Here is a 72,089-nt window from a genome sequence, read left to right as displayed (position 1 = left end):
TCAAATTGGTAGAGAAAGGATCATTATGTTCAATGTAGCCCTCTTCCAATATATATCATTGATTTCAAATTTGTACAGATCTATGGAGTCTTGCCATTGGCAGGCTACCATTCCATCAAATCAATTTGAGCTTTTATCCAATTATTTGCACTCTTATTTGTTTCAATTCAACAAATGCTTTGCATGTTTTAATTGATAAAATATCATTGTTTTAAACAAAAAAATTTTAAAATTGTTGTTTTAAACGAAGTGAACATTCACAATGATGAAAGGATACTCAAGAATTTCTCAGTGCTCTTCCAAGGGTGGTATGATTCCCAACAGGTAAGACATTGGTTCATATTCCTGGAATTGGTTGTATCCTCTTTATCCTGCTTTTTGTTGGGGTTGTCCCCCAAGCAGAGCTTTTGGTAGGGTTGTTCCCTAAGCAGAATGTTGTTGAAGACTTCGTTTTCTTCTCCAGCAAGTATTCTCCCCCAGCGTGGGTGTTTCCCATTTGGAAGTTTCGGTAGTTGGTGGTTTGAGACCCCGGTACCCTATCACTCTCCCTAGTGCAATCGCCAGCGGAGTTGTGGTTTTATCCTCAGCATGGATGCTTTCCCTTAGAAGATTCAATGGTTGGTGGATTGACATCACGGTACTTTACCGCTTTCCCAGCATTGTTGCAAGATGGATTGTTGTTATCTTTCCTCAGCACAGTCGATAGCGGGATCTGTGATATATCCCCGGAGCAGAGTGTTGTGGAAGATTTTGTTTGCTCCAGTAGTACTCTCTTCCCCGGCCACGTCGCCAGTGGAGTTGCTATATCTCCCCATCAGTGCGTTTATTCCTTCGACAGGGCAGTGATTGTGTTCCTCCTCAGCAGTTATGGATATTCCTCGACAGAGTCAGGATTGCATCCGTGATATCCCCATCAGCATCTCCGCCAGAGTCGAAAACTTCTATCTTCCCCAGTAGGGTTGGTAGGTGACCTATCATCCAGAGATTTGGGTTGGTTCCCTGATTGCTTTTGATCCCCAGTAGAGTGGCTTGTCGCAGAATCTACTTGTGTGATCTTTTTCTTCCTCCTCAGTGGGTTGTTCCCCAGTGGAATGGATATCTTGCATTATCCCCAGGTAGAGTTGCTTGTGCAGCCAGATTCTACGTGGATGATTTGTTCTCCCTCAGTGGGTTGTTCCCCAGTGGAGTTATTGTAGAGTTGCTTTCATAGCAGTGAGCTCTTATTCCCCTGCAGATATTTTGGGATTTGTCCCATTCCCCAACAGATTTGTCTTTATGGCCGCTATTGCCTGTTGTGACTTTCTGTACTCCAGTTGGGTTGATTGCTGATCCATCACTCAGAGATTTTGTGACATCTCTGATCTTTTGCCTCCCCGCAGATCTTTGCTTTTCAGCTTGAAGATCTCCAGCAAATTGGCTTTCCAGTTGGACCTCCTCGGTTTTCCCTGGAAGTATAGTACCGGATGTTTGATTTCTGGTCCTGTTTGTGTTAGAATTGTCTGTTTTGTCAGCATTCATCAAACATAAATCACGCATATTCATGCATACTCATAAACATTCAGATATTCATGTTGCATTTTGCCATATATCTTTTGTTTGTTGTTTCCTGCTATGGTGATATAGATCTCCTTTATAGATCTCCCAAAGCAGATGTCGGGTGTTTAATCTCTCAAAATAGAGTCTACCCTTAAGCAGAAAGTGTCTATCCTTTCCTGCCATTTCCCCACTGAGATACATCCTCGTGGATGACGGTTGTTTCCGTTCCCTCCCAACACACATTGGGACGGGTTTACCCTTTTGAGTTATATCCTCATCAGGACGAGTCTTGATTCAGTCCGCCTTTTTGGTTCGATCCTAAATTGGCCTTTTTCAACTGTCTCTCGCGCTTCCCTGTGGTATAAATGAATAGTTGCTTACAAACCGGCACTCATTCATCTTATCCTCAGTGGAATGTTTTGGCCTTCTGCCTACAAACCAGCAGTTGTAAGTCCTATCTTTGCGGTTTTCTACCTACTACCCGGTAGTTATAAACCCCGTTTTCTCCCCTAACGGAGTCAACTTTGTTGTTCATCCCAACCGATGACAAGTCCCTTTCTGTGGTTTTCTATCCAATCTTTGGTAGATGTAATCCCCTCTTTGTGGTTATCTTCATCTAGTACTCGATGTTGATTTTTCTTCGCTTGGATGAGTCGCTTAAATAAGCACTTATATCCCCAGCAAATCTTTTGTGGATAATTGTCATATGCTAGCAATTTTATCCCCCAGCGGGTCCCTTCACCGTTTGTCAGTGATTGTATTCCCCGGATAGTTGATTGTCATCAATATATCCCCAGCTTGTCGTTGTGGATAATTGCTGTTTATGCAATTCATCCCCGGATCATTGATTCTCACCAGTGAATCCTCAGCAGATCGCCTTTCATTTACCCTCTTGTTGGTAATGTTTGTTGCTCCCTTTGATCGGCCATCTTTATATACCTAGTCTGGTATCCCGATGCCTTTCTTTTCGGATTTTATCCTATAAACAACCTACAACCCGGTTCAGGATAATCTTCCTCTAGAGGTTATTATTCACGTTTTGACGGCTATGAATAATATATCTCATTCACTCTTCAGTTGAAACCTGTTGTGTTTCCCTGGTCGAGTAAGATTCGTTATTTCCCTTTTGCGGAATCGAATATTTGTTGTTTCGGATAATTGTCGGATGCTTGCAATTTATCCCTTTGAGTTGTCTTTCGTTTACCCGGATGCTTGGTATCGATTGTCTCTCTTCTTGGGTAGTCACCTATTATATACCTCGGTATCTCTGGTGTCTTTTCCTTTTGAGTGTACTATCCACGTTCTGACGGTAATGGATATTATGTCGCATGCGCTCTTTGGTTGGAATCTTTCGTTGATCTTCCCCAATAGAGTAAGATTCGTATTCTTTGTGGAATCGAATATCCATCCTATAAACAAGTTTGCTTTTCTAGCTTTCTTCAGGATGATGAGTGTCTTGGAACACAAACCAATTCACATTTTCGGATTTTTATCCTATAAACAACCTACAACCCGGTTCAGGATAATCTTCCTTTTGAGTGTACTATCCACGTTCTGACGGTAATGGATATTATGTCTCTTTCGCTCTTGGGTCAATCTTTCGATTGTTTTTTCCGCAGAGTAAGATTCGTATTCCTTGTGGAATCGAATATCCATCCTATAAACAAGTTTGCTTTCGCTCTCTTCAGGGTGATGAGTGTCTTGGAACACAAACCAATTCACGTTTCCGGATTTTTATCCTGTAAACAACCTACAACCCGATTCAGGATAATTTTCCATGCGAGTATATTATCTACGTTTTGACGGCTATAGATAATATGTCTCATGCGCTCTTTTGTCGGATCCTTTGTTTGTTTCCCCAACTGAGTAAGATTTGCATTCTTTACAGAATCAAATGTCCATCCTATAAACAAGTCTGCTTTTCTGGCTTTCTTCAGGATGATGAGTGTTTTGGAACACACACCAATTCACGCTTTAGTCGGTCACCTGTTACATACCTACAACCCGGTATCCTTGGTGTTCCTTCCTGTCTGCTCCCTATTATGACCTTGGTCCCCGGTGGAGTCAGATTTTCCTGAGTTTGTGTACCTTTTTCAGGTCTTTCTCAGATGTTTGGTTGATTGATATCTCTCACCCGTATACCGGTCTTAGATATTCATTCTTCCTGAGTTTGTTACTCACTAGCCGGTAACATCTCATCCTTTGGTTTCCCCTGGAAAGTCTTTTCTAGATTTCCCCAGCGGAGTTGTGATTCTATCCGTGTTGCTGTATTGGTGTTATCCCCAGTACATGCATTTTGTGAGTCAGCTTGAGACTTTCCAATGGAGGTGTTTTCCTTTGGAATTTCTTCCTCTCCCCAGTTTGAGTCCTTTACTTCCCTAGTAAAGTCTCCAGTCCAATGTTTCGTTATCCCCTAAATCAAAGTCGTGTCCTGCTCACGCATTCTTTTTATTATCCCCATAAGAGTCCTATTAGAGTCTCTGTGCCTGGTGAGTGTACTACTCCGATGGATCATCTTTTCTTCTGTGTGAACCATATTCCCCACGGAGTTTGTGTCTTTTGCATGCATACATCTGCATCATGAGGTCTCTTAGGGACCAAAATTTGTCTCATTACTGTTATTTAAGCCTATTCTACCGCGTCGAGATGAAGATTTCTAAACTTCACTTCTCCGGCTAGAATGACCTTAAATAGGGGCATCTGTAAGACCCCAATTTTTGCCCTAAGATCCCTCATCATATCATATCATATCATGTCATTGCCTCAAGGATCATTGTGCACCTTTGCTTCCCTCTTTGTGGGTGGGTTATCATTGTGAGTGTGGTTCTTGATCACCAAGCATGTCTAGCATTTGTATATCATTGCTTTTCATTTGTTTACTAACCAAAAGTACAAAAATATTGTCATCTAACCTTGTTACTTGCAGATGAAGCAAGCTAGGTCAAACAGTCAAATCATTCATTGAGCAATGGATGGTGGCCATTCTTGAAGAATTTGGGCCCCATGATCATTCATCAAGAGTTCACATGAGTTATGACATCATTTTGAATCAAGATCTCAAGAGAAAGAGGCTTGAAATTCATCAGAACATGGCTCAGTCAACCAAAACCCTAGCAAAGTCAACTGTGGTCAACTGTGCATTTAATCAGTGATTTGATGGTGTGAGATGGTTGGAAAGGTCTCATTCATGTCCATACAAGCCTCATATAACATTTCAAACATCATCATTGAGGAATTGGAGGTCAGACAAAAAGTTTCCCAAAATAGTAATGACCTGTAATTTTCACTTGCCAAAAATGGAAAGTTATTCTCCTCAAAATTACATCCTCAAGCAAGCTTCAAATCAAAATTTGTCCAACATGAAAGTTGAAGATCTTGCTCTTTCCTTTCCAAAAAGTCTAAGAACACTCATTTCTCATGTGTGGTTGGCAAGTTATGATCAAATCATTTTCAAAAAATCTTGAACTTCAAAGTGGCATAACTCATGAACCATTTGGCCAATTTGGGTGATTCTTTTTTGATCAAATCCCATTTGACATGTACTATCATAATCCATCATTACATTTCATCAAAAATCATCACATCAAAAGTCCATTTTTCAAGTGTTCATTTTGCATTTTGGTGGGAAAAATAGTCAATTTGAAAAATATACATGATTTTCACTCCAAACCACTTCCAACAGCTCATAAACTGAAATTTGGATTTGCTTCAAATGCATTTCTACTGTTCCATTGGTCATTTGTGCATAAGGTCATTTTGGCCATTTAACATTTTTTGCATTTTTCACTAATTCACTTGATTTGGCTAAACATGATTAACAATTGGATTAAGCCATGGTATAAAGCATTAATCATAACAGAAATTCGGATCCACAATTCATTTTCTCAGATCCAAAGCAAAAATTCTCCAAATTCTCTCAATTTTTCTCACACTTTTCTCACTAGTTCATCAAGAATTCATCATTCTTTTTGCTTTCTTTCATGTTGATTTTCACTTGCAGGTGTTATTGAACAACTGTTGAAGGCAATTGGTGGAAGAAACTTGAAAAAATCGCATCGGTTGAAACCTTGCTCATCCATGGCAGTTTGAAAGTTCTTCATCATCGAGCATTGTTGAGCTAAGGAATACATTCCAGTCATCTTCCTAATCATCATAGGCCATCTGTTTTCAACTTCCAAGCCGCGCAATCACCTGAATCGAGATCTGCAACTTCAAGAGGTAAGAATTTGATTCTTACAATTGCTAAAATCATGATATGGCTTTGATAGATCGTAGTTCATAGAGTACACTGCAACTTGAATCGTGTGATTTCATTAGGAATTGATCTAGTTATTTGGATTTGAAGTTTAGATGTGAAACTTGATTTTGCTCGATCTATGAAGCATGAGTAGATTTAGGTTAAATGCTTGCTGGTTTGATGTTGCGCATGATGAGACGTTTCGATTGGTATATTGCTTGCATGTTTCTGTGATGATTTGTTCATGAGCACGATGAATGAGCAAGAACACGATGAACACTTTGAATTTCATTTCCAGAAAGGTCTTGGATCCATTTGCCTGCGAATTTGCTTTTGAATAGGTGTTTCCCGCGCCTGGTAGCCATTCACGTGAGGACACCTCACTTAATGAAACGCAGAGTTTCATTAAGTGAGCAGCATAATTACACAAATGTCATTCGCTGCATCATTTTCATTTTATGTTTTTAAATGTTTATTTCATTTTCATGATTAAACTTCAAAAATTCATAAATAATTCATGGAGCATCCAAATTGGTTGGGAATTTTTGCATTCATCTCCATTTTTCATCTAGTTTTTTATGAGCATGATAACACAAGTTGTGCACGGATGGTTTTTATTTTGGTCTAATATCTTTGTTCATGTATGCTTCTTGCATATGTTTTGCCATTTCATTCATGAAATCTTGATGCTTGCTCCAAAATGCTTGAAATTTTATATGCATGATCTAGACTCATTCCTGGTGATTTTGGTATATGGTTTGCTAATTTTGCATTTCTGGATTGAGAGATATGATGTGATCTTCATGAGTGTGACAATGTATGTCACACTAGGTTTTATCCAACTTCTTGAATTTTGTTTCCATACTTGTGCTATGCCAATTGCTCTGAATTTTTGCATGATGACTCTTCTGTATCTCTAGGGTGAGCATGAGTTTTTGTAGATTTTTTAGATTCATTTCCTATTTGATTGGGATTTTCTTTGCTGTTTAGTCATTTGTGAACTTTTGTGGAGTGTTCAACTTACATGACTTGTGAAATTCTCATGCCTTATCATATGAAGCTGAAATTTTGTGGATTGATTCTTAACATGTTTAACTTCATTTTGGCTTTGGTGTGGTTCATTTATCTTATGCCATTTCTGTTTTACACTTGCCTAAAGTTGATACATCATTTGTGGCTTTGTTTGAGCTTGCTTTTGCATACCATGATTTGTTGATTTTAATTGACTTGCTTCCCTTTGTCCAAATAACATGAAATTTGGTATGTTGCTCATTGAATGTGTTCTGTTATAGCTTGAATTTTCTGGGAATTTATTGAGCTATTTTGGTATTGATTTGATTGTGATCTTTCTGTTTGCTCCAAGGTGATTCCAAAATGCATAGTTTGACATGTTTAGCTTATGAAATGCAATTGATGAATGTTTTTGATATGGGACCAACTGGAATTTATTCTTAATTGATTAATCTTGATTTTGATCAAGTTTCATGTTCTGTTTTAAATTTTTTCTCCTTCTTTGACCCTAGGCTTTGGCCTAAGGGTTCACTTCTCACATTTGAGTTATTTTTTCAGGTTAAAGAAGCAATTGCTTTAAGGAGATTAATTCAAGTTGATTGAGTTTGGTTTATTTGATTATCATGAACTAACTTGGTTTGTTTTGTAGGATGCTAACTCATTTGATTTGAGTTTGTGCTTTGCACATGTGATTGATTGTGTAGACTATTGGTTCATGACTTGTCTGTTTTGACTTTGTGATTGGTATACTGATTATATTTGATTGATTTCAGGTACCATAGTCGCTTTAGTTCCTTTGAGAACTTGCTATTGCTTTGCTTTGCTTAAGCATTGAGGTAGACCCTCTTGTCTCCATGTAGTCTAGAAGACCTGGCTTGTTACTTAGCCAGGCACATGTCTGAAGTCCTCCTTAAGAGGCAATGTTTGTGATTGTTTATTTTTGTCCCCAAGCAGGTGAAGTCCTTCTAATAAGGCAATTGGTAGACAAAAGAGATATGTAGCCTATCTCCTACTATGCTGTGAGCCACTCACCTTGCTCACACCACATGTGTTGATGCATAGTGAGTAAAAACCCAAGATCTATCGAGTCTAACTTGTGGAGAGAGTTCCATCTTTCTGAACTCCCACACCTTCTGATATTCAATGCTCTCCCTGACCAGGGATAAGAGTGATGAGGCACACCCCTCGTATCCTTTCATCTGCTTCACCTTGGCTCTCAATGTCAAGGTTAAGAGCACCATTTACCCTATTCCAGTTGACTTTTAAGTCTAACCCTTTGATTGAGCCTAATTGTTTGGTTATAGTGGGTGCTAAATGACTTTGTTTGATTGATTGCTTGTTGCATTTGTACATGCTTGCTTGCCTTTGTGCACTTATCATCATAAATCGTTCATTATTGCATGACCATCATTTGATATCTTTGTGATCCATGTTTGGTTTACCCATTGAGGACAACTGTAAGTCCACTCATTGGCCATTGTTCCTATGATTTGGAAGGGATAGAGTGTAAGACCATTTCACTTGGTCACTCATGTCCATTGCCTAATGCTTGTTTGTTTGTTGTATGTGAGGATGCAATTGTAAGACCATGTTGTTGGCATTTGTACTCCCATGATCATCCTTTGGAGGTTGGTATAAGTCCAGACAGATTGGCATCTGACATCCAAGTTTTGTTTTACCTTAGGAGATTGGTGTAAACCCATTTATTGGTATCCGATATCTGCTTTTGCTTTGTGAGATTGGTATAAGACCATTGATGGCATCCGGTATCATTGTTTTGTTTTAGGAGATTGGTGTAAACCCATTTATTGGTATCCGATATTTGCTTTTGTTTGTGAGATTGGTATAAGACCATTGATGGCATCCGGTATCACCTTGCTTTTTATTTGTTTACTTGCTTTGTTGCCTCATTCCTAAGGACACACTTGAATCATCTTCTATATGATTTCAAGAGGTGAACCTTTCTAAAAAGTTTTACATTCCATCATCCATACTCTCTTTGTCCTAAACCTTTTCACACTTTGCTTTCGAAAAACTTTGACTTGTTGTGCAAATATCTTCATGTCTTTTCAAATTAGAAACCTGGACCATAAGTCCTCGACTTTTCAAACTTCACTTTTCATAACACTTCTTTGAATCAATCTTAATCATACCTTGACCATATTTTGTGAATACTCATAATCAATTAACTTCACACATTCAATTGTTTTGTGGCTTTGTCCATTGTTAATATGTTTTCATACATTAGCCATAGGTTTTAATTACCATAGTGGTTGATGTAAATCTTACCTTATCCTTAGTGAGTCGATTGTAAGACTTCCGTACTGAAAACAGGGTTAACCCCTCTAGTACGTCGAAGCCGTCCTCGCATGGTGGATTGTTGATTCGGGTTGAGTTTTCTCCCATTGGTAATGAAAAGCCTTAATGCTTGTGTTTTAAAATGAACTCACTAATTTTTGGAAATCTTTTAGCCGAACTACGGCGTTTTGATCCTTACCTTTGATGGAAGGTACGTAGGCAACGGGTTCATCCGTTCAAACACAAAAATAACTAACTTGTACATTCTTTTCTCATCATCCCATTCATGTTTGCACAATATGTCAAAAACAAATAAACATTTTTATACAACAAGTGTGAAAAGGGCTCCCTAGGAGTACCTAGGACGTGATGGGTGCCTAACACCTTCCCATTGCGTAATTTACCCCTTACCCAGACTCTCTGATCTTTTATTGGTTTTCTACGTGTAAAACTTCTTAGGTTTTTGTTCGCTTTTTAACCAGTCCTTAGGATAAATAAAAGTGCGGTGGCGACTCGATTCATTGTATGCTTTGCTTATGGTTTAATCAATAAATCATATAGCGACGAATACACCGCTACAATATCATTAAAAAATATGACAAAATAAGCCACTAAAATCACATTACACAATAAAGTTAATTCCCGTTAAACTTCACATTGCTCAACATAAAGAGGTTTAGCCATAGTGAGCAGAACAAGTACATCAATATAAGATTTAAAGCTTAACATTTATAAACAATAAGGAAAAGAAATTTTAAACCTAAAATTTTTACTTCTACTTCTTGCAGTCTTCAACCAGTAAGAGGTGAGTCGTGGCACGCCAAATTGAGTGATTTTCTTAAAGAATGGTAGGGTGAGAGGCGCGTCAGAAACTTGTTTAACTTTCCATCCTTCTCGGCAAAATATTAAGTGATTCTTAATTTCTGAACCTCTTTTCCAATCCCATCTTGTGTCTTTTTATAGTCTCCTTCCTTATTATGGTTGCCTTTATACTTTGGATCATGGGCCTTTTGATAATCCATTAATGTTGCCGAAAGAATAAAGCATATTCTCATTTTTTATCCAATAGTACAAGTATTGGGTTGGTACACAACACCTACAGTAGACAACACATCTCACAAAAAACCTATTGTTTAGGGTGGATCCTTTTGCGCCTCAAATTCAACTTTTCAGAGTTTGTCCTTTAGTGTTCATCCTTATCTATTTAGCTCCTACAACTAAACCCAAAGTTCCTTCTTTAAAGCTTTGTCACGTCAGCCCTATCACTGAAGTTGAGAACCTATAACATCATTTTTAGACTCAAGGTTTGTTGGATGGTGTTCATTAACTCTTTGCGTCACAGAACTTGTCACTTGAGCTTCTTCTGCAAAAACACAAAAACAAATTAAAATAACAAAAGAGACACCTAGTGTGATCTATATTATTATAACTAAAGTCAAACAAAACATAATTAAATGAAATTGCAAAAGCTTAAATCTAACCTAAATTTCAAGTATAAGAGGCTTAACTACCTCACATGTAGTGAGTTATCACATTATCTAGGAGGGTAGACAGGACATCCTTGGTCAATTTAGGACCAGTTGTGAGAAGAAAAGACTACATGGTATAAGAAGTCAATGCACTTTTGGTTCCCCCTATTATAAACTTTCTCGCCTTGGATACCCTCGTCTAGAGAATCTTTAAAGTTGGCATATCCTAAATAAGTATTTTTTACTTCTACCTTCTAGAAGAATCATTGTTGGCCATCCTCTTTGAAGATCAGTATGAAGCGTGATTTCATGCACTATCGTTAGATTTTTCATTCTGAATCTCATAATTTGGTGGACTTTGGGTTGACGCTCCTTTCGATCTTTCTCCTTGTGGTTGAACCCAATGCACCTTCGGATCCTACTGCACGCCCCCTTTCTTAACCATTTTTTAGGCATCCACTTATGCCTCAATTGGCTTCTCAAGAGGTAGAACCGGAAGAGGAGTGTTACTCTGGTTGAGACCCCTCTTCATTGTCATCATCGCTTTGAGAATAGTTATGTTATTTACAAGACCAAAGAATAAATTACGAATGTGAAAAAACATACAAAATTAAAAGTGATAAATGAGTTAAATTTCCTTCCCTTATCAAATATTTTTAGCTTTACTTCCTTGATGGTAACCTCTAGCACATACCAAGTTTACATGTGTCATTTCTTCCTCTTATAGGCCTTACTTTAAAAAGGATCGACTTCATCCGCAAAGCGTAGATCTTCCCAAATCACGACAAGACCGACCTTTAAAATCTCTTCCTCCATAGATAAATCACCACACATGTAGATATATGTGCCCGAACCTTCCGAAAAATTATTTTTACTCTAATACATGGGAAACTTCTCCACACACTTAGGAGTCATCGGGGAATTTTGAGGGAAAGAGAAGGAACCTCTGGAAGTGACTTTCTACTATCCATGTGATCCTTCTGTATAAGGCACAAATTTTCATGAGCATAACGACTAAGGGGGAAGGGTGACCTAATAGTAATTATCCATAAAATTCTTACAACTATCTATCTAAACTTCAAACAACTTCTTCCCTAATCAAAAATAAAGCAATCCTTGATCTCGGTGTGTCGTGGTCAAGGTGTGTTATACGTTGAAGAAGTGGATAAAAAAATTTAGGGTATGGGATATTGTTCATGTATTCTTGAATCTTATTCTAGATAAAAGGCATTTTCGAATCTCATCCACAATCTTCAGGGTTCTGCATATGGAGCTCTGAGAAGGAGAAACTACAAGAAATTTCAATAACGTCAATCCTTGAGGAAACAACTTCCTCCTCTCCAACCATACACATTTCGGGTTCCTCTGTTTCCATGGGGTATTCAAACTCCTCAGCGTCCTTGCTTGGACTCCTCCAAAATTTTAAAACCTTGATAATCTCTATGAAATCTATAGATGAATGCCTCACAACTATAAGAGACATCTCTAATATTTCTGGGTTTATCATTTCGGATTGTAAGGAGGCATCACTTATATCACCATCACTTATGTTATCATAACTCAACATGTCTACAAAGGGAATGTTTGGATTTCCTATTTTTACCGCAACTACAAATAGACACAAACAACTAAAAGGATAAAGGAATAGAATGGTACCTTAAGTATTTGCTGGTTTCATTTCAATGAGATGAGAGATAGACACTGAAGACCTCTAAATGGTGAGTGATCAGAGATGACGATTGAAGGAGCAAGAGGACTACTAGCATATGAAGATGGCAAGGAAGTTTTGGGATTATGAAATTATAAAGAAAAGAAGCAAAAAGCGCAAGTGACTTCATTCCCTTAATTTATAGGCAGTCATGGGCATCTAGATCTATGCATAAGAATCAATGGATCATCAAAAACACAATCAACGGTCCAAGGTCAACATCGATTCCACAACGACACTCGAATACACTTAAGCGGTCTAATGGTGTCGTCGCCTCTATCTTAGGGATGTAGGTCCACATGGAGAGCTTCCACAATAAAAAAAATTCATTAATAAGACAAATATTGAATATGCTTGTTCCCAAGACTACTTGCTCTCACTCAATTCATCATCGTCATCTTCCACATTTTAAAGGATCGTCCAAAGGCCTCGACGCATCAAAGAAAAACTTTCTTGAGGTTGGGCTCGACAATCCATTAACAATCTAAGATTTTTGTATTTTACTAATGACTTGAGGAAACTATTTCTGACTGTCCATATAGCTCAATAATATCGGCTCATTCCAAAGGTTTAATTTAGAGTTTCGCCTATTCTGATTAACAAATAGATAGAATCTCACTAAAGAGCCACACACTAAAGTCAAGCATCGTGGTCATCTATGTCGTTGATGTCAATCCAACGGCCTCCTGCATTTGGTGTCATACCGAAGAACTTTCACGACAAACTTCCTCAACACATCACCTATCTCATGTTCCATGTCGGAATATAATCAAAACTAAAAATTTTAAAACCCAACATTCTGAGTTTGAAATACCCCACATTTGTTTCTTGATAGAAAATAAATGAAAAATTTTATGGTATACTCTTGACTAATTTTTTGTTTTACAATATAAACATTGATGTTGAGTTTTAAATTATTTTTAATATGAGTGATCAATTTATTTGTTTTTGAACTTCTGAATTTTTTGTTAATTTCTGACATAAAAGGCCTTACATTATAGTCTGTTTTAGGCTCAAAATATGTTGTGTCAGTCCTGCATCGCATTTGACACCAAGAGACACTTAGCACCGATAATTGCATAGTATTAATGCTCTTGCACCTTAGGTCAAAAAATAGGATGGATGTTATTTCCATCCTTATGGGTGCTCCCACACCACCGTGAAAAGTCCATAATGTCCCTAGCATTCGGAGAAGCATCTCCGAACGCACCTATTTTAGCCATTTATCATATCAAATTGAAGAGCCAACCTTTTTACATAAAAATTTAATTCGGAGATACATCGTCGTATGTAAAAAAATGTATCTGGAGATGTATCTCCATAAACACCATTTATTCAAAAAATAGTGGGTGGTCCGAAGATGCATCTTCTGACGCTTTTCTTTAATATCTCGCGCCAGAACCTCCCTTTTCCTCCTTCTTCATTTTTATTAAAATTTCTCAAAAAAGTCATTTGAGCTCTGCAACGATTTTACCTCTACATTCATTCAATCAATCTTATATCATTGAAGTTATTTCCATCATCTCATAACATCCAACTGCTCCTTCTCACCAATCAATTTCTTTTGGTAAGTTTTTCAAATTTTCTTATCTTTTTATGTTTTGATTTTTAGTTAGTTTTTAAAGATACATTAGTTATTTTAGGCACATTAGGTAGTAGTTTAAACGAAACAAGTAGGCTGGAAGAACATGCATTGAATTTATTTAGTACTGGTAAGGGTTTTTTTCCAGGGGAGGAAAATTGCAGGTTTGTCTAGAGATGCATCTTCGGATTTGTTCTGAATTTTTTTGAAGATGCATATCCGGATTGTACTTAGTTAAAAAAATTGGGTGATTTTATGGATTTTGTGAACTTCTCCGGACATGTTGTTTATATTTGTCTCTAATTATAATGCAGGTGCAATGGCTGGAGATAAAACTGGTTGAATTAGGCTTGAGCATGTGTCCCAAATCGCATCGGTATGACGTGAGAGGGCCGCAACGAGGACCACGAGGCAAGGAGTTGTTGATAACTCGCTTGATGTTGCATCCCCGGCCATCTGGTTCTCGTAGCCGACTCTTTCAAGCATATGATACAGCAGAACCTGAGGTTTGTGAGGCCCTTGTTGACCTTGAAACCCAGGAGGAAGCCGGTTTTGATGCCCCATTAGAGAGTTATCTATGAGGGCTACTTGACACCTCTGTTGTTTATAATTATGCAGAGCATGCTGCTAGGCATGTCTGGCATGGAGAGGTATATTTCTTGTCTTTTGCAATACATATGTGTCATACCCCAATTTTTCCCAGGCATTTTAAAATTTTCATAAATTTTATTTTATTTTTCATTTTGCATCAGATGTACAGCATGACATGCATTTCATCATGAATAAACATCAGTCGGAATAAATTATTGAAATACAGACAAATTGGTCAAATCATTCCTCAAATGCGTGCAAAATCAGCGGGTAAAAAATTTCAAAATCAAGCTTGCAGACGTCAGTATTATTAATCTACGGCTCGCATAGTTTAACCTGGTGTGCTCGTTATATTTTTCGTCGACTTTTTCAGTCGCATTTTAATCCGTCTGAGCCTTTTTACCGGTGAAAATTCATTTCAAAATAAAAAGAAACGTTGTATTTTTTCAATAAGTATATTTCGTGCTGATCATTTTAGTGCATCCGATTTAATTTTTCGAGCAAATTTACATCCGACTTTTATTTATAATCAGTCCTTTTATTTCTTTGCTCAAGTGTCCAAATTAGAGATTGTTTTATTATTATTATTATTCAAATTGAAATATTGGTTAGGAATTTTTAATAATCATTTTCTTTAACAATAGATAATAATAATTGTTGTCAAAAAAATATATATATCAGCTTCGGATTCCTTGACAGCTAGCATTGGAGGCGGATAGCTGGCAATGAAGGGGAAGAGAATCTTTTAATTAAAAAAGATATCTCACGTCAAAAGGAAAGGGGAGGAGTACCCTCCAGTGACAATCTCTCTCCACTTAATCTCTCTTTCACTCTGAAAAGGAAAATGAAAAAAAAAAAAAAAACCGATCCGTTGGGACTCTTCCACACGTTGTCTCTCAGAAAGAAAAAGAAAGAAAAAAACAAAAACAGGAAAAGACCCAATCGTCTTCTTCCTTCCAACTAGCTCCACCCTCTTCACATTCCACCAACAATCTTTCCTCTCCCAAAATCGATCACCATCCGCCGGCGATTCAACCTTCCAAACTTTCGTCCTCCACTACCACGCTGTAAACCGCGCGCCAACGTCACCAACCCACCCTTCTGTCTTCTTCCGATCACGCCGACGAATCGACGCTGCTTCGACCTCCTTTCGTCTTCCATCTGAATTTGCTCCGACAAAACCCGCTCACATAAACACCACCAAAACTACCTTCAACCATCGGTCCGAAAACATTTCCAACAAACTCACAACCATCCACAACAAATCCATTTGTACACCATAGAACTCATCTTCGTGCAACCACCACAAAACCTTCCTCTTCTTCAACCACTCAACAACCATCAACCACCTTTATCATCGTCGCCGGCCTTCACCCGCGAACGCCGTCCTTTCCCTCTTCGGCCACCTCACATCTAAACCACTCTACCTCACTCCGCCGGCGACCCCTTTTGTCGATCGGCCTCCAAGCACACGAAAACGTGATAACCTTCCGCCGAACGCCTCCATCAATGCCGCTCTTCATTGCCGCCAAGAATGGATAGAGAGAACCATTTCCTACAAGCTTCAGCCACTACTCAGAATTTCCGTTCAAGCAAAGGTTCGAAGCACGCTGCATTTCTTTCCTCGTAGAGGTGCATCAACGATTTGGTTTTGGTCATTTTCGTTCTTTTTTCGAACTCTAGTGTGTAAATTATTGTTGATTTGCTTACACGGCTGTGATTCGATTATGTTTTGTTGGTGTTGTATCTTTTCTAATTTTGTTTGGATTATTAGGGTGATTAGCATTTTTTTTCTTATTCAGCAAAACTGGTGATAGAAACATAAATTTTTGGTTTGTGTTCTTGAAGTTATTGAGGGAGAGAGGTTTGTTATTTGGATTTTCTTGTATTATGATGGTTATCCTGTTGAGGAAGAAGTCCTTTGAAAGTGAGAGTGAACCGCGTTTGGATTAATGACGGTAATGTGCATTAGCAATATCAATAATAGTATGTAATTTGGTATGATAAAGTTGAATGACCCCACAGCTTTCTATTTTTTAAATTGTATTGTTTACCTGATTGAGGTGTATTCTAATTAAATTCTCAATTCATTTTGTATGTTGCGTAGGAATTTTGTTTATGTTGCAACGGTTTGGGATAGTGAAAATAGGTAAATGTAATAAACGGTGACCGTTTAATCTTCATCACTTTAAAAAACCGGGTATTTTTTTCCGCGAATTCGGTAATTTTATGTCGTTATGCCGCCCCAGTTTCAATACATTAATCGAATATTTCACTGAGTTATGATCTTACGAATAACATTAATTGTGTTGTCATTTTATACAAACCGGTTTTGAGCACACCGATTCCATTAAATAAATCGACAATTGTCACTTATATTCTTTAATTATAACTAAAATTAATTATTAAACTTTGACTAGTTAAGTTATTTTGGATTAATTAATTTTAATTAACTTAGTTATTTGATTTAATTCAATAATTTTGATAATTAATTTTAATTAGTTTAATTAATCAATTTAACCAAATTTTAATCAATTAATTTCGTTAATTAAACATTGATCGATTTCTTCCACTAGCACTTCACATCATTTCAAAACCGTTTCATCATCAATTCAAAACCATGATTAAACCATTAAAAATCAAACAATTCTTGATTTAACATCAATCCCATTTTCAAACACCTTTGTAAGTCGATTGCTTTCTAGCATCGCCATCAACCTCACATAGCTTGCTCTTGAGCTTTCTTACAATGAGAACTACTCGATTATAATTAAATCGATTAGATGATTGATGCACCAAGTATTTCTATCTAAATCCGATTAATCATGCAAATTCAAATCATTTTTCAAATCAATATAATTTCTAAAGACTTTATTTTATAACTTAAACTTCGAATGAAAAAGAATGGGAGGCGTTCGCCTCACTATCCTTTGATTATTTGAACGAGTGGCGCACGCCCATTGCTCAAATTATCGACTTTCGATCAAAACTTTACCGAATTCAAAGACAAGTAATCTTCTCATTAATGTAATTTCTGAAGATATTTTTAATTCTAAATTTTGGATAATAAAAGATGGAAGGCGTTCGCCTCACTATCTCTCGAATAATTGAACGATTGGCACTCGCCACATTGCTCAATTTCTCGTCATCTAATTAAAACCTTAAATCGTACAATTTCAAATTAATACAACCGCTAAGAACATTTCTTTTATAAATTAAATATCGGATGATAAAAGATGGGAGGTGTTCGCCTCACTATCTCTCGAATGATTGAATAATTGGCGCTCACCATATTGCTCAAATTATTGACTTCCGATTAAAACACGCTAAATGAACATTGGATAAAGGAATGGGTGGCGCTCGCCTCACTATTCCTTGAATAAGCAAGTGGGAGGCGTTCGCCTCACTACCGCACATATTCGACTTCCACAAATAAACTTTCAATAATAATTTAAACGAAAAAGGGAGTAGAAGGCGTTCGCCTTGTTATTCCTCGAAAGAATTGAATGATTGGTGTGGACCACATTGCTCAATCTTTTGTCATTCTTCTAAAAAATACCAAACATCTTAAACACATCAAATTTATTTGTTCTCTCCCCCGTGCGATCAAAACCAATCAAATAAAATATCTAACGTATTAATTCAACTTGTCACCCCCATGTGACCAAAACTCTTTTCAAAAAGAACACCGTTTAATCCTTTCTAACGCGCACAACAAGCAAGTGCTTAAGCCTCCGCCGAGAGTAGACAAGCCAACGTTTAGCCTTTAGAATGCTGATCTAAGCAGTTGTTCATTAAAAGACACCAACCGATTGTAGTTCCCCAAACTACGAATGCTCTGATTTCCTTATTGCACCTTAAGGATACGTATGCACGAGATTGAGAGATCTTGGCGAGGGCACTAATAAAAAAACCTCCCTTTTCCCCCTTTTTGAGGTCTCCATCCATATCTATTATCTATTTTAATCACTTGAAGAAAGCAAGTAACATTCAACTAGGGTTGGAAATGAGTCGAGTCGAGTCGAACCCGTCGTCAGCTCGACTCGACTCGATAAGAATTGGTTTAGCTCGAAACTCGACTCGAGTTCGACACAAACTTTTTTTTAAGCTCGAACTCGACTCGTTTTAAGTTCTTGAACAACTCGGTTCAACTCGTTATGTTCAGTTCGTTAGGTTCAGTTTGTTTACTTCACGGACTAAAAAGTCATTTTTTAAAGTTTAAATTTTTTTATTATATTTGACATTTTAAATTATTCTTTTTAAAGGGAAAATATTAAAACAAAATAAAGCTTTCAATAGATAAATTTAAAAGTCTAATTCAAAAACTATTCTTTTTGGGTTTAAGTTTGTCTCAAAAACTATTACAAATATAATAAAATAGTACAACAAAAACTATTAGAAATTGATACATTCTCATCCCAAAATGATTATTCAACTTCAATCTCATTACACCAACTGTCAACTGATTTACTGTCATAGCTAGTAAGGAAAGGATAACATGCAAGATGGAAGAGGATAATTTTTAAGCCAATTAAATTCATATATCAGAATACCAACATAACATGATCATGGTATGCTATGCTAAATCAATTACTTCTATAAATAAATTCATTTTAAATATATCACAAATAGCAGTACCTTTAAAATATATCACAAATATCAGTACTTCATATATCACAAATAGCAGTACCTTAAATCAATTCTTTTTAAATTCATGAAATTTCTAGATTTATGTTACAACATTGGTATGGTTTGAACACCATATTAAAGCTCACAAATTAATATACATTGCAGCTACCTTTTAAATATATCACAATTAACACAATACTAGTTCCTCGTATATAACAAATAGCAGTACTTTAAATGATTAATTCTTTTTAAATTCATGAAATTTCTAGATTTATGTTACAACACTGGTATGGTTTAAACACCCTATTAATTGTATGAGATGCTAACAACTAACAAGTAATAAAGACTAAATACACAGTTAATTATACAACAATCTCACTCACCTGCATTGATAGCTCTCTATTTATCATCAAGGGAGTAATGTAATTTCTGTTTGCACTTGCTCCACCTATTAATAAAAAGAAGAATTTAGTTTTAAAAATTATCAATGCTATTTTTAAAAGTTTATATTATACTTAATAATCAAAAGAGAGCATATTACCTTAGGTTTGTTCCTAATTCCATGCAATATTCGAAGCCAATCACCACCACAAATTAAAGCTTCGACAGTAGATGAACTTAAAGAAGCTCGAAATGAATCGATAACTCTCCCTCCGACGCTAAAGGTTGACTCCGAAGCCATAGTAGATATTGGAATGGCAAGAACATTTGCTGCCATATGGGACAACACTATATTTTCCACAATTCAATTTCCACCATTCCAAGGCACAAAATGACATATGGCCGTTATCTTTAGGTTTGTAAGTTGGCTCATTCAAATACTCTTCAATTTCAGATTTTACAGCAGGAATTGCTTGTTGTTCTTCGACATAATTCATTAACAATGACCACCCTGAGGATTTTTGTGACTCCAAAATAAGCCCATTTTGATCAACACCACTTCTACTAGATCCTTCTTCACTATGCTCACTAAGTATATCAGCATACTCTTTGTACATATCATCAAGCGCGATACGCACATTTTCTATATTTTTTCTAGCTTCAACATCCAGATAAATTAAGGGAAAACACATGTTAACACCCATCATTTTGATCCTAGGGTCCAAAACAGAAGCAAGCGACATAACAAGATTACATTGGCTCCAATATTTGTCAAATTTTCCCTTCGTCGCTTTTGCCATTTCTTTCATAAAATCAGATTCATCTTGGATAGCTTGATCTAAAACTAGTTTGATTCGAAATACCTCAGCAAGATATAAGTTAGCAGTTAGATATTCACTACCTGAAATAATATTTGTAACAACATTAAATACCTCTAGCAACTTGGAAACTTTTTTAACCTTTTCCCAATCATCATCATCTGGAAGAGTTGTATAGCTTGGTTCTCGATCTTGAAAACGAGGGAAGACTTCTTTGAACTGCATTGCAACTGACAACATTTGATAGGTGGAGTTCCAACGAGTAGGACAATCAAGAATTAATTTTTTACCACCAAGCTTTAGTTGTTGAACTATTTGTGAGAATGTTTGCAACCTTGCTTCAGACTGATTGATGAACTTCACACTTTCACGCACGTCTTCAACTATTTTTGCTATTTTCCCAATACCATCTTGAACAAGCAAATTTAGTATATGCGCACAACAACGCACATGAAATAACTTTCCATCTAACACTAATTTCCGGTGCCTTAAAATCAGAACTTTTAACTCTTTCAAACATCTATCGTTGTAATGTGCATTATCCACTGACACACTAAATATTTTATTTTCAATACCCCAATCTTTAAGACATTTGAAGATAGCATCAGCAATATCAACACCACGCCAAGGAGGAGGAACATGAACAAAACTAAGAATACGTTTCTGCAAAACCCAGTCAGCATCAATGAAATGGCCAGTTAACACCATGTATTCTATCTTCTGATTTTGTGACTTCCATAAATCAGTGGTCAAACAAATCTTATTTACTGTCCTTAAAGTAGACTTCAACTTTTTTCTTTCAGCTTCATAAACAGCAATACAATCATTCTTCAATGTCTTCCGACTAATTTTCTCATATGAAATATTAGAACACTTCATCATAAAATGAAAACCTTCTTCCTCAACAATACTAAATGCATGTTCATGCATCATAATCCAATGTGTGGTGGCTTCTCGTTGTCTTTCATGGTCATATTTACCTCCTGAATTCATTAGTAGTGGTCCAGAAAGCTTCTCATCAATCTTGCTTTTTGCTGGCTGAAAGTTTGATTTTTGTTGTTGTGCTACTAGCTTCTTGTAAACATGACATGTTTGTTTTAAATGCCTCATCAAATGACTGGTTGATCCACTAGCAACAACAGAATAATTATTTTCACAGTGTATACATTGCCATTTTTTTCCATTCTTTAATTCCACTTTTTTGAAGTGATCCCAAACTAGAGAAGTTTTCTTCCTCTTGGACTTTTGAATAACAATGTCACTGCTCTCAACATTTTTCTTCATTCACAACTTTATTTGCCGGTGTTGATTCATTTGTTAGTGGTTCTTCATTAGTATTTGCATTTAAATTAATGATAGGATTCAATACATTTAAACACTCTTCTCCATCTTTTGGTGGTGATTGTGAATCTCCCAATGATTCAAGTGAGGTACTGTATGACATATCTACAATAGAAAAATAAATAAAACCACAAGTTCCATTAAAAAAATCATTAAAATTTTTAAATAGAACATAATGAAAAAATTCTCATAACAGAGTTATATATTTAGTTCAAACCAAGAAAAGTAGATTCAGAAAGAACATATACAAAACAAAGAAAATAAATAAAATCCTCATAACAGAGTTATAGTTCATTATATACAGGAAGAACATATTCAACATATTCAGAACACAGTAAAAAATGACAAAGCTACTAAAACAATCAGATGATGAGAATAATAATATTTACCTCTATTGAAAAAAATTGTTGAATCTGGAAGAAAGAGTTAAAGTTTTTTTTCTTCAGAATAGAAAACAAAGACTGAAAATACGTAATATGAAGGATGAAGGAAGTTCTCTAAAACCTAAAATCTAAAAAGGAATACTAAAGGTTTTGCTTTTGGAAAATGCAATACTAATAAATGGGCATATTTAAAATCTTAAAAATAGTTAATAATAATAATAAAGTCAAAAATAATATAAAAGGATACAAATTAAATCATATAAATGGTACAATATTTAAAAAAACGTTATTTTTAAAGTGGTGGTAGTTTAAAAAACAAATTTAGAAGTAGTTTAAAATGGCACTTTAAAATTAAAAGTCACGGTGCATTATGTTTTTTTTTTGAGTTAGAAGTATTTTACTTTGTATAAAAAAATGTCACAAGTATTTTTTAAAATATTTTATTTGATAAGTTAAAAGGTTAAAATCTATACATTATATTTTTTATATGATACTATTGAGATATATGATTTAAAGATATAATATATATATATATATATATATATATATATATATATATATATATATATATATATATATATATATATATATATATATATATATATATATATATATATATATATATATATATATATATAACCGAGTCGACTCATGAACCTAACGAGTCGAACTATACATAGCTCAAGTTCAGCTCATTTATTTTACGAACTTAGTTTTGAGCTCAAGTTCGACTCATTTGGTTCATGAACCAAGTCCAATGAATTAATTATCGAATCGAGTCTCGAACTATTTTCGAGTTGGTTTGGTTCATTTCCAACCCTACATTCAACTAACATTTAAATAGAAAATTAGACTAAAAGGTTCCCGTTGAGTACAACGGACGTGAGGGGTGCTAATATCTTCCCCTTGCATAATCGACTTCCGAACCCGAATATGGTTGCGACGACCATTATTCTATTTTCTTACAGGATTTATCGGTATTTTCCTATTCCTTCATTGGAATAAATAAAGTTAGGTGGCGACTCTATTCGAACTAAATTTTTCCGCGACCATCGCGAGGAATCGTATTTTTCGAGATGCGACAGATGGCGACTCTGCTAGGGACCCTGCTCCTAGCAAGAGAGAGTCAAACCTAATTTAGTATGAATTGCTATGAATGTTAAAATGATTTTCCTTTCTTCCATGTTGCTTCTCTGTGTCTTATTATGATTGTTTGTGTTATGATATGGGGCATGATGTATGTTGTGAGATAAGCTTCATACCCGAGCTTTAAGAAGAACTTAGAACCCGGAGTTATGTAGTATTGAACCGAGGGGTATACACCTCGTTAGAACAATACGAAGACTCCACCTAGAGTAGATTTGTTTGGAATCTCCATCACAATATGGCTAGCCCATTATTGTGGGGAAATTCTAAATACGATCCGTGACTCTAGGAACCTCGCCTTAAACCCAAGTTTTGTTTTCGTGATTGGCGATTATGTAGTATTGAACCAAAGGGTCTATGCCCTATTCGAACAATACTAGAATCCCACTTAGATTAGATCAGTGCAAAACTCCCATCACGATGTGGCCAGCCCATTATTGCGAGGAAGTTTTGAACATGATCTGTGATTCTAAGTTCCTTCCTTGAAAACACAAACTTTAGAACCTACCTTTGGGATTTCTAGTAATAAGAGAAACCCGTGCTTCCTCCTATTATCCTAATGTACACGGCATGTGAATGATCATGAGTATTTGTATTCCTTTGAGAAAAGAGCATGGCAATATTTCATGCATTTGCATATCATCAACATGCATTGCATATCATCTTCCAAAAATAAAAACTTACACCATATTCTACCCTTTGTCCAGTAACGCTGACTACTCGACACCGGTACGAGACACGCCGCAACTACAAGATGACACTCGAACAACTTGAGGCGAACCAAGTTTCAATGAGGACAGACATTGACTCTATGCAGACGAAGATGGATCGTTTGCTTGAGACTATGTTGGTCTTATCCCAGAAGGAAAAAGATGTTGAGACTAGCGCCGAAGCCAGAAGAGTTGCTGCTCAGTTTGGATCGCCATCGCTTAGCATCCCTGGAGTAACTAACCTTGATGGTAACCCTGCCCATCCTAGAGGAGGACCGATCCCTATTTCTATTCCAATGGACAATGTGAACCCTCATGAACATTCTGCTACGTCTTCTCGACATGGATCTGCGATGGGTGATGAAGATCAGTATGATGCTTTCTTCATGCCACAACCCACCAAACTTGTTGTTGGAGGCCTCATAGACCCAGCTGTTGAGAGACTCCACGCTTTGGAAGATAAATTCAAGTCCTTGGAGGTTCACACTACTCCTGGTTTGGACGTAGTCGATATGTGCTTGGTGCCAGGTCTGGTGATTCCACAAAAATTCAGAGTCCCAGATTTTGACAAATACAAAGGGATCAGCTGCCCTAGAACTCACCTCAGAGCTTATTGTCGCAAGATGGCAGCCCACATCAGCAATGTCAACTCTTGATTCATTACTTCCAAGATAGCCTCAGTGGGGCATCCTTGGAGTGGTATATGCAGCTAGAGAGAGGGCAGGTTCAGTCATGGAGAGATCTCGCTGAAGCCTTTCTTAGGCATTATCAATACAACATTGATCTAGCACCCAATTGCACCCAGCTGCAAGACATGACTCAACGTAACAATGAGTCGTTTAAGGAATACGCCCAACGGTGGAGAGAGCTTGCAGCTCGTGTCCAACCTCCTCTACTTGATAAGGAGTTAATTGATATGTTTATGGGAACTCTTCATGCTCAATACATGGAGAAAATGGTAGGATCCAACTTCCTAACTTTTGCTGAGGTTATTTCTGTGGGGGAAAGAATTGAGAGCCAGATCAGGAAAGGAAAGTTGCCATGCGTCGTTAATGCTTCAAATGGAGTGAAGAAGTCATATCCCAACCTCACAAAGAAGCCAGAAGGTCATACCAATGCCATAATGGGAGGAGGAGGGCATAGGGCACATCCATATGTTCCCATACCTTACCATCAGACTGTCGTTGTCACGTCAGCACCATATCAACAACCATATCATCAGCCATATCAGCAGCCGTATCAACAGCCAACTTACCAGCAGCAATACCAAAATCAACAACGACGTGCTCCACCATAATGTCAACCTAACCAGCAGAGGGTAAGGAGGCCAGAAAGATATTTTGATCCTCTGCCAATACCGTACAGCAAGATCCTTTCCTACCTGTTAAAGGATGGATCAATCACTTTGAAGGAGCTAACGCCTGCAATTCCACCCTATCCACCAGGATATGATGCCAATGTTCACTGCGAGTATCATATGGATGCCCCAGGGCACACAGTGGAGAATTGTAAGGCCTTCAAACACAAAGTTCAAGACCTGATCGACAATAAGGCAGTTTCTTTCACGCCAGTTAGGCCAAATGTTGCGACAAACCCCATGATGGCGCATGCAGAGCAGTAAGTGAATTCCGAAGATAAAGCTTCACACCGGCCTGAACAAGCAGAACAATTCCTAACGAAGTTGGTCCAACAGATCAAGAGGAAGGCCCATTTCCTTGAATGAAGGCAATCATTATGCCATTTTTTTTACTATTTCGCATTCTTGTAATTCGTTCTTGTTTGTCTAAGTATTGTTTGCATTAAACATTGTTATTTGTATTTGGTTTTATTAATGGAATGATTATGCATATTTTGAATCAATCTTTTCATATTCAGTCATTTATTGCAAAGTACAAACACATACTTTTCCACTTCACCTTCTTTATCACACTATTGTTAGTAGGTATTGGAAGGAGGATGACGAAAACAAAATACTCATAATTGTTTATTGTATGCTTTCGGATAAAATCCTGTTAATGATGTACAGGCATTGTTTCAAATCCCCAAACACTGGAGAGATAAGGAGTTAATCCCTAGTTAACCACTTCAAGCCTAGAAGTAGGAGTTTCTTTCGGATCTACAAACCCTTACGCTTAACCTGGGGCAAGGTAGTGTTCAGTTAGTCTGACTACGAATTACAAGATGAGACATCCCATATGTGGATCAACTGCATGTTATTCTTCCACACATCCTGAAGTGTCGAAGGAACCATACAAAATCCAAAATTTATGTCGGTTGTGTAGGAGAAGAGCGATCCAAAATGCAGCGGAATTTAAAAAATTTCTCCTTTAGTGATCCTTACGAATGGGCATGATCAATGATAGAATCGTTACCTCTTGTGGTGATTGAAACCTTTGATGCAGATCTATGGAGCGATCACGAACGTTGAACGGTGACAACGCCTCTACTCAGTCCACACGAACGGATTCCTTCAATCTCAGTGCTAGATGCTACGAATGAAGGCTTTGAGTAAGAGAGAGAGGGAGAGAGAGAGAGAGAGAGAGAGAGAGAGAGAGAGAGAGAGAGAGAGAGAGACGAAATTGCAACTGCACAAATGCTTCTACACATGGGTTCTATTTATAGAACCACTTGTGTGGGCTGCAAGCTAAAAAACCCACTTAAGTGTATCTGGCCCATATCTTATAATATGCCAAAATCACTTAAGTGCGTGGTATCTTACCATATTTCGTATTCTACTTAAGTACACCATACCTTACGATGTTCTAGAATTCACTTAAGTACACTGTACCTTACGGTGTTCCTTAGTTACTCTATCTCTCATCAATATGTCCTTTGGTGTGTGACCCTGTAGGTTTTCGCGGCATTGGCAATTATATTAAATCACGTACTTAACATAATAAACAGTGAGCGGTATCTAGCAACACATCAGTGCTACCTAAGACACTAAAATGTCATGTGATCTAACAAATCCTTTTGTCATAATACTTATGAGTACAATTACCTTTTTGCCCTTATGTCTATATTGAACACAAGGCATAGACAGTGTCATCCTTATCTAGTTCAATATTGGGTCCGTAGACATTTATCCTATTACGCAGGATGGGAAAATCCCATCTAGGTCATTCATGTCCCTCAGCATGCTTCGTGGAGTATCCATCAACTGTCTTTATGGCCATCCAGTTATGGACAATGTTTGATCAGCAATAAGGCGCTCAACTCTACATCTTGGGTCCATAGTGGTTTCAGGTCGAAGGGTGGTATACACCATTATCACCATGAGAATAACTTATGACACTTTGCATAACATTCTATATAGTATTCTCATAGCGGGTCAATCCAGTATAAATATTACTCTTAATATTCATACATATGTTTAAGACTTGATAACTCCTTATCCATGATCCATGAGACGTGATCATCAGTCTATATACATAATAGTCTTAATGCTTTAATGTTATCCCACTTCACAATAAAGCTCGACTACAAGAAAAAAAGCTGTTTATTATTAATAAATAATTAGATACAAGTACCAAAAGTATTGGCCTCTAGGGCTTACACCAACATATTGATATCTGCTTGAGTGAGTGATGTGCTAGTTTTCCTACTTGTAGATTATTCCAAGACCTCCCCAAGAACCCACTTCTCCCAGCATGCACTGTGGAGATCTACAGGTGATACTAGATGATTTCGAGAGTCACCTGGTACTAGAGGAGTATTTTCGGGAGCCGTAGATACATTGGGCTTGTGTTGAGGGTTACTTGATATGGTTTCATAGGGTGTCACACCCTATCATGACGGGAAACGCTCTTGGACAACAACCTAAGTCAGCTAACTTGGATGTACTTGAGGTTCGGGATGAGTAGGTAATATGTCGGTGTGTTGTAGATATGGGTAGAGTAATCATAGAATCATGACTCTTTGAGGGTGGTAGTCCTCAGTTGTTCCTATAGAAGTGCATGGTTTCCGAGTTGCGGAATATCGTGCAGTACATGCGACGGAGGAGGCCGACAGTTAGACATACCCAGTAGTTTTTATTGAGATGTATTATTTTCTTTTGTATTTTCATATGTATTTTCAGACAAATGTTATGTATGAATTTTCTTGACTTTTTTTACTAATGTATACATTTTTACTTTCCTTTTAACTTTCATATATCTGCATTTTTCTTTGATTTTACGTTAATATAAGTTAGGAAAAATACCTTTTTTGGTCCCTTATCTTTCCCTCGCGGTCCATTTTGGTCCTTTATCTTTTAAAAGCTCTAATTTGATCCTTTATCTTTTCAAACAGCACCACATCAGTCCTTTCTTGTTAGGTCTCTTAATCAAAGTCAAATTCAAGGTCCCCACGTCAGCCCTTGCTTGTTAGGTCTGTTAATCAAAGTCAAATTCAAGGTCCCTTTGGAATACCTGTGGTGCTGAGGTGACATGTGCTCATTAAAAAGGTCACCAAAATTTTGAATACACGACATATTCGAACCTTGGTCCACTTGGTAGTTGGGCACAATACTTTACCAGTGGTCCACTTTTTCTTTTTTGATTGAATTTACACATTAAATATAATTGAAATCTCAATAATTTGTAAAATGTTAGACAATGCTCACATAATCCAAACATCAAACAATTGGCATGCAATTTTCATCAAGAATTTCTAGAAAGAAGCCAAACATCTCAGATTTCAATTTCTTCAAGAATAATGTTCATCAAGAATTTCTGGAAAGAATGCGTATGGATCTGGAAAGAAAGTGTATGGTGTGTTTGCAGGTCGATGAGATCTGGAAAGAATTTATAGATCTGAAGAGAGTTTCTATGTGAACCTTTGTTATGCGGGAAATTTTCTCGTTTATCCCGGTTTGCAGGTCGATGAGATCCCTTCGTGGATATTTTATGCATAAATGACCTAGCAACGAAAAAGGATATTGATGGACATTTAGCGAACTCTTCACAACCCAACTTTTTCCCTACCAATAACTTTGATGCCTAAAAGAGCCTTCTCCCCTGCCAATAAACTTTTTCAAATCCTTTTTTGTATCAATATTTCAATTTTGTCCTTCCATGTATTGGTGTTGCAATCGTTGCTCTTGTGGAACATGCAATATTTTAATCTTGTTGACTCTGCGTAATAGAACGAACTGGCATACGGAATAAAATGTCTTTTCTTTGAAATGAGTGATCAACATATTTCGAAGATACACTTTAATGTGGTGAACAAGGTAGTATGGTTTGATGTTTTTGAGGATTTCATGTGTACATATTTTTAATGTGTATGGTTTTCTTGATTCATCAACTTCATCGAGATATTTTAGTATGAATCTGGATAGAATACATCTGGTTGCATTGGTAGAAAACGTATGGCTTGATAATATATATTTGATTCTTAAAACAAATAAAAAAATATGATTTAGCCCAGGGGTACACAACCTTTTCGAGTAACCACAGTAATTATGGTTTGATTCCTGCTAAAGGAAATATTTTAAGGTTTTTTTTTAAATTTGTGTGGCCTCTTTTAAAACTAAAGAACCAAAAAGGATTAAGAGGTATAGTTAAAGGATCAAAACAGGTATTTTGTCAATAAATTAATATAAGTTGACATCACAAAAATGAAATGTTTGGACAATAGTATTGTTCTTATATGATTAAGTAAAAATTTTGAATATGCATCCCCAAAATAATTTCCCCTTTATATTTTCAATGCTTTCAAAAATTTTCAATGAACAATTCGAAGATGCATCTCTGAATATACCAAATACTATACGAAGATGCATCTTTGAATCATATTTTATTCAAAATAAAGTGGATTTCAAATTAATGTGTTTTGGTTATGATTTGGGTGCATATATAAATATATAAATGCATCTCCAGAAATGCATCTCCCGACCACGAAAGACAATTTTAAATATTATGGAAAGAGCAATAATTAACATTAGCTTTTCACAAAAGTCCAATCAGTATGACACGCCACCACTTCACCATTCTCAGTCTTACCACATCCATTTTTGCCAATAAAGGTTCAAAGACCGGAATCTCCTATTTTCAACAAACCAAATTTCATAATCCAGGCATCATTCGGATTATAAATCACGAATGTTACACATTAACCATGTCATTTGTAAGGTATTATTTGAGCTTCATTGATGACATAAACATCATCACATCAACATAATTCGAATAAGACCAGCTAATGATTGAACTAAGATTATTTCACCAAGCACATCAAATTGGCATTACTTAATTGAAGAAAGGATCTCATGATAAGAAAAATATCACTACACATTCAAGTATAATTTAATTTTAGATTTGTTCAACAAAAAATACTTAAATCAAGTTACCTAAATAGTTAAAAAAATGTAATTAATATACACCGCACAATTTTCACTCACAATAATATGCAATAACAGTTCAAATCCACTATATAATACTATATAAAAAAATTAGATTATCAAACAATCACAAGTATTAGATCATTTAAAATATTTCATTAAATTATAAATACTTGAATTAGGCTAACAATACACTTTCTAATACACTCTTATCAACACAGATTTTAATGGGTTGAGATTAGTCCCACTGAATTTATACAAGATGACTGAGAAAATTTTGAAATTCAACCAATTATAAAATGTAGGTTAAAAAGAATGTGTCAATGGTTCTTCTCTAATTACTTTTTAAGTCACAAGTGTGATTGGTTCTGATTTATTGACAAAGTTAAAGTTTTTATATCAACAATATGTTAAAATTTCACTCATTTACGTTTGATTGAAAATCTAGATAATAACAAATTTTAAAAGAAAATTAGTCTAACTTTTCTCGGAGTCCAGAAAAACCTCCCTGTTATGCTTGGCAAAGAAATAAACAGAAGATTCGCAACAAAACTCTACCGTATTAACATACATTGTTCATATGTACTCGAGGGTTGGTGTTTGCACCCTTGACCTTTTTTACATTCTTTCTTGGCACCCCTTGGTTTTCCCCTATTATACAGTTCCCCAGGGCTAGTTTAAAAGAAAGAAGATATTGATGTACCTTTTAAACAGTCTTACATACAGGCAAACTAATAAAAGAATTGCACCCGTAATTGCATGGGATATACTAATTCAATGAGATAGATAGAGCCCTGCAAATATTAAAACAGACAAAAATCAAAACACGTTAATAATTTTACATCATTTTAATAAATAACATGAAGCTATTAAGATAATAGCAAAGACCTCTCTGTTAATAGGGTCAGGATGTAAAAGCAAAAAGTCTATCTGTAATATTTGTGCGGCATATAGGACACTCAGAACAAGCTAGTGAACAAGATTTACACACTGCAAGAGCAGGCAAGAGCAGACAAGAGGCTGTTAGTATTCTTGCAAAAAATAATTAAATTGTCAAGAATGTGAGGAAGAGTTTCGGACATATATTAAAAATACTTACAACAAAAATGTCGGCATGGAAGAAGAATAGCAGCGGTAGGAGATTCAAAACATACTTTACAAATATGGGAATTGGCGTCACCATTCCCAAGGTACTTGAGTTCTTTTTCCTTCATCTCTTGCATACGAGCCTGAAATCACAAATTTGTGACTCAAAAACGGTCTCTCAGCACACCTTTCTGGCACAATTTATAAATTTTGCAGTAAATATCAAAGAAATTGCGCGCGTAGTCATCAGACCTAATCATTCAAGTTCAAAAATACAATAGTTACTGCAGAAACTGAAGGTGGCACCATGTTATGCTCTGGTGATCCATTAGCTAGAATATTTGAAAATACCTTCAAAACTCATATATGTTTTTTGTTTCTAAGAATATTTCAGAGTAGAGAACTGTGTTTCTGTATCCCTCGGGATGGCCCAAATTATTAGTATAACTATGACCATTGGGTGGGTTAGTATTTTTTTATCAAATGAGTTTCCTGCTGGTCAGTCTATATAAAGAAAATCAGTTCAAAATTTTCTAGGACAGAAACACAAAAATTACTATAGTTCTGTGTTACCTTGAGACGCACAACCAGGGGCTCTTCCTTCGGAATTTCACCATGTGGTTTTGATGCATCCAAATGCTGCTCCTTAGAGACAAAATTACATTCACTGTCATTACTTTTCCGATCGTTAAAATTTTGAGCCCCATCAATTTTTTTATCAATGTTTGATTCTGGGACAGTTCCCCCGTCTTTTTTTAACTTAGCAACAAGGACCCACATATTAGCTAAATCGTTCTCTAAGGCTTCCTCTCTTTTCTTGGCTTCTTCAGCCTTTTTCCTTAACTCCTCTTCCACAAATTCCTTCTCAGATAATGCAGCCTCCAGAGCAGCTTCTCTCTGTTTCCTTGCCTGCAGTTCTAGCCTCAAATCATCAGCATCAAGATTCCATGACTCAAAACCATCTAGTCCAGCTCCTGAAATGTCATTAACACGGCTAGAAATCCTCCCCTTCCTCCCAGATCTTGCATCACTATACTTACGGTTAACACCGTTAGCCGTTTGAATGGCAGCACGGGAGTTGGCCAGGTCCCTTACAGTCATCAATTCTTTTTCCAACTTCGCATTCTGCAATGAAAGTTTTGTCACTTCCCCAGCCAAATTCTTCAGTTCTACAGCAGCAGCAGATGCCAGCTCTTTGGCATAAGAAGCTTCTTCAGATAGTTTCTGATTCTGCACACGCAACCCACTATTCTCTTCTGACAAGTGAACTTGCTCTAGCTTAAGTTTCTCATTTTCAATTTCCTGAAAAGAAGGGATGAAAATGTCAGTTTAGTGCTATCAAAACAACATTGTACCATCATTCAGCCGCCATAGGAAAGATTATAAATTAAAATGCAGGGAAATGATTTTGACGAGCAAGGGAAAAAACATCATAGTAAGGAAAGTGCACAAAAAACAATGGAATGAAATAAAAAACAAAATAATACATCAACTGTGCTATTCTGAAAGCAATAATATCTCTGTTACCTGGGATTGTATCTTCTTTTTTAACTCATTAGCATTTTCTCCAGATGCATATTGTTCAGAAGATAATGATGAACCACTTGCTGCCAGTTGCTGCTCAAGTCGTTTCAACTTCTCTTGCAACTCTCTGTTTTCAGAACACTGTTGACAAAAGAAAAATCAAAGCGAGGCTGTCAAGTACAAAATTTCATAAAAGGATTGGATGTGGATTTCAGTAAACTTGATAGTCTGAAAGTTAAAAAGATAAGTCAACAGGCAAAAACACGGGGTGCAATTTGCAAGTGAAGATAAATACCTTATCATTTAGCTGCTCCTGAAGGACACGGTTGTCTGCAGATTTGATCTACAGATGTTTTCAAGAGACATATTAAGAGTAGTAAAGGTAAAATGATCAATGTCAACCTAGGTGTATGCTGAATGCGTACAATTCAATTACCATATAGAAGTGCTTATAAAAATCAGAATTTTGAAACTAAACTAATTACTACCCAAGAAACACCATCATTTCTAAATTACTCACCTCCAACTCAAAGGCTTTTTCATTGCACTGAGTCATTAATCTTGAGACTGTCTATCATAACAAACCCACAAGGAAAAACAATTGAATGAATGAGCATTATTAAAGTATTTACATGAATATGTAGGCTTCAAATCTCTAACATTGACTAAATACCTGCTGCATTTCAACTAGTGATGAATTAGCCATAGATGATTCACTGGTCTCTGTTAATCTTTGCTCTAACAACCTCATCTGCTTCCTTTTTTCTTGGATTTCACGTTCTAAGTTCTCAATCTGTAATTAATTAACAAAACATTTTTCTAAGAAGCCATGAAACATCAAAACCACATTAACATGTTTGCAATACTGCTGGCATCAAAAAAACTGGATAACACTGTAGGAATGTACATGGGTGGGAATCAGATCAAACAGTATATAAAAAGGTTAGAGAGAGAGTTGTTGACTGAAAATTTATTATTACATCATGCTAATACATTTAAGTGAAAAAGATGTCTGAGGACAAGGCAGAATACCTGACTTTTGGATCCATCAGGGTCATTTACAGATTGCTCTATCAAGCGCTTCAGAGTGCTGGTACTGAAAGCGATATCTCCAGCTAGCATCTTGACTTGCTCAACAAGAAGATCCATCTGATCAGACATTGTCACCCCACCCTACAATTCAACGAGCAGTACATGTAACAATTTTAAAAGAAAATGTGGTGATTGACCACTTAAGTAAGAAGCATCAATGCAATAGAATTATGCCAGACAGTATCCAAGAATTCTTCGTACAACAGAACTATAATACTCAAGTGAAGGTATGGTAAAATCAAAAGGAATGATATCAGCAATTCCACTCAAGCATTTTTCACCATGGTTATTTTAAGGTGTATCATATAATATCAGATAGCAGTCCTGAGAGAAGTGATATGAAATTAATTAAGATTGAAAAGTAACAATATCGTTTGATAGAGGAAATGAATTTACTGCTGCCAGTTTTGTTTTGGTGATCAGTTCACCAGCTTGTGTTGATTCAGTAACAGCACTGCTAGTTGGGGAGAATTCATCATTCCATCTACTTGATGATCTTTTATGTCTACCATCATGAAACAGATGTGATGACACTGCAGAAGTATCTTTTTTGCTATCACTTTCAATCAACATACCATCCCGAAAAGCATCAAGTTTCTGGAAAAATAAAAAAATTGATATGAATATGAACATTTTATATAATTTGTAACACTTTCTTATTGAAGGACACACAAAGAAAGTTCATCTGGATAATATATAACACTCTTATGCAATAATGTATTCAAGAATACAGAGAGTTAGCACTAGAGCAGTCAAAATCCAACTCAATTTAAGTTTAAGATGTTAAAAGAATGTGATAGAAACAGGTACCAATAGGAAGAATTAGTGAATAACACCTGAATATTATTGGTTAATCTCTGGAGAAAAGTTCTCAGTCAGAGATGGGTCATACAATTACACACTTAAACAGAAAGTAATGTTGACAAGATAAGTTAAACAAAGACACAACTCCACCAAGATATCGAGAGCTTGGCCTCTCCCCTTCCCAAATGTTTGAGAGTTGGGTCTCTCCTTTCCAAATACCATTCTGAATTTCTAGTATAAAAATTGCCCCTGCTGTGTCTTTCCTTTTTATTGTTACACACCACCCAGAACTGAATAGACGTAAATAATTACATAATTAATTATAACTAGCTGTCATAACTAGCAGTAAGTTTCCCATAACTGAAATAACCAGTTTTGTCATTTCCTCTTATACAAATTTCGAATAAGAGGTCTAACAAAAGGCGTTGGGATGCCGAAGGAGTTCTATGCAGGAGATCCAAGATTCAATCCCTACTACTAACATTTCCCTCCTCCCCCTAACTAATTAACTACTAACATTTGCCTATCCAAAAAAAGTCTTTTAGGCTGCAAGCATTTCCTTCCCTGAATGGTTTATATCACCGTACTAAATCAGTGACAGAAAAACAAAAATACTATATAGTAGTCCCTGTTAAAACTCAATTGGAGTGCAGCAGTTGACAGTGTGATATTTCTTGGCTATGAAAATTTAAAATAAGAAAAACTTAATATGCTAAACTAGTTTTACGGCATATCATAGTAAGAAGCTGAGGGCACTGGAACTTCCACACAGAAAAGGTTATGTGGGGGTGGGGGTGGGGGTGGCAACCTGATAATGTAAAGCTCTCAAGCCATGGCGAGATACAGGGAAAAGTCCGCACCCAAAGCAAATTTATCATAACCAACTTTAACTTGACAACTCGAACATTTAACTTCCTAATTACAAGGAGGCGGCTTTAACAATTGTGCATAGTCACTCCAGAGTACTAGCAGCCCATTCAAATGGGGAGAAAGGAAAAACAAAAAGTATAGCACAATCTACACTCAGTTAATTGAAGCAGTGGCTCACATCTTCCTCGCCAAAAGAGTGACTTCGCTGGTGGTTAGGAGCTTCAGTGAGATATCCAGGAATTGCATTCTTTGAAGAAACCAGAATGAGTTTGGTTAGCCTCTGAATCCTACTCATAAGAGCAGCCTTGGCATCCTCCTCTTCTTCTAATCTTGACTGCATTTTCACTTGACCTTCTTCCAACTACACATGTAACAGCACAATAAGAAAATATGGTTAGACAATCACAAAAGCCTGTTTAATAATCACAGCATGAAATGAACATCAAACGAAGCTAAAAACCTTCTGCTTTAAGGTCATAATCTCCTCATGACTGACACCAACAAGCATTCCCTTTTTTAGTTGATCAAGTTCTAGTTTGAGAACAGAAATTTCTCTCTGGTATTTTTTAATTAGAGACTTTTCATCAATGATCTGTAACAAATAATTCCACCATGAATCAGGAATCTCAAGTATATACATATAGGCATGTGATTGTATAGATAATTAATAGTTTGAGTCGACCTTATTACGTGACGCATATATTTCTACTCGTTTCGCCCTGCTGGCAAACTTCAAAGTATTATGAGTCTCCTCCATATTGCTGGAGGCAGGAGTTATCGTGCATATAAGCTGAAATTTGCATGTTACAACAAATGTTAATTGAGAAACTCAGGTGCAGACAATCTAACACATTCTGTATCAATAAATCCATACATGAGAAACTAAAATAGCTATAGTAAAATATTACTTAAGTAGCATATTAAAATAGAATGGCAACCTAGAATAATAAAGTTTAAAGTGACAGCAAAAGTTACTGTTCAACAATCATATGATTGAAAATGCTATAGAATTCCAAACTCACTGAAACATGGCCATGCCCACTAAGAGAAGATTGCAAGAGGCGGGTTAGCTTTGAATCTCGATACGGAACATGAGATGCTTTCCCCTCGCTCAATTTTCCTATAACCTTCATTAAAATCATAAAATCAAGATATTAACTCATGCCCTCCTCGAGAGGGAAAACGAAAACAAAAGAGCACCCAACCAATCCCTGAGCCCCCAATACAATAGACCATTTATTGAAAGGTAGTCCGGTGTGGCATATGAATGTTTCATCCAAATTTAACAGATTTAGAAATGAAATACAATTATTTTGGTCTGCTTGCTTACACAAAAAAAAGGCTTTGAGATGCATCATTTTCAGGCAGTTATAAATATCTTTTAGAAAGATATTGCAAGCTTTGAAACTAGCACGTATAGTAAAACTTTCCCCTAGCTAAAAATGCATAAATTAAAAATGGTGGTCTCGGTTACTAAAGAAGGACATGACAAAACTTCTCCGTGGAAAAAATATACATTGTATGACACCTACTGTTCCAAGTGTCAAAAGACTTTTGTTGATGTAAGATCCTTCTTTTCTTCTTAATCCAGTAGTTTCAGTTTTGGAACTTTCAGATCCAGCCAAATCAATCAAATTCTGAAAGATGACATTAGCAAAAATGAAAATATCAATCCAATTTATATATGGAGACAGAAAAAGATATTTCGATTTAAGTCATAAATAATTTTTACATACAAGCTGAGAGAATATCACTCCATCATAGTCATCACCGTGGGCACTGCTTTCAACCATCTGTAAATGTAATAGTTACGATACAGCTTAAATTTATATTTTAAAATAAAATTTGAAATATATTATTTTGCATTGACGAGACTTAATTCATGACAGAAAGCCAAAATACATTAATTGCGAAATAATTTAACACTTTGGTCATTTAATCACGAATCAGCTCCAACATACATGTATAAAAGGAAAGTGCAGCAATCTGCTTACACATTTGACAACTTACTGCATTGGAATGTAATTCATATTTTTTTTTACACAAGTAAAAAAAAAATCTGTTTTATAACATTTTTAACATTGTCATATCGAGTATGTTTACCAGTGTGAATATTGTGTGACTCCTGCTGCTAAAGAGATTAAAATTATTTGATCCAACATGACGATGCTCTGCCACACAAAAAAAACAAGCTTGCTAAAAATGCTTCTTAGACAAATATTGGGAGATAGAACGAAACGTGTAACTATCATTATCAACGTAAGTACCTTCTCCAGCAGCAATAAAAGAAAGGGCATGCCCAGGAGATAGAACAACCTCTTCCTTTATACCCTCAACATAAGTTCCCTACAAGCCAGTGCCATAATTGAATAACCCCGATTAAACATAATTAAACAATAAGTGTTTCCAACTTCTAAATCGACATTGATTCTCTAAATACTCTTCAAATAAAAAATGCCATAATTGACTTTTTTTAATGAAACTCTAACCCATTGTTTTAACATGAAACTGAATATTTTTATGAAAGAAAAGGATTTTGATAAATTAAAACATCAATCTTCTGACAATGAACACCGTCACTGATCATGCAAAAGCACATAAACTCTATATTCCAAGAGCATTAGAAATATGAGTGGCCGTGTATTCGAGAACAAATTAAAATAGAGTAAGAGACTCATGAATATAGGTAGATACAAAAATAGATGGAACAACAACAGCACTAAGATTTTAAACAAGATAAGTGTACAGTGAGAAACCTGTGAATCTTCTCTGACCCGTAAATTTTGACCAGTTGGGTCAAGCAAATCATTTATCACCTGAAACCAAGCAGAAACAGCCGCCATATACCATTTAAAACAAATATCTTGGAAACACATGTACACACACACAATATGCATGCAACAAATGGTCATTGAAAAGAAGGAAAACACTAAACCATGCTCAGCATAAACATGATTTGGCAAATAATATTCAGTTATACCTCATTGTATATTTCTAGATATGACACTCGAAGTAGGAATTCTCTTCCTGGAGTCTGCAGCAAAAGTACAATTAGATATTAGATGGGATGAGATACTTCTGATCATACCAAATTAAAACAGCGATAAATAATTACCAATCCGGATATAGAGCTCAAGTATCCTTGTAATAAAAAAGTAATAACTAAATGAAGCACAAAAATGGCCAAACACACGGGAAAAGGGGGAGTAGTGCCCAAACACACCGAGAGAAAGAGAGAGATGGCAATTGTGACAAAAGGGTACAGAGACATGTATAGTTCATTGAACATGATATAATGAACAACAGCAACACATGTAATTTAAAAAATCAATAATTACGGAGTTTGCACGAAAACTTACATCTTGAATCATGCTGAAAACATCCTTTATAGCTAATGGTATTATACCGGGAGAATTATGATCACCCTGCAAATATTATTTTTGAAAACAAAATTAAAAACACACTAAAAAATAACACCTGCGCAGTAAAGTATACCAATAAGATTACTGCAGATCACACGCAAAAAAGGAAAATCATGTGAACCAGAAGTAAACTATATGAGAGATGACATTAGTAAGAACTACAAGTGAACCAAGCATTCGCATGTGTTGACCATGGAGTTCTAAAGCAGAAGTAGCATTCAAGAGACTGCAGTAAGGGATATCAGAAGTACATGTGTTAACCATGCCAGACTTCATATAAGTATACAAATGGTTGCATCCTAAATTAAGTAAGCATATCTCCTATTATTTGCATAATATTATTGCATACACACAAAGAGCAGCGCCAGTTACACAAATAATATTTCTAACCAATAGTGATTTTGCAATTGGAGACAATAGATTTCTTATCATTATTATTTGCAATTGCAGATGAATGCATTATAGCATGGTAACAAGCTACCCTAAATACTAAGTTAGTTTATAACATCATACTTCCTATGATTCAACTACAGGGAGGGAAAACAACAGCACAGGAGCAGGGGTATTTTTTATTTTTAATAGGTAATAACAAGACCGGATCGGCAAAACTACTGGACAGGAATATGAAGTTTCAACCATTGGATTTAAAATAAATATACTGTAAAGCATGCATACTGTAGCAACTACTGCTCCTATAACAAATCAAATGGTTAGTTCACTCATCAAATCCTTTTCCCTAGCTGACTGCCATTATTTAAAATACAAAACTTTCTCCACTTTTCTATGCAACATGCATTCTTCTTATGTACATACTCTTTTTAAAATTCCTTTTAACCATCACTGGTATTTATCGGTTTCCACCAAAAATGATCTGAACCCTATAAGATGCCTCATGTGTAATTGATTGCTAATTACTAATCCCCAAAATAAGAAGAAAAGCCTGTAAAAACTGTACGTAAATCAAAATCCTTTAAACATCACCCAGAAACTAATATTCCAAGAGGTGGTCTTTAGCTACAAAAACATCAAGCAACAGCCAGACTACAAGAAGTAGCCATCATGTAGCACGAGTACATAAGTCAGCACTTACAACAAGAAGCTGTCATGTAGAATAAGCACTGCTGTGTTCAAAAATCAAAACCAGCACAAAATTAATAACAGACAGCCTTTTTTTTAACAAACACCAACATTACCCGAGAAAACTCTGCAAACTAAATAAAAAGCTATAAAATTGCAATATGATGATTGGTGAAAAGTGACACGCGATTCTCTGGTTTTGAGCACAAAACATCAAATGAAATCATAAAATTAAAAAGAAAAGCAGTTAGATAAAGAATGACACTTACATGCATAGTATGTGTCTTACCACTACTGGTCACGCCATAGGCAAACACAGTTCCTGAAATATTTAGAGTTAAGTTACTTTCCATTAACCAGAAAAAATTTATAAAAGGAAAAAGTTATCTTCAAAACTCAGCTGACTCGTCAATCACTCTAACACTAAAGAGTATATATAACTAACTAATCACCCTAACAATTTTAACAAACATATCAGATGAAACTAAAAAAGCTTTGATCAATCCATGAAAATGACTTGGTAGTATCAAATGAGACTCTCCTCACACATCACATTCTAAATTAGCCTCGACTCCAGAGATTAGCATTTCATACCATTGACGCCTTCCATGGCAGCCTTCACCACAGGTTTGGCAGCTACTTCATACACCTCATCTGATATGGTATGTGGTCCAAAAACTCTATCTGTCGAGAAACAAATCAGAATCATAAATTACCATCCAGAGTTTCTCACTTCTACACTGAACCATAATGACTTTCCTAATGAAAACCTATTTGCTGAAAAAGAAATAAACTCCAACAAAATCAATCAGAATATGAACATAACATACCAAATGCATAAGCAGTAGCTGGATTATATTCATTTCTAACAATCTTATCTCCATCGGCATACCAAGCGATCTCGTCTCCTTTATTATACTCTCTTTCACTGCAACCGAATCAAACAGTGATACATAATCGCACACCTTAACCATGGATCTGAAAGCAAAACACAGATCTAAGCATTACCTCAAAGGACGAAACCGAATCGTGACGGAAATGCTATCCGCTGACCTAGACGTATCGACAGGGTCAACAATCAGCTCCTCCGCTCCAAACGCAACCGGAGAACGATCTCTATAACCGCGCGAGCCGTAATTCGTTGACTCACTCCGACCTCGACTCGGAGTCGTGGATCGACCTCCAGGGTTGAAAAACGACGACGTAGTGGAAGACGAAGAACGAGGTATTATCCTTCCGTTAGTAAGAGAAGAAGACGAAGAAGTAGAAGAATAAGGAGTTGAAGGTTTCCGATGAGAAAACGGTGAACTACTCCTTGCTCGGGAGGAAGACGCCATTCAGTTAACTCACTCACCGAGTTGGTGACTCAGTAAATTCAAATTCAAAAAAAAAAAAGAAATATCTAAGTAGCGTGATAGAAGAAGAGAATGTGTCAGAACTCTCACATGGAGTGAAATTAGGTTCTCATGGCTTTTTTAATTTTTTTTTTCTTCTTTGTTCGCTGTATATGCTTTTCGATATTAATATTCTCACAGAGTGATTGTTACGTATTTTTGAAGGAAGATGAATCGTTGCAGTGATGAAGAAGATCAGTGGAAGAAATGGGGTTAGCGAGAGAGAGAGAACGAAGAAGACGGTTTGATTTCAAATTTTATTTCTATTTTAAAAAAAATATAATTGGAGGATTATTTTAATAAATTTAAAAGAAAATTTATTGTTAGATTTGTTTTTACCGAGTGATGAGGTGGCGAATGAAAGGGTAGTTTGAATTAAATTATAGTGTTTGGAAGTAGCAGAATAAAATAATGGAGAAGCGGCGATGGTCTATTCGAAAATGGAGTAATGTGAAAATGAGCGGGAATAACTGCCTGCATCAAAAAAAAAAACTGTGGACGCTTATTATGATTACGAAGATAATTTTGCAAAAAAAATTCTCTGAGAATGTGAATAGTGTAGGCTAATGTTAAGTGTTCGAATTAATATATAATATCGCCACAAAAATTGTAATTTGAAAATTCATTTATGGCAGTAATTAATAATAGCATAATAATATTGTAGATAAATTAGATACTCGTTTAAGATAATCTAATACTTATTTAAGCAGAAACAAATATTTAAAGAATTTAATTGTAGCACACTATGAATATAGGAGCACTTTGAATATTCAATGGCATTTTACTATTGAGTAAATTGTGTAATATTCACTGTTCTAAAAATATCTAAAAGTGTAACTTAATAGTAATAATAAAATACAAGAAAATAATTATTTTGAGGGTTAAATAATTATGGATAAGGAAAACATCAAATACATCAAAAACAGCATAATAACTATAAAAAAAATATTTAAATAAAGAGGTTAAATATAGTGCACTGATAGTGTAAAGAAATATTACACTGTCATCCAATTAAAATATTTTATATTGTCAAATCATAACAGTATTTTAAAAATAAAAGTGTGATGTGGCAGGATACATGGATTTCATTGGTTGACGGTGTAAAAATATTTTACACGGTCAGTGTATAATCCTTTTTTTCTTAAATAAAATAGTTTAACTTCAATTATTTATCACATTATATAAAATTGACTCTAAATAATTTTATTCTCATAAAATCATTAGATCGACTAATTTATTAATAAATTAGACTAAATTAATTATTAAGAGATTAGAATTTTGAAAATTTTATCTCATTAATTTATGATTCTTCCGTTGTTATCATTTTTTCGTCTATTTATAAATATGATGGACAAGTGACCACTGTTGAGAATGTATCAAGTGTGAGTAGTGTGGATAATAGTCTCACATTGGTTAGTAATGTGGAGACTTGAGCATTTATAAATGAGAGAACTCACTCACCTATCACCTTAAGGTTTTGGGTGAATATGTGGTGTGTCTCTCACAAAGGTATTGCTCTAAATAAGAAGTCTCACAATGTTCAATACTCCCTAGTGAAAAACTCCCCCAACAAATGGTATCATGAGCCTTTGGTTTCAGAAAGGGATCGGCTTACTTGTATCGTAAGTCAACGGCGTCAGTGTGGTGAATAAGAAACGTTCTGTTGAAGAGTATCAACGGCGCCAGTGTGGTGGATAAGAAACGTTCCGTGTGGTACAAGAATTTGTGGAAGTAAGAAGAGTTTTCACTTGAGGGAGAGCATTGTGGACTCACACTTGAGGGGGAGTGTTGAGAATGTATCAAGTGCAAGTAGTGTGGATAATAGTCCCACATTTGTTGGTAATATGGAGACTTGAGCATTTATAAATGAGAGAACTCAGTCACCTATCACCTTAAGGTTTTAGGTGAATAACTCCCTAGTGAAAAACTCCCTCAACAAGCACATGAAAAAACATAAAAAGGGATTCAAATATGTTAAAAGAATAATAAATATTTACATTCAACAAACATGTTATCAAATTATTATCATGCATTAAAATAATATGTGTCTTAGTTAATTTAAAATCTGAGTTAATTCGGATAGTGAAGTCACCTACGACATGAACAAGAGAGTCTAATAAAAGTGATTTGTTATTCAACGAGAATGCTTCATCGAATTATAATTATGCAAGGCATTCCAAATTATATATTTTGCTCCAATTATATTATTGTTGAGCCTCGTGATGTGTCTTTCATATTAATGTATTAATTTAAAAAATTGATTAATACAGTATATTTGATTAATATAGTATATTTAAAGTCGCTCCAACCTGTTTAGAGGCCTAAAACCATTTTTAAAGTGATGTCTTTAAAACATATTAAAAACTTAATTTTTTTTATTTCCATTTTGAATCAACGACAACAAAAATTGAGGTTTTCCTTTTACTCGCTCAACTATGAAAATTAATGTAAATTATATGTCATTATATATTTATAACAAAATTAAACTTTTCTGAAGTCTTTTTTTTCCAAAATTTTAAAAGCTCTTGCTTAAGTTGTCTTACCTTTGGACCAGTCCTGACTACATTAATCAATTTCTCTTTATAAGAGTAATTTTTAACACATTTTCAACTATCTTATATTGATGTCTAAGCATCCAAATATCTAGCACATATAACTCAAAGGACTAAAAATATTAAATAAAAAATGGGGTAAAATTAGGTCCTCTTAAAATAAATTATGTTTGAGGAGTTTTACTAACTTACAATAAACTGTTTTCAATACATAATCCTTCGTCTATTTTTCGGAATTTATGTATCGCTTTCATTTGGTAATCCTCCCTAAGTTACCTCAAGTAGGAGTCTTTTTCCTTTAGTTCTTTGTTCTTCCAAACAATTATCCATCCTCATAGGCAAATATTCAAAATTCAATTTAACCTTTAACTAAAATGTATCTATTAACACTACATAAATAGGATCATATACATAATTTATGCATTCCAATATATGAAACTTGTAATGCAAAATTGATATGAATGATGGTAATACAATGTTGTATGTTGCAACTCTCGTCTCTTCCATCCCATTGCCCAATAAATATGGATGTAGGCTTTCTCGCCTTCAATACTCTACCAACTATTTTAGTATGTGTGGCTCATAAGAAATCGTGATCTCCTACTATGAAATAATACTCCCTTAGTATCTTATCACGATGGTTATATATTTTGCCTACTTTCTGTAGCTTACATCTTATTTTGAATCATTGTGATCTTCGCCAACGTATTTTAAAATATCTTTTGTCAAAGTATTGCATTATCTCCTAGCTCAACCCAATAGAGTTTAGTTCAATATGTCTTTTTGTGCAATGCTTAAAATGGTTTCTTCTCGATATTGAAAATAAGATTTTTGTTGTATGTAAACTCGATAAAATACATAAACTTCTCTCAAGTGTCTTTCTCTTCAAAATTCAAGATTTTAACAAGGCTAAAATGATTTTATGGCCTTTTCTAAATGATCATTTGTCAGTGGTCAATAAGAAGAACCCATACACAATTATGTTCACGTGTCATCTTAAATACTTTTCCAAAATATAGATGTGAATTTTAGATTTATATTTGACACAATACTTAATAATACTCCCTACAATCTAATAATCTCATTAATACATAGTCTAGTTAGCTTCTTTGACTAACTTCTCGTTCATCAAAATTAAATGCAATGACTCAATCAATTGGTCGATAATTACCTAAATAACATCATATCTTGATGGAACTTTTTGTAGGGAAATTAAAAAATTTATAGCAATAATGTCCCACTTTTAGACATATATATTCAATTATTGCAACATTCTTGATGGTTTGTCTTGTTATAACATTGATTTCTAACAAATCAAACACACATTTACATGTATGTTTCCTTCTCAGTCATCAAAAAGTTTTGTTTGAAATCTCGATACATTTTTGACAACTTCGAGATAAATATTCACCTTGCTCTGATTTCCATCTTTTAGTACTTTTTATTTAATATCAAAAGGATGGACAAAGACCTTATATTTGAATTTCATAATTCCATTTTCATCTTATTTGAAACCATTTTCCTTTTCCTAAGTAAAAAGTTAATTTCTTCCTTAGATATTTATCTCCTTCTCGATCCTTTAAGGTTTTCTCTAACATATTACATGTGATCTTTAACATCTCAAATATGTTATTCATAGTCTTAAAATTGAAACTCAAACTATGTCGTGGATGACACGCTGAGAATGAATAACAAAATGCGTGCAAGTTTGATCATTAGGAAAATTCTCAATGTTAAAAGAGTTCATATTATTGAGTTTGAGTTTTAAGTTGAATACTTAAAGTATCATACTTGGGATGTTAAAGATCCCAACTATTGTTTAATCTTTTTTTAAATTGTATTCATCTTCATTGTATTGTATTTAATTGTTATAATTTAACATATATTGTAGACTCTTATGATCATGGAGCACATCAAGTTTTGTTACATAGAGATAATGTCTCCATAATTCAAGTGTAAATAGTATTTCTCCTAGTTATACATTATGGGTTGGTTAACTATCATTGTGTATCTTCAATAGTATTAATGTATAAACATTTATCTTACCACCTTGCATAGATACATTTCTCAAAACTTATACTGAAGTATCACAATAATCTTTTTTTTTGTAATTTTTTTTCACATTTTACATTTAATACAAACACTTAACTCTTGCTCGCCAAAGGTAAAGTGGGCTTAGAGAAACCTTCGATGAATACATAACAATAACATGTTAAATTTATTAAACTTTTGATTTCATAATACAATTTGGCGTATTTCATTGTTGAATAAATTATAGTTTAACAAATCAAAAACAATTACATCTTTTGAAATCACATGGCCAAGAATACTTACTTTTTACAGCAAAAACTCACACTTTTATTGATTAGCGATCAAACTTGTTTCTTTCATCAGTTGAAATAACACCTATGAAATGTTCTTCATGCTTATATTTTTAATTGATCTAACTTATCATCAATTATTGGCAAGAGGTAGCGATTCTTGATCACCACTTTATAAAACTAAAGACAATCCACATACAAACTTGTTGTCTTTTCTTTCTTCCTAGCCAAAACTACCGAGCTCCTCGTGACAATATATTGGGTTGAATGAATTCATTTTGTAACAACTCTTTCAACTGCAATTTCAATTTCTCCAATTCATTCAGAGAAATATGATATGGTACCATCGAATTAAATTTTTGTATATAAAACAAATCTATTAGAAACTTAATTTCCTTATATAGAGGAAATCCTTCGACATATATGAAATCTTTTAGGAGTTGGCAACTCCTTTATTTATACGTCACTTTCAATCATTGAGGATATAACATGGTAACCCATTGTCTAATAACTTTAGCTTTAATTATTATACAATAATTAGGCCATTAGTTTAAATTTGGTTAAATAATAATATGATGTTACTTATTAAATTTCACATGTTTACTCCATATGTGTAGGATCTAGTGCTCAATGTGATATAGAGTGTTGTGATACCTCACAACCTTGTTTGTGCTATTGGAGAGGTTGTGTGCATAATAGTTCATTCAAGTTAGCTCTAACGAGTGGATATGGTTTCAATACAAAAGAACAGTCATGTGGTCCTCATCTCGATGCAACTGTACATATTCGTATTAAGCTATAAAGTGTGTTAAGGGAGAATATGGACTCAGATGGTCTAGAAAGTGGGGTTGAATAAACTGTTCTCCAAAAGACCAATTTTAAAAAATGTTGTCTTTTTGAAATTAGAGTTTAGAAAAAATGCATAGTGTAGCAAAATTTTCATACAAAATAGATGATATTGGATTGATTGTAGTATCCACTTAAACCAAAAATAAAATGAAAGAGAAATAAAGAGATTAAATCAATCAACACTTTAATTAATTTAAATTTGGTTTACACGAGATGTGTAAATTGAAATTATTCAATTAAAAAAGATATATTATCACATTTTTTTCATTTAATCAAACGTAAGAGTGTTTATGATCTTGACCTAATATATACCTAATTTTTATACACAAAATCTCCATGGACATGGTTGTAGTGATATATTTATAAATGCTCCCAAATATGGAAGCATGTTTCCTTTGATGAGGCGCCTGTCCCGCAAGGCATCTCCATAGGGAGTATCATTTATATGGAAAGGGGCCACCCTGAGGGAATACGTGGATAGTACCACTTATTTAATACCTAAAAGAATATATGGACTCATGCCACGACTCCTGAGGAAATAGGCGGTCAACACTTTTCCTAAGTCAATAGGGGAGTGGTTACCATTTCTTGAGGGTTCCTTGAACCATAGACCTAAATATCTCTATAAACACCTCTTCTCTAGTGGGAGAAAATACATATAACAACTTACTCTACATAAACACAAAACATCTCACCTCATGTGAGTTAACCCCCTCTCACCATCATAAACAACATCGAACAAGGCCTATCGTCACTGCGGACAAGCCCTGACTGTTATAAAACTACTAAGGCTTCTGGTTATCCATATTAGCTTAGGGGTACCATTCATTTTTATGATTATGTACAAGTACAATGATTCCCACCCTAGGGCCCTGGTAAAACTAACTTGGGTTTCACCTTTCGTTATTACCATCGCTCTGATACTCACTAAAACCTCTACTCTTAAACCTAATTATAACCAATCATGGTTACTAGGATATTTTCATCTCCCACAATAGAATATATCGGAGGTAGATATGAAGGTAATACCTTGGTGGATATGCGTGCCACCATGGACACATTGTACCGTTATAATCAAACTCTTGAGGATAATGTCGACAACATCCAACAACACTAGCATGATACTAATCCTTCAGAGGAAATGTAAATGTTGGATCCTCGGCCACTTTAATATGAACATGGGAGGCGCATGTCCTTGAAGGGGTCAAACCTCCCTCTTTAGAGAAGTTTGATGGGTGTAGTGATCCTTATAAGCATATTGCCTCCATCAATCAAATGTGGTGTTGTATTTGTAAAAAGCCTCGTATACGGAGATGTCCTTAGACCGCCTTAGAGGAGGCGACTATATAATATTGACCAAAGGGAGATATCTCCTAACCTTGTGGTTGCTCATTGCCTTTACGTGGGAAACATAAGATAAAACTCTTCTTGGGCAGATATAAAGTCAAGTCATTAACTGACCCACGACTCCCTTAGGAATAGGGATTTGATTTTCCACCATTTACTTAGTGGACGATGACCTTTTCCAATAAAAACTTAGGACCTACTCCCTTCAAGGGGAGAAATACAAATCATAATCGACAAACCCTAAGTGATACACATTATCCACACCCTAAAGAGCACAACATTCACTAAAGTGTTAACACACGACTGCCAGTAACTATGCGCTTGCTACCAAGCATCACCGATCATCCACAGGGCCTCTCACCTTATGTGAGTAGGTATCATAGACTACCTCAAAACATCTTTGTATGAGGCTTTTCATTGTTGTGGTCAAACCCTAACCATCATACTGTGTTACAAACCTACTAAGGCCTCTGAGTCTCCATGTCCTTGCATGGGGAACATGCATACTTGTACTTTTTGACAAGTACAATGGTGCCCATTGTGGGGCTTGATAACACGAAAATACATCAGATATTTGCCTTGATTTACACTCAAAGATCATACCACTTTAGTTAATATTCCAATTATTCCGCAAGTATTCGAGTTATTTTTGCAGGTATTTAAATCTCCAAGCATTAATGAGCAAAATGTAGAAAAGGAAGAAAAAGAAGAAGAAACAGATGAGAAAGCGCAGAAAAAAGCAGAAAAAAAGAATGCAGAATTTGCTGATGTGACGACCGTCACAAGCTGCATGACAACCGTCACGGCGCAGCCTGTGACGACTGTCACAGGCCCATGACGAGCGTCACATGGCCAGATTTTACGCTTTGAAACAGTCATCAGAGGCATCCAAACATGCCTAAATTCTCTCCAACAGAATGGCTCCCCCGTGGACTCCTCATTCAAACAGTCTTCCTTAATTTTCTCAACTGCCAAGACCTACCAAAGAAATATATAAAGGACATAAGTTGGAAAAATTGGGGAACGTCTACACTTACGCTCTACAATTGATTTTTTTAGAGCATTCTAGCTTTTTAGTATTTTCTTTTCAGCAACTTTGTTTCTGTTGTCTTAATTCATTTACCATTCCTTTTAGAATTCCCGTTTTCTCTTTTCCTTTCCGTTTTCCAGTAGCCATAGTAGTAGTTTCCTACATTGGGGAACTACTACACTCTATTTAATTTAGTAAGCAATTACATTGAAGAAGTAGAACCCTACCGATTTGTGGAGGACTGCTCAAGTACTCCAAGATTCGTCGTACTCTGTTAATCCAATTGCCAGGTTTTTATTCAATTATTATTATCATTATTTTGTTGTTGTTATAATTATGTTTGTTGCACTGTTAATCTGTTTATGCTATGTGTTTGCGCCATTTAACATGTCCGGCTAAAGTACCAGTATCGGTATGTAGCAATTTAATTAGATGGGATTTTATAATAATCGATGAAAACTCTTTTTCTCAAACAATCTTTTAGGCTGAGGTTTTTAATTTAAATTTAATTAACTTTGTCACAAAAGTGAGAAGCTATTTAATATGATTTTTCCACGAGAGTGGGAAATTAACTAAGGTGAGAACCAACAATCGCGAGAGCGTGAGGCTCGGCCTGGATAGTAAAAATTAGGCATTGAGTTTAAAAACAGCGAGAGCACTTTAAAGCAATTAGAACTTATTTATTTTCAAAAAGTAATTTTAACTTCAAATGGGACAGCAAGAGCGTACATTCTAACTTAAAACTATAGGCTAAATCAACAACCACGAGAGTGTGAGATAAAGTCTTTTAAAAAAATATTTTCTACTGAAAGATATTTGGCATTTAAACTAATCACCGGTGACTTATCGAATCCCTGACAATGAATGTGTTGCATACTGATTCCTTCCATCGATTCTTTCTTAAAACTAAATTTCTCTTAGATTTAATAGTCTGCACCCGAACTTCTATTAATCATTCCCTTAGCTAAACATAGTAACGTTAGTAACACTAGTTTGACCATAGGTTCCTGTGGGTTCAATATCTTTTAAAACAAAAACGACTGGACTGTGCACTTACAGTCAAGTACCCGACAGACTATATTTTATATATAGCCAGATCAAGCATCAAGTTTTTGGCACCGTTGTCGGGGACCCATTTTAGTCGAATAGTGTGATTCTTTCATTGCACGGTATAGACTAAGGTAAAAATAAAAACTAATTTACTCTCCCTTATTTCCCCGATTGTATGCCAAGTACTCGCTCACAAGGCGATAACTTAGCACCACCAATCCCAGAATTAGAGTGTTTCTTATATGTAAGACGCCGAATACAAGAATATCAACAAAAGTACGATATCCCCGGCATCTTCTCTCTTACTAAACCAGAAGAAAAACCAACCATGGTTGAAGAAGGACCACCGAATCATCCTCTTAAATTCTACGATACCTCGTCCTAACAAGAACCTCACAACAACATTGCTACCCCCGCTATCAATCGAAACGATTTTGAGCTGAAACCCTCATTATTATCAGCCGTCCAACAACATCAATTTGCCGGAAATCCTATGGACGACCCTAATGAACACCTGACCAAGTTTGTGCAGTACACAAACACTGTAAAGGCGAATGGTGTATCTCAAGATGCGATAAGACTGCGCCTCTTTCCTTTCTCACTAAGAGACAGCGCGTGGGCTTGGTTTGGAATCCTTACCCTCCAACTCCGTTACAACATGGGAAGAATTGAAGAATGTTTTCTTATCCCGATATTTTCCGCCGAGCAAAACTGCTATGTTGAGAGCTCAAATCAACGGATTTCGAAAAAAAGATGTGGAATCTCTCTATGAAGCGTGGGAGAGATACAAGGACATGATGAGGATATGTCCACATCACGGTCTCGAAGAGTGGGTGATCATTCACACATTTTACAATGGGCTTCTGTATAACACAAAACTGACAGTAGACGCTGCCGTGGGCGGTGCACTTATGGACAAGCCATACAACAAAGCCTATCAACTCATTGAAAACATGGCCCAAAACCATTACCAATGTGGAGGTGAAAGAACTTCAGTAGAAAAGTCCCAAACAAATGGTGGAATGTACGAAATCAGTAGCCTTGACCATGTTCATGCCAAGGTAGATGCCCTTGTTCAAAAATTAGACAACTTGACCATACCACCCGCAGCCACCGTGGCAGCTGTAACTCCAAACTGTGAGTTATGTGGAAACCCTTGACACATTGCACAAGAATGTCAGATATTAGCAGGAGTCCCAACTGATCAAGTAAATTACGCACAAGGAAATCCCTATTCGAATACCTACAACCCAGGTTGGAAAAACCATCCTAATTTTTCGTATAAGAATAACAACGCCCTGTATGCACCTGGCCAAGCACCAGTTGTTCCGCCTGGATATCAAAAGCCAACTAATAATGCTCCTAACATGCCTAGGAAGTCAAATATCGAATTAATGATGGAAAGCTTCATAGCTACCCAAGCTCAAACAAACAAAGACTTCTTGAACCAAAACATACATACTAGCGAGCAGCTTAAACAACTAGCGAGCAAAGTAGACGCCTTAGCCACCCACAATAAAATTCTTGAAACACAGATTTCACAAGTGGCTCATCATCAAGCATCTACAGTCGCTCCAGCTGGAACATTTCCTGGACAGCCGCAACCTAATCCAAAAGGACATGCAAATGCCGTTATACTGAGGAGTGGAAAAAAAATAGACGGACCTGTGGATCCAAGACTCCAAAACCCTGCCATGTACCAAAAACCAGACAAAACCTCAACTGAGCAGGTGAATGAACCAAAGGAAATAGAAGATAATACCCGAGAGGCCGAAGAGAAAGAAAAACCTTATGTGCCTCCACCTCCTTATAAACCACCCATTATGTATCCTCAAAGACTCACAAGTTCTAAAACTGCGAGTCAATTTAGGAAATTTGTTGAACTTCTGAAGAAACTAAATATTACAATACCCTTTACATAAGCCATCACACAAATTCCCTCTTATGCCAAATTTCTTAAGGAAATCCTATCCAATAAGAAAAAGATTGAGAATAACGAAACAGTTACACTTACTGCCGAGTGTAGCGCAATAATCCAAAATAACATGCCTCCCAAACTAAAAGACCCAGATAGTTTTCCATACCCTGTGTCATTGGAAAATTCGTCATAGACAAAACTTTATGCGATCTAGGAGCCAGCATTAGTGTAATGCCCTTAACCATCTGTAAAAGGCTCAGTATGGGAGAATTAAGACCAACCAAGATGTTTGTTCAATTAGCTGACCGCTCAATCAAATATCCTATCGGTATACTAGAGAATGTCCCCGTACGTGTAAGACAATTCTATATTCCTACAGACTTCATAATCATGGACATCGAAGAAGATGCCAGTACATCTATCATACTAGGAAGGCCATTTGTGGCTACCGCCGGAGCCATAATAGACGTAAAGAGAGGTAAGTTGACATTCGAAGTTGGAGAGGAAAAGGTTGAATTCATCTTGACCCAATTCTTACAAGCGCCAACTATAGACGACACCTGTTATCTACTTGATGTCATATACGAGTGCGTGAGAGAGATGGAGATGCAAGAAACCACATATTCTGATATAATGAAAATCCAAATCCCTCCAATCTTTGAAGACGATAATTGGCATGAACCATACCAAAATGAAAGTCTAAGAGAATGCTTAGCACTTACACCTAACCACATGTCATGCCCAAAGAAACCTAACTTGGAATTAAAAGCACTACCAAAGAACCTAAGTTACGAATTCCTAGACACTGAACTGAAAAGACCAGTAATAGTCAACGCTGACTTGGGACAGATGGAAACTGAAAAGTTACTATATGTCTTAAGAAAATATCCAACTGCGTTAGGATATAACATCATTGATCTAAAAGGGATAAGTCCTTCTATCTGTATGCATCATATTATGCTGGAGGAAGATTGTAAAACCTCTAGAGAACACCAGAGAAGGATCAACCCAATCCTAAGTACGGTAGTCAAGGATAAAGTAAAGAAACTACTAGATGCTGGAATCATATACCCGATCTCCGATAGTCAATGGGTTAGCCCCGTTCATGTAGTACCCAAGACAGGGGGTGTTACAGTCGTTAAGAATGAGAAGGGCGAGTCCATAACACAAAGAGTTGTGACCGGAAGTAGAATGTGCATCGACTATAGAAAACTAAACAAAGCCACTCGAAAAGATCATTTCCCTCTACCCTTCATTGACCAAATGCTTGAACGATTAGCTAAGCATTCTCACTTTTGCTATCTAGACGATTATTCAGGATTCTTTCAAATCCCAATCCATCCTGACAACCAAGAAAAGACTACCTTCACATGCCCCTATGGTACATTCGCTTACCGACGAATGCCATTTGGATTATGCAACACTCCCGCAACATTTCAAAGATGCATGATGGCAATCTTTGTCGATTTTATAGACGACATCATGGAAGTCTTTATGGATGACTTTTCTGTTTGTGGGCAGAGTTTTGAAGGATGTCTATCAAACCTTGAAATGGTACTCGAAAGATGCGTGAAAGTAAACATGTTTTAAACTGGGAGAAATGCCATTTCATGGTTCAACAAGGAATCGTGTTAGGTCACGTGGTATCTGATAGAGGAATTGAGGTAGACAAAGCTAAGATCGAAATCATAAAGAACCTTCAACCTCCGAAAACCGTACGAGAAATACGAATCTTTTTAGGACACGCCGGTTTCTACCGACGTTTCATCAAAGATTTCTCGAAAATCACCAAGCCACTTACGGGTTTATTAATGAAAGACGCTGAGTTCATCTTTGATGAAAAATGCTTAACAGCGTCAACCAACTAAAAACATCTTTAATCACCGCACCCATAATGCAACCACCTGACTGGAGATTACCTTTCGAAATCATGTGTGATGCGAGTGATTACGCCGTAGGCGCAGTACTAGGACAAAGAAAGGATAAGAAGCTTCATGCTATTTACTATGCAAGTAGAACACTAGATCCAACCCAAATGAACTATGCCACCACTGAAAAAGAACTTCTAGCTGTCGTGTTCGCTTTGGACAAATTCCGTTCCTACCTGGTAGGGGCGAAAATTATCATCTATACCGACCACGAAGCTATTAGATATATGTCAAGTAAGAAGGATGTCAAACCAAGAATTTTAAGATGGATCCTTCTCTTACAAGAATTTGACTTAGAGATAAAAGATAAGAAAGCTACTGAAAACGTAGTAGCAGACCACTTATCACGAAGGGAATAAACCTGAACAAATTCCAATTAATGATGATTTCCCTTACGAACGACTCATAGCCAAAATGGAAAGCGATATTGTAACACCTCAAAATTTGCCCTCCTCTCTTGGGACTAGCTTAGCATGTTGCATTTCATTTTTAGGTCATTAGGCATTGCATATTTGCATATCATATGGCAACATTGAGCAAGTCATCCTCCTAAGTCTTGATTAGAAGATAAAGAGGTTAAGAGATGCAAGCTAGGGTTTCATTGAACTGATCATTAACCATCTGAGGATGTGTGATTCAAATTAGGGTTTCTTGATTGTCAAGGAGATGGGGTTTTCAATGGATATGGGGATCATCATATGATTATATTGAGATTATGGAGGCTAGGGTTTCATCATTGAGCCATGGCATCAGGAGTTTGAGGCTCAAGTTCATCAGTCAAGCTGAAATTCATCTATCAGTCAGAAAAAGTCAACTGTGGTCAACTGTGCCTGAATTGATGGATTTGGAGGTGGGAGAGAGTTAGAGACACTTCATTCATGTCTAAACAAGTTTCATTTGACATTTCAAACATCAAGAATGAAGAAAATAAAGTCAGATGAAAACTTTCCAAAAATAGAAAGTGACTTGTAATTGAAAATTGCCAAAAATGGAAAGTTTTTCTCCTCAAAATTACATGTCCAAAAATGCTTCAAATGAAATTTTGTTCAACATGAAAGTTGTAGATCTTGCTCTCACCTTTCCAAAAAGTCCAAGAACATGAATTTCTCATGTGTGGTTGGCAAGTTATGGATTGATCATTGTCCAAAAAAGTTGAATTTCAAAGTGGCATAACTTTTGATTCACAAGGCCAAATGGAGTGAGGTTTATTTGAGCAAAATTCTTTTGATGTCCTCTATCCAAAACAAGCATTACATGTCATGAAAACTCATCACATAAAAAGTCCATTTTTCAAGTGGACCAATTTTGAAAAAAGGAGGGAAAAAGGTATTTTTGAGAAATAAGCCTTGTTTTCACATGATTCCAATTGCATTAGCTCACCAATACCATTTGAAACTTGCTGCAACGAAAAAAATCTACTGTTACATTGGATTTGCATAAGTGAGGGTGGATTGGCTAATTACCATTTAGCATAAAAGTGCATTTTCACTAATCACTCACATTTGGCTAAACTTGATTAACAAAATGGATTAGTGCATCATATAAATGGTTAATCATAACTGTTTTTGAGATTAACATTCATTCATCTCAGATCTAGATCCAAAATTGCACAATTCTCTCAACTTTTCATCTTCATTTTTTTGCAATTTCTTCACAAGCCTAACAAAGATCTTCATTGTTTCATCATCTACAATCATTGTTGAAGCTAATTGAAGCAAGGAATCATCACTATCAAGCCAATTCATGGAATGTTAAAGAGAGGTGCATCAATGGCAGTTCAAGATTTGAGCTAGATCGTGCGTGATTGAGCAACAAACTTTGTTCCATTCATCTTCCACATCATCAAAGCACATCTGTTTTCGTGTTCCAAGGCCAAACAACATCAAATTCACAACTGTCTTCAAATTAAGGTCAGTTTTCGAATTCAATGATTCATGAAATTGATTGATGATTTGGATAGATCTTGTTTAGTAGAGAATTATGCAGTTTGTATCACTAAATTTGGTTGAGAAATGAGAGAGTTATGTGAATTTGAAGTTTCATACATGAAGATGTTTGCATTCGATTCTTTTAATCTAGGAAGAGTTAGGTCAAAATAATTATAGATTCATGATGTACACTGTGAGACCTTTCCATTGATATAAGGTTTGTGTGGTTTGATGACAAAAAGTTCTTGAGTGATGAAGGTGATGAACGCATGATGAACACGTGAGAAATTTCCAGAAAAGTGGCTTTGATCTTCATTTTCGTTACTGTTCATGAAGCTTAGTGTTAGCGCGCGCGTTTTTAAAGCCATACAGGCTTCGATTCCGTGCCATGCATATTCCACCTTCGGCCTTTTGTTTTTTTCTCATATGCTTCATGTTTCACCATGACTCCATTCCATACATTTTTTATTTTTTCTTCCAATTGAAAAAAATCATAACTCATGAAATACAACTCCAAATTGCATGATTATTTTTTTGAATTGTTAATCATGTTGTGTACTTTTTTATGGACATTTTTTCAAGATTTATGCACGGTTGGATTTTAAAAATGCTTAGGGTTTATTTTCACATGTCCTTTCTTGCACCATGCTTACTCTTTTGATCATGAAATGATGATAGCTAATTAGAAATTCTTGAAATTTTGCATGCTTATTCTAGAGACCTTAATGGACATTTTGGCTTTGAGTTTTCTATTTTTGAGTTCCTGGATTGTGAGATATGCTATGATCTTTAGAGGTGTGACAATTTGTGTCACACCATTTCTTGTGCAACTTCTTGATTTTTGTTTCCATGCCATATGAACTTGGATTGAGCTGAATTTTTTCATGATGATGCTTAGGGATGTTAGGTTCACATGTGAAGTTTTATGGAATTTTTGGATGTGTTTCCAATTTGATTGAGAATTTCCTTTCTGTTTGACCAAATGTGGACCTTTTGTGAGTCATGTTTTTAAATGTTTTGTGAAATTCTTGATATGTATTGGATGGACTTGAAATTTTGTGGAGTGATTATAGACACATTAAAGTTTGTCATGGTTTTGGTTTGGTGCATTTATCATGTTCCTACACTGTTTTATGCTTGCTTGAAGTTGATACATGATATTGTGCCTTGTTTGGACTTGTATGAGCATGCTTTAACTTGATGAATTTAATTGACTTGCTTCCCATTGTCCAATTGACTTGAAATTTGGTGTGATTGACATGTAATGAATGCTGTTCAGCTGTGAATGTTTTGAGGATTTATTGAATTGTTTTGGATTGAGTTTGGATTGGATCTTTCTGTTTGGTCCTTTGAGGTTCTAAATTGCATGCTTTGTACTCTTTGCCTCATGAAATGATAATGGTTGATGATATGAACATGAGACCAAAGAGCACAATTGCTTATACTTGATGATGTGCACTCAATTGGGATTGGTTTATTGCTTGTTTATGACTAACTTGAGTTTGTTTTGTAGGCATTGAGACTTATGCTTAGGCCTTGTGGCTTGCACCTTTGTGCATTGATGCTTGTTATCTGTTTGTGCTGTGGACTTGTAATTTTCTGTTTGACTGTTTATGCTGAGTACTGATTATGTTAGATTGATTTCAGGTACCTTAGTTGCTATAGTTCATTGTGAACTTGCTTGTGCTGCTGCTTGGTTGTGTAAACCAATTGAGGTAGAATCACTAACTCCATGTAGTCTGGAAGACCTGGCCTGTTACTTGGCCAGGCACCTGTCTGAAGTCCTCCTTAAGAGGCGATGTTTGTGCTTGTTTATTTTTGTCCCCAAGCAGTAAAAGACCTTTGTTAAGGCAATTGGCAGACACAAGAGGTGTGTAGTCTACCTCCTGCTATTCTGTTGAGTCGTCCCTTGGCTCACATCACATGTTGATGCCTTGTGGACATTAACCCAAGATCCATGTACAGTTGTACAGTTGAGTCAGTGTCACAAGTGTAGAAGGGTTCCCACTTTCTGGACCCACACTTCTTTGTCTGAAGCTCTCCCTGGCCAGGGATAAGAGATGTGAAGCCCGATCTTCACTCACCTTTCATCAGCTTCACCCTGACTCTCAATGTCAGGGTTAAGAGCTAACATCACCCTGATACAGTTGACTTGCTTTGGCAGTCTAACCCTTGTTTGAGCCACCTCTGTCTGTATATAGTGTGTGCTATTTGTGATTGTTTGCTTTGATTGATTTGCCTGTTTAGGTTTAGCTTGCTACCTGTGCAAGTTAGGATAGAAACCATAACTTAGGGATGATATGCATGATAACATCTAGGCTCGAGTCCAGCTCCCTAGTAGTGTGTCTCCCTTTGTATCTGGTTAGAATTTCTTTCCCGTTCAGGGGAACTACGTCGCCCTGATCCTCATACCAGATGAGGTACGTAGGCAGGAGACCGTGCGAGGTCTCTCCGGGCACCCTTTTTCTTTTTTGTGTGTGTTCGCTTGACAGTTGCTAGGCTCGAGTTCCCGACTCCTTAGTAACTTGTTGCTTGTTTGTTCTTGTGTGTGTAGGAGATGGATGTAAGCCCAGCCATTGGCATTCCGTATCCTCTTGTTGTGTGCTTGGAGTCCGGTATAAGTCCATCAAGTGGCATCTGGTTTCCAGTGTGGGTGTGTTTGGTTCGGAAGCTGATGTAAGTCCAGCGATTGGCGTTCGGGTTCCATGTTTGCCTTTTGTGCGTGTGTTTGTTTCGGCGTGCGTGAGCCGAACTACGGCAGCTCTGATTCTCGTTCCAGACGAGATACATAGGCATAGGATGCGATATCCTAGCGAGCCCTCTCCCCTTTTCCTCCACCTGTGTTGTCTTCAGTGTGTGTGTGATGTTTGTTTTAGCAACCTTTTCTTTCTTTTAGAGCGTGGATCCCGTCGAGTACGACGGACGTGAGGGGTGCTAATACCTTCCCCTTGCGTAACCGACTCCCGATCCCATTCTCTTTGGTCGCGAGACCATGTCTTTTCCAGGTTTACTTCGAGCGTTTCCTTTCCCTCTTTTGGGATAAATAACGCACGGTGGCGGCTCTGTGTTGTTTAGTTTCAGCCCGCCGGTTGTTTTTCGCGGATGCGACAGCTGGCGACTCCACTGGGGACTTACAAGATGTTGACCTGTGCTGGTCCATCTTCCCTAAGCGAGTCTCTCTTAGCGCTCTAGGATAGGGTTTAGGTTGCTTTTGTGGCTCTATTTATTGCATTTATTATTCTGATTGTGTATATATTTGCATAAATGTTTGCATGCATCATACTATCATGTTGCCGTCCTCTGTGCAGGTGGTTCCTCTATTTTGGGGTGGGTGTTCTGAGTGGGGCTAAAACCCAGGCCCGAGTATACACCTAGGATTAGTGTGGTCTCACGTTCCTCACATGTTGGTTGGGCATGTTGTTGCAACGTGACATACCACAAGCCGGACGAGGTTCATCTGAGAGTGCTCTTCCTCAGTGGGGTTTTCCACTTTGGTTGGGTTACCTCTTTTGAGCTATTGACTTCGGTGACCGATCATTTCCCGGATCTTTGGTTTAGACAATCTTAAGGGAGCTACAATGGCACACCCGAAAGGGCAAACCCATTGAGTATCTCTGCCCGATTGTCGAGACTATTATCCGCCTTAGGATGACCTGATTAGAATTTACCTGGGAGGGGAGGGTGATTCTTACAGATGCATTGTTCTGTTGGTGACTTTGTTGGTGACTGATGGTTCCGTTGATCAGAGTCCTATTTATAAGTCGGATTTATGGCCATTTATTTCTGAGACGCCGGAGTGCTGTCCGCGTTATTTATCAGTGGGGATCCGTTTATTTCAGGATTCCCCGGGCCGATTCAGAGGATTGTGGTTATCTGCTCAGAGATTGTCTGGTGATGATGGTGATGTATCTTTCAGTTCCGTTTATTTCGGAACTCCCAAGTCGGATTTGTGATTGCTCAGTACCGCAGATGGTTGTGATCGATCCAGAGATCGGGGCTCAGTACAACAGATGATCAGATGACATGGAGGATGGCACAGTGCATTGCATTCACGCATCAACATCATCCACATTTTGCATTCATCGGCATTTAACTCATGTCTATCCATACTCAGGGCACATTCTCGATTGAGATTCTGGTTGAGAGACATCTTGATGTCAGAATGTTATTGTCAAAATATTATCTGTCTCGATGAAACCAGGATCGAAAGACAGAAGCTTCCTCGCATGGATAGACGTTGCATTCATGCATATTAACCTGTTTGTTGTTTTGTAGGTGTCAGTATCTAACCGGTGCGCACAGCTTTTCCGCTCAGATACCCTGCTAGACTCAACAAACCCAGACGGATGGATCCACCCAACGCCGACATTCTCGAACTAAAAGAGATGATGAGGGAGTTGTTCAGTGTTGTGCAAGGGCTTGCCTTGGGACAGAAAGCCATGGCGAAGAGATTGGAAAGGATTGAAGGCTGGATGATCAAGGAGAAAGTTCAGGGAAAGGTTCCGTCATCCGAAGTAAACAACCCCTCTGGCGCCGTGGTAAGGAAGCCCCCTGACAATGGTCAGCTCAAGAAGGAGGTTGAATCAGGTGGTGTACAGGCAAAAAGAGAACACGGTAAGGATCGTTACCACCCTTATGTTGCCACTGTAACCATTCCTGTTGGTAATTCACCTGCACCACAGCGACATCAGCCGCCTCAACAGAGAGCACAGAGAGTTGGGAACCAAGTGAGAGGAAAGGGGGTTGATCGTCAATTTGATAGGTCACCCATGACGTATGCTCTTCTGTTGAAGAGGTTGAAGGATCTTGGATTGGTGCGACCGAGGATGTTGACTCCGTTAAAACCTGATCAGAGGCCTGCCGGTTATGATGAGAATGCCAAATGTGAATTCCACTCTGATGCCCTTGGACACAATGTGGAGAATTGTAAAGCTTTTAAGCATATTGTCCAGGACCTGGTGGATTCCTAGGCCATTAATTTTACACAATCTCTAAATGTTAATGCTAATCACATGCCCGCGCATGGTCAGATGGGGATGAGTGCAATTGCTGAGGATAGGAGGACGATTGGGCTGATGAATGGGGATCAGTTAAAAGCTCCAATGTCTGTGGTTCAGAGACCTCTGATGAAGAATGGAAATGTCCCTGGTTGTGATCATTGTGGTGCAGGCAACGCCACAAAGGGGTATGTAGTGATTGGGGAAACGGCTCAGGGAATGATGGAGGTGGAAAGGGGTGGTGAAAAATTTGAAGCACCCAGTCTGGCAGCTGAAACCATCAAGGTGGAAAATGCCATTGGTGTTAAGAAAGAGAAAAAGCCGTCCATTTCTTCTTACAAGCAGGCAGTGGAAGTGGTGAGAAATGGAGGGATCCCAGGCTGGGGAAAGATCATAGGCATTGTGGTGAAGGCGGATATGTTCGGGGTTGGCTATCAGCCAGATCAAGAATCGTCTAGACAAAACAGAGGACGCCACCCACCGTTCATATTTGTCAGTGCTGGAATGCTAGATCCAGGTCACGCCTATACAGTGGGTGAAGAGATTGACAGTGACCGCGAGCTGGAGTCGTGGATAAAATCGTGCGTACCAGGAAGCTGGAAGGCCTAACAGATCAGCACCGTCACTCATTCGGAAGAGTAATATTCCTTGTTTTCAGTTTTATCTGCATGAAAGCCATACGTGTTACCCGACACGTAATGGTTCATTGTAAGGGCCACCTCATGTTTCATTTTGCAGCATTTTGCATCATAAATAAATGGATGTTTTTCAAATTAAAAGCGGTGTTCCCTGTTTTTCATTTATTTTTGCAGTTTAAAAACAAATAAAAATGGCAATGTTTGTTTTCATTTTTCTTTCCTTGCGTTTTGTCTCGTTCCGACTTCGAAAAATAATTCTCCGGATCTCATTGATAACAATTCGGTTACACCTCTGTATGACTTCGACAATCCGATCTATTATGCCGAAGAAGAAGGCGAAGAAGATTGTGATCTGCTGGAATTAGCCAGGTTGTTGAAACAAGAGGAGAAGGTGATTCAGCCGCATGAGGGGCGATTGAGATTGTGAACCTGTATACCGCCGAGGTCAGAAGGGAAGTGAAAGTTGGGGCCGCTTCAGAGGCGAGTCGAGAGCAGAATGGTAGCCCTATTGAAAGAGCATGTGGATACCTTCGCCTGGTCGTGTCAGGATATGCCAGGGTCGGATACCGATGTCGTTGCGCACAAGCTACCATGGAAAGAAGACTGTCCTCTAGAGGAGCAGAACGCCGGTGCTACTTATCAGAGAGCCATGGTGACTTTGTTTCATGATATGATTCATCATGAAACTGAATGATATGTTGATGACATGATAGCAAAGTCCCAAACAGAAGAGGGGCATCTGGCAGATCTGGCCAAGCTGAGTAGACCGGTTGAAACAATTCAAACTGAGGTTGAATTCAAATAAGTGCACTATCAGAGTGTGGACCGGTAAGCTGCTGGGGGTTTATTGTAAGTAAGAGAGGAATCGAGGTTGATCCTGTGTTAAAAAAAAAAAAAAAAACAAGAAATGCCTGAACCGAAAACAGAAAAAGAGGTTCGTGGTTTATTAGGTAGATTGAACTACATATCATGGTTCACATCTCCTTTAGCAGCCATGTGTGAACCTATATTCAAGCTGTAAAGAAAAGATCAAACGGTCAGGTGAAATAATGATTGCCAAGGGGCATTGAAAAATAAAAGAATGAGTGCAGGAACCTCTGATTCTGACGTCTCCCTGTGAAGGGACGACCATCAATCCTGTACTTGACGGTCCTCGAGGGGTCTATGAGGTGTGTATTGGGGCAGCATGACGAGTCTTGTCGAAAAGAGCATGCAATTTACCTTAGCAAAAAGTTTACCGACTGTGAAACAATACATTCACTGTTCGAGAAAACTTGATGTACTTTGGCATAGGCTGCTCGCCGACTGAGACAGTATATGCTGGTTCATACCACTTTGTGGATGTCCAAGATGGATCCGATCAAGTATGCGTTTGAGAATCTAGCATTGACCGGACGGGTTGTGAGAGTGCAAAAGAAGGATGACTGATTTGTGATACTCTCAGAAGGCAATCAAGGGGTGTATTGTCTGATTACATCGCCCCGCAACCCGTTGAGGATTATCAACCGATGAAGTTTGAGTTCCCTGATGAGGACATCTCGAGGTGCTCTAATCGAAAGATTGAGAGTAACCGATCCCGGAGGAGGGGCCTGACCCTGAATCCGAACGAATTCTGATGTCTGATGGGGAGGTTTAGGTGAATAAGCTTTTGTTGCCCGGATAGCATTTGAATGCACCGACAGTATGACTGAATATGAAGCTTGTATCCTGGGTATCGAACCTCGGTACATCTACTGGGGCAACGCCTTTCTCGTTGGTGTATGGGATGGAATCGGTGCTACCGGTTGAGGTTCAAATTCCCTCTTTGAGAGTCCTGATGGACGTGAAATTGCAAGAGGCTGAATGGGTAAGGACCCGGTACGAAGAGTTGAGCCTGATTGAAGAGAAGAGGATGGCAGCCATCTGTCATGGGCAGTTGTACCAGCAACGGATGAAGCGTGCTTTTGACAGAAAAGTACGACCTCGTGTATACCACGTAGGTGATATGGTGCTGAAAAGGATCCTTCCTCCTCAAAACGATCGAAGGGGCAAATGGACACCCAATTATGAAGGTTCGTTCGTGGTCAAGAAGGTTTTCTCTGGCAGAGCCTTGTTGCTAACGACCATGGATGGCGAGGACTTTCCATCCCCTGTGAATGCGGACGCAGTTAAAAAATACTTCGTATAAAAAGACCCGCTGGACGAAAAGAACAAAATAGTCCAGGCAAAAAGGGGCATCCCGGCGAACCGAAAAAACAAAAAGAAAAGGTTCGGGCAAAAATTAGGGATAAAAGAAAAAACTGTACACCCAGCAAGTCGAAAACCTGAAAAGGCGACTTGGGCAAAAAAGGGTATCCCGGTGGACTGAAAACCCGAAAGGGCGGTCCAGGCAAAAGAGGGATTGAAACGAACAACTGCGTCTAGCATGATCGTTTGCTTTGGATAAAACATCATGGATAATACCCGGTAGGGATCAATCAGAAGCGTCTTGTTCAGAAGGAGGAAAGCACGGAGAGTCTGAGGACATATGGGGTGTAACCGAGTTGGAACTCGATGAGATTACGGGTTTCACATTGCCATTAGGATAGATTTTTCCTTTTGTGCGCAACTACCTCTTTTCAGGAATTGCTTCCTTTGTATTGCTCATTTGAGCCACACACTTTTCAATCTATAAAATGCATATTCAGTCAAATAATTTTGTTTTTGTTTTTCATTACCGCTTTGATTGCAAAAACATCTGGTTGTTTGTGATAAAGAATTTTGCATTTTAAGACATGGAAATCCCTTCCAATGCATGTTTATAAGATTGAAAACTTGAAATCTTATTCGGAAGGTTGAGTGACCCAAGTGTTGAAATCTTGACACGCCTGGGGCACGGGTTTTATCTAACGATCTCTTTTGCAGGTGCTGTTAGATATTTTTCACTCACTTGCAGGTTGTGATGTGGAAGCTTTTGACGAAGCAGTCCCCATGGAGTCCAATCAGGGACGAATGGATAAGAAGAACGGTGAAAAGACGGCGAAGACGTACGACGGTCCTGGATTTTAATCAAGAAGACTCTTCAAAGTCTGAAGATTGAAAAGTTTGTATAGATCCCAGGAGTTCGTTCTCCGTCGAGCGCGGAGCAGTCGGGAATACAAGGTGATGAATCAGAAAAGTCCAGACGAGTCTGGGAGTTCTCAAAATTGGAAAACTGACGGTGGATTTGGATGATGAATACCAATGGTTCGACGAGTCGACGGGTGTTCGGTATCAGATTTTCCTCATCTCCCCAAGCAGAGTCGTGAGGACTATTTCCCCAGCAGATTTCAGATTGATGCTTCCCTAGTCGCCAGGCCTGAAGGTTGTTATTTCCCAGCGGAGGTATCTGTGGTTGGTGGTTTCTCAAGCGGAGTCGGGATTTATATCCCCAGCAAGTCAAAAAACCGTTGTTTCCCCATAGAGTGCGTGGTGGTTCTTTCCCCGGTGAAGTCCCCAAACGGATCGGGTGCAGAGGGGATTATTCAGCAAGGGTTGCCTATTTCCCAGCAGAAGTGCTATTCCCCCGGCAGGGTGGAGATGGAGCAATGGCGAGTTCCTCAGCAGAGTGTCTCGAGCTCCCCAGAAGAGTCCCTTGAGGGGGATGCTTTTTTATGCATGCATCATTTAGGAGATCATAGCATATTGCATAATAAACTGCGTAGCATTTCCATAATTATGGAGCATTGCGCTAAAAATCATCATGCATCATCATTGCAGGCATCAGCTAGACTCGAGCCGTGGTTACCGCTTGAGATTTGGTTTCGCCAGTGGGTGAAGGTGTTACTCAAACTGTGGTTACCGTTTGAGAGGTGGTTTCGCTGGTTAGAAGATCAACATCAGCATTGCAAGCATAAGTTAACCCCAAGCTGTGGTTACCATCCAAGAATGGGTTTTGCCGGTCAGTGAAGTTGATACTCTGAGGAGTTTAGCATCATGACGTCAGAACCAGTGTTCCCCAGTAGTGCGATACTGGAGGAGACTTTTCCGTCGGACAGAGATGGAAATGAAGATCGCGATCAGTGCGACTCGAGCCGAGGTTACCGCTTGAGATTTGGTTTCGCTAGATGATGAAGATGTTACTCTGCGGAGTTCAGCATTGTGACGGTAAACCAACAGTATTCCCCAGTAGCGCGATACTGGAGGAAGATTTCTGTCGTGCGAGACGGAAGTTTGAAGATGTTACTCTGAGGAGTTCAGCATTCTTGTGATACCAGTAAGTGTCGTGTCGATCCCCGTAAGGTCGAGTTCTCTTTGGTGTCAAGTAAACATCATTGTTCGATGTCCAGTAAACGTCGAGTTTCCTCCCGGTCATTGGTTAATGTCTGGTCGAGTTTTCTTTGGTGTCAAGTAAACATCATTGTTCGATGTCCAGTAAACGTCGAGTTTCCTCCTAGTCATTGGTTAATGTCTGGTCGAGTTTTCTTTGGTGTCAAGTAAACATCATTGTTCGATGTCCAGTAAACGTCGAGTTCCCTCCCAGTCATCAGTATATGTCTGGTCGAGTTTTCTTTGGTGTCAAGTAAACATCATTGTTCGATGTCCAGTAAACGTCGAGTTTCCTCCTAGTCATTGGTTAATGTCTGGTCGAGTTTTCTTTGGTGTCAAGTAAACATCATTGTTCGATGTCCAGTAAACGTCGAGTTTCCTCCCGGTCATTGGTTAATGTCTGGTCGAGTTTTCTTTGGTGTCAAGTAAACATCATTGTTCGATGTCCAGTAAACGTAGAGTTTCCTCCTAGTCATTGGTTAATGTCTGGTCGAGTTTTCTTTGGTGTCAAGTAAACATCATTGTTCGATGTCCAGTAAACGTCGAGTTCCCTCCCAATCATCAGTATATGTCTGGTCGAGTTTTCTTTGGTGTCAAGTAAACATCATTGTTCGATGTCCAGTAAACGTCGAGTTTCCTCCCAGTCATCAGTTAATGTCTGGTCGAGCTTTCTTTGGTGTCAAGTAAACATCATTGTTCGATGTCCAGTAAACGTCGAGTTTTCTCCTAGTCATCAGTAAGTGTCTGGTCGAGTTTTCTTTGGTGTCAAGTAAACATCATTGTTCGATGTCCAGTAAACGTCGAGTTCCCTCCCAGTCATCAGTATATGTCTGGTCGAGTTTTCTTTGGTGTCAGTAAACATCATTGTTCGATGTCTAGTAAACGTCGAGTTTCTTCCCAGTCATTAGTCAGTGTCTGGTTGAAAGTGTTACTCTGAGGAGTTCAGCATCATGACGTCTGTCATACGGTGAACTGACTTTATGTGTTTTGCTTTGGAAAGCAAATGTCGCGGTTAGCAAGAGTCGCCACCGACTTTTCTTTTATCCCATAAAGAAAGGTGGAAAAGAACAGGAAAGACCTTAATTAGATTTTGGGTTCGGGAGGTACATTATACAAAGGGAAGGTGTTAGCACCCTTTGTATCCATGGTTATCCATGGGCTCTTAATTGCTTGATCACTTATGTTTGTCTGGAAAAAGTGGTGGTGATTCATTTAGAAAATGTTTTGAAAAGAGAATTTAACTTTGTAATGATTCTCGTATGAATGTATACAAAGTGGTTATCTCGTTTATTTTTAAAAGTAGTTTAGAAAAATATAACTCGATAATGATTCTAGTATGAATGTATACCAAGTGGTGTTTTTCTAAAAGATGTTTTGAAAAGGTGGGGTGTGAAAGATATTTTAGGTTGTGAGCCAGCAATTAAGAGTTATACCTTCCTAGGGTCTTTATGGGCATTTCCTATCCTTATGAGGGTAAAACTGTCCTTACTATTGAGAAGTAAGTAGTCTTGTCCTTTTGGATTTAAGGGTCATCGATTGGTCATTGAAGGCAACAGTTGTAAGGATACCTTAGCATTTGAAGGGGCACTCATCATTTAACCGTAGACTACACCGAAGGGTCATCGAGGGACAAAATCATATATTCGAAGGCAACATCCGAGGGACTATGATTTATTTTATGATGATTTAATCGAAGGGTCTTTGCTAAGTATATCCCCACATTCGCGGGACATGACCGTTATACCGTAATACCGTAGGGCAACAAAGAGAGGTCCGAGATCACACATTCAAAGGCCATATTTTACAATCAATTAGGTAATTAAGATGAATCTCCCCAATGAAATCAATACATTAAAATCAGCTAGGTAATTTAGGGTGGGTCTCCACATTAAAATTAATACATTAACATCAGTTAAGTGATTTAGGATGAATCTCCACGAGGGTATCCCACAAATAAAGTGGAATACCTACCAAGCTATCTTTTCCGGAGATATGTGAACCTTTGCAGAACTCAGCAAACATGTCAGAATACCAAATCAGGGTGCAATCGAGAATTACACCACAAAAGAAATCACAACAGTAACAGGATCAGATAAACAATGCATGGCTATGATAAAACATGTCAGATGGGCAAGAAAAAAAATCAGAACAGAAAAGTCAGCTACTGTTACGTTCGCTCCTGCTTCGCCTAGCGAAGGCTTAGCGAATACTCGCTGCATGCTCGCTTAGCGATGTGCTAGCGAGCGGCTGCGGATTCCGGTTTTGATAACAGTACAATTTCAGCCAATTTTATGCCTTATGGCTTTCATTACAGCTATTACATGGTTAATCATTTAAGGTATTCCGATACACACTAAAAATTCACATGCCAAACTTAAGATATTTTCATAAATTTAATCATAATGCCATATGCAAATTAAGAACATAAGGCGATAATAGCGATGCAAACCTGTTTGCAAACTGAATTGCGACCTTGGATTGGCGAATCGGATTGAATTAGGGAGAGGTAACCTTGATGCCGTTGAGTTCCTTCAGGGTTTCTTTACTCGGAATTCTCTGAGTTAGTCTCCAGGGTTTCTATGCCAGGGTTTCTGTCCGTCTTCGTCTGTCCATTTTCGTGACTGAAGTGTCAGTATTTATAGTGATTGTGGTGACCTAATGGGCTCAGAATGAAGCCCAGAATTTCTGATATTCGCAAGCTTCGCTAGGCGAGCGTGTAGCGAAGGGTTCACTAGGCGAAGGAGTTGCTCACCTAGCGAGCAGGCCAGTTTGGGCCATTTTCTGGATTGGGCCACTCGTGAGCTGGGCCTTTGTTCTTTTAAGGTCAATCCCTTGAAAAATGAGTTGGAGTGCTTCGAAAAATGTTTTGTAAGATTAACGGGCAAATTTTGGGGTATGACAGCTGCCCCTGTTCAATATTCTTGAATCGAGAGAGTTAGGATGGCATGTATGCCATTCGTGGTCTGGAGGTGGAAGATTATTGAACACTAGAATGCCCCAAAAATTTGCACTTGTTAATCGGAAGTTATTCCTGATGGAGATGGGCTTAAAGATGCCATCCAGGAAGTTTGATGATGAAAGACCAGAACGGGTCATACACTGCTGGGGATAAAGGATCAGAATGGACCATATGCTAAATCGTATATGAATAGCAAAATGACTTACCCCTTAGGCGGGTGACTTCGCTGGGGATGAAAGATCAGAATAGATCGTACGCTAGATCGTATCTGAGGATTTGAAGGTCCAAATGGGTCGTACGCTAGACCGTATTGGAGTGGCAGAATGAGTCGTACGTTAGGCTGTATCTGAAGAAGAAAGTAGTCGTACGCTAGACTACACCCCGGAATATACCGTACGCTAGGCAGTATCTGAGGATTTGAAGATCCAAATGGGTCGTACGTTAGACCGTATTGGAGTTGCAGAATGAGCCGTACGTTAGGCTGTATCTGAAAAGGGGTCAGAATGGATCGTATGTTAGATCGTATCTGAGTTGAAGATCCAAACGGGTCGTACGTTAGACCGTATTGGAGTTGCAGAATGAGCCGTACGTTAGGCTGTATCTGAAAAGGGGTCAGAATGGATCGTATGTTAGATCGTATCTGAGTTGAAGATCCAAATGGGTCGTACGTTAGACCGTATTGGAGTTGCAGAATGAGCCGTACGTTAGGCTGTATCTGAAGAAGAAAGTAGTCGTACGCTAGACTACACCCCGGAATGTACCGTACGCTAGGCAGTATCTGAGGATTTGAGGATCAGAATAGATCGTACGTTAGATCGCATCTGAGTTGCGGGAGTCATATGTTGTATTTGCAATGAATATCTGGGGTGTATTTGAATCTTGAATGCAATTGATAAAGATGCCCGTCTGAATGGACCTTTGTTTTGACTGTATCAGGAGGATAATTAACCTAAAAAATAAAGTTAGCTTCATGCCATGTCATGATGCATGAGATGTTTTATGCTTATGAAAGTGAATGCGAACAATGTATGCATGCGTATGTTGTGAAATGATGTAATGAATGAATTATGTATCTGAGAAGTTTTTCCTGGCGACTCCCTGGGGAAAATAAATCCCCATCTTCTGGTTGGAGATACTTGTATTGATGACCTTTTCTTAGCTGGGGGTACTTGATTTCTGTCTGATGGTGGAAACACTCAACAGAGCCCGGCTGGGGATGGAAGAGATGACCAGTCTGTCTGGTGATGCCAACCTCTTCTGGGGAATAGCTGGTTTATGCTGGGGAATGGAATTAGCAACCGGATTCATTGGAACGCATGGTTAGACCTTCTCCTCGATCCTGAAGTCTCTTGTAATTGCTATTTCCGTTTTATGCATGTATTTTGATAAACATCGATCATATTCAAATGCATATATCAGTTCAAATTAAATCAATGGACGTTTACGCAAACAAAACAGAAAAAGTAAAACAAAAGCATCTTTTTGGAAATAAAATTGTATTGAGTTTGAAAGAGGGCCTATAAACAGGCAATTTGTGTACAAAGAGACAGAAATCCTAGTAAGAGGAAATTGTCGAGAACATAAAGAAAAAGCTATGAAGGAAAAGTCCTATCGATTTTAATTCTGCTACTGTCATTATGTCTTCAAGCATCTCATCTCCTGCTGTCGGATGGAAGTGATTGGCTTGTTCAGTCCCTTGAACTTGGGTGAAGCTGACTGAGAACGGGACATAGTCATACGCTTTTATCCCTAATTTTTGCCTGGACCGCCTTTTCTGGTTTTCAGTCCACCAGGATACCCTTTTTTGCCCAAGCCGCCTTTTCAGGTTTTCGACTTGCCGGGTGTACATTTTTATATGTTTATCCCTAATTTTGCCCGAACCCTTTTGGTTCGCCGGGATGCCCTTACTTTTGCCTAGGTACGTCGACCTAGCGGGTCTCTTTTATGCATAGTATTTTTTGACTATGTCTGCGTTCACGGGATGCGGGAAGTCTTCGCCATCCATCGTAGCGAGTATCATGGCTCCACCAGAGAATACCTTCTTAACTACAAATGGCCCTTCGTATGTGGGGGTCCATTTGCCTCTGGGATCACCTTGTGGTAGAATGATACGCTTGATCACCAAGTCGCCGACTTGATACACCTGTCTTTGACCTTTTTGTTAAATGCCTGGGTCATACGCTTCTGATATACCTGCCCATGGCAAATAGCCGCAAGTCTCTTTTCATCAATCAAATTTATCTGATCGAGCCAATTCTGAATCCATTCATCCTCATCTAAGCCCGCCTCTTTCACGATTCTTAGAGAGGGAATCTGAATTTCCACTGGTACAACGGCTTCCATTCCGTAGACTAAAGAGAACGGAGTTGCCCCTGTCGAAGTGCGCACTGAAGTGCGATAACCATGAAGAGCAAAGGGTAACATCTCCTGCCAGTCTTTGTATGTCACTGTCATTTTTTATATGATCTTCTTGATATTCTTATTAGCAGCCTCCACGGCGCCGTTCATCTTTGGCCGGTACGGAGAGGAGTTATGGTGTTTTATTTTGAACCGCGTGCAGAGTTCAGTAATCATCTTGTTGTTCAAATTAGTGCCATTGTCAGTGATAATTCTTTCAGGGATGCCATATCGATAAATAAGACTATTCTTGATGAACCGTGCCACCACATTCTTGGTAACAGAAGCAAATGAGGCTGCCTCTACCCACTTTGTAAAGTAATCAATAGCAACAAGAATGAAACGATGTCCATTAGAAGCAGTAGGTTTAATCTCCCCAATCATATCAATGCCCCACATTGAAAAGGTCCAAGGGGCTGTCAACACGTTTAAAGGAGCAGGAGGCCCATGTACCTTATCCGCATAGATTTGGCACTTGTGA

The 72,089-nt window shown here is 37.5% G+C and overlaps 2 protein-coding genes and 1 non-coding gene across 5 annotated transcripts; all 3 read right to left on the bottom strand.

Annotated features, from left to right (window-relative positions):
* Window positions 1-19,470: 19,470 nt before the first annotated feature.
* LOC127078418 (zinc finger BED domain-containing protein RICESLEEPER 2-like) lies at window positions 19,471-21,544 on the bottom strand. The gene is made up of 3 exons (XM_051018877.1): window positions 19,831-21,544; window positions 19,603-19,772; window positions 19,471-19,509 (listed from the first exon to the last, which is right to left on the bottom strand). Exons 1-3 carry the CDS (start codon window positions 21,542-21,544, stop codon window positions 19,471-19,473), a joined length of 1,923 nt encoding a protein of 640 aa, XP_050874834.1.
* Window positions 21,545-30,688: 9,144 nt separating this feature from the next.
* Window positions 30,689-41,704, bottom strand: LOC127088198 (kinesin-like protein KIN-7D, mitochondrial). Of its 3 annotated transcripts, XM_051029113.1 has the most exons (25): window positions 41,043-41,702; window positions 40,865-40,962; window positions 40,629-40,718; window positions 40,304-40,356; window positions 38,895-38,960; window positions 38,516-38,569; window positions 38,292-38,351; window positions 37,803-37,881; window positions 37,639-37,706; window positions 37,272-37,328; window positions 37,068-37,172; window positions 36,558-36,662; window positions 36,218-36,325; window positions 35,996-36,127; window positions 35,714-35,896; window positions 34,258-34,458; window positions 33,802-33,942; window positions 33,443-33,562; window positions 33,290-33,340; window positions 33,065-33,112; window positions 32,773-32,910; window positions 31,819-32,547; window positions 31,259-31,388; window positions 31,048-31,149; window positions 30,689-30,953 (listed from the first exon to the last, which is right to left on the bottom strand). In XM_051029113.1, the coding sequence occupies exons 1-24, from the start codon at window positions 41,369-41,371 to the stop codon at window positions 31,064-31,066; spliced, it is 3,231 nt and encodes a 1,076-aa protein (XP_050885070.1). In that variant the 5' UTR covers window positions 41,372-41,702; the 3' UTR covers window positions 30,689-30,953; window positions 31,048-31,063. The 3 variants fall into 3 exon arrangements, with proteins under 3 accessions (XP_050885070.1, XP_050885071.1, XP_050885072.1); XM_051029114.1 differs by lacking the exons at window positions 30,689-30,953; window positions 31,048-31,149 and having other exon boundaries at window positions 31,260-31,436; window positions 41,043-41,704; XM_051029115.1 differs by lacking the exons at window positions 30,689-30,953; window positions 31,048-31,149 and having other exon boundaries at window positions 31,386-31,497; window positions 41,043-41,704.
* Window positions 41,705-51,293: 9,589 nt separating this feature from the next.
* Window positions 51,294-51,400, bottom strand: LOC127088999 (small nucleolar RNA R71). Its single transcript, XR_007790781.1, has one exon. It is a non-coding gene; the product is annotated as a small nucleolar RNA R71 (small nucleolar RNA).
* Window positions 51,401-72,089: the final 20,689 nt, after the last annotated feature.

The sequence above is a fragment of the Lathyrus oleraceus genome, chromosome 5 (assembly GCF_024323335.1).
Source record: "Lathyrus oleraceus cultivar Zhongwan6 chromosome 5, CAAS_Psat_ZW6_1.0, whole genome shotgun sequence".
NCBI lineage: Eukaryota > Viridiplantae > Streptophyta > Magnoliopsida > Fabales > Fabaceae > Lathyrus > Lathyrus oleraceus.
Note: the sequence above shows the minus strand (reverse complement) of the source record. Positions and strands in the feature narration are given on the sequence as shown.

What these genes read in the sequence shown, in the direction of transcription:
- LOC127078418 (XM_051018877.1), bottom strand. Translation starts at nt 21,544, where the DNA reads ATGAAGAAAAATGTTGAGAGCAGTGACATTGTTATTCAAAAGTCCAAG. An exon ending in TAACGGCCATATGTCATTTT is followed by an intron (nt 19,773 to 19,830) that starts GTGCCTTGGAAT and finishes CCCATATGGCAG; the next exon opens with CAAATGTTCTTGCCATTCCA. An exon ending in GAATTAGGAACAAACCTAAG is followed by an intron (nt 19,510 to 19,602) that starts GTAATATGCTCT and finishes TTTTATTAATAG; the next exon opens with GTGGAGCAAGTGCAAACAGA.
- LOC127088198 (XM_051029113.1), bottom strand. Translation starts at nt 41,371, where the DNA reads ATGGCGTCTTCCTCCCGAGCAAGGAGTAGTTCACCGTTTTCTCATCGG. An exon ending in AGCTACTGCTTATGCATTTG is followed by an intron (nt 40,719 to 40,864) that starts GTATGTTATGTT and finishes GTTTCTCGACAG; the next exon opens with ATAGAGTTTTTGGACCACAT. An exon ending in GAGTGATATTCTCTCAGCTT is followed by an intron (nt 37,173 to 37,271) that starts GTATGTAAAAAT and finishes GTCATCTTTCAG; the next exon opens with AATTTGATTGATTTGGCTGG.